The sequence below is a fragment of the Lemur catta genome, chromosome 17 (genome assembly GCF_020740605.2).
Source record: "Lemur catta isolate mLemCat1 chromosome 17, mLemCat1.pri, whole genome shotgun sequence".
Taxonomy (NCBI): domain Eukaryota; kingdom Metazoa; phylum Chordata; class Mammalia; order Primates; family Lemuridae; genus Lemur; species Lemur catta.
Genome location: NC_059144.1, coordinates 17,621,741 through 17,682,688, shown reverse-complemented (window position 1 = coordinate 17,682,688; position 60,948 = coordinate 17,621,741). Strand labels below are relative to the sequence as shown.

The window sequence follows — 60,948 nt, the reverse complement described above, 5'->3', positions numbered from 1 at the left end:
TGATACCGCTGCACTCTAGCCTGGGCAACAGAGCAAGAGCCTGTCTCTAAAAGAAAAAAAAATCCAAATTCTTGGGCTCTAGCCCAAACCAACTGTCTCAGAAAGTTTGGAGGTGGGACTAGCAGTCTGTGCTTAGATGCATGCTAAAGTTTGAGACCTACTGAGGTAGGGGACCCAGCTGTGGCTAAGTATGGGCTGTGTGATTCCAGAGCCCATGACAACACTGGATGGTCTCTGGGTAGTCATTACAGCACCAATTATGGAGTCTGACAGCAACAATGAAAGATATCATTCTAGCCAAAAAGAAACATGACTACCATTCCCTCATAGGCATGGAATAAAGGAGGGATCTTCAACATGCCTTTAGTGCTCCCCCCCCCAAAGACAGAATTCCTGGGCTAGGGTTGAGAGTGCCCATCTAAACTAACCTGAAAATATAGATTAAATGCCAGCTGTGGTAGATGAAAGCCATGTTGAGAGGAGGCTGAAAGAGGCCGGGTCCCTTAAGAGCAAGATTTGGCAGTATTAGATAGTAACAATCACTAGCTGCTGTAACAAGAATAATGGCTTTAACAAAAAGTTTATTTCTTGTTCACATAGCATTTCAAGGAAAGCATTCTTAGTAGACAAGTCATAGTCCTCTACCTGGTGATTCAGGGGTTCAGTTTCCTTCTATCCAATGACTACATCATCCCCCAGGGTTTTTTGTCACCATCTGTATCCAGCTAGCAGAAAGAGAGATTGTGGTAAGGACACACTCTCTTCTTAAAAGCACTGGCCTAGAATGACACTTCACTTCTGCTCACATCATTGGCTGGAACTCAGTTACGTGGCCACATCAAACCACAAGGGAAGCTGAATAATGTAGTCTACCTGTGTGCCTAGGAAGAAAAGGAAATTAATTTTTCTTTTCTGTTCTTTTTTTTTTTTTTTTGAGACAGAGTCTCACTCTGTTGCCAGGGCTAGAGTGCAGTGGCGTCATCATAGCTCACTGTAGCCTCCAACTCCTGGGCTCAAGTGATCCTGTTACCTCAGCTTCCTGAGTAGCTGGGACTACAGGCTCGTGCTACCACACCCAGCTAATTTTTTTGGTAGAGATGAGGTCTCCCCATTGCCCAGGCTGGTCTCAGACTCCTGGGCTCAAGCAATCCTCCTGCCTTGGCCTCCCAAAGTGCTAGGATTATGGGACTGGAAATGAATTTTTGATGAAGAGATAGCAAGATTTTTTATTGGGGACAGAATGAGATGATGAAAATAACTGGACTGTGAGCTCCTAGAGATAAAAAAGTGTATCTTTTTTTTTTCTTTGTCTTCAGTATTCTTAGCACCTAACAAGTACCTTGCAGTGCTCAGCGCATGTTGGTTGAATGAAGGCAAACCCTGGAAAAGTGTTTCATGAAAAATGTGCATCACACCTACTCCTGTTCCTCTTCCTTACATCCGTGGAGAAATTCTGCCAGATACACCACCTTCTTTCTTGCTAATCCTGGATTTAACCTCAGAATGTTTATCAATTCAGTGTTTCTATCAGACATTATCAATCAATTAGCAATGGCTTGTAATATGAATTCTAATTGCCATCTCTGGGACCTTGACTTTCTAGCTGTAGTCATTTAGTCTGTAAAATGGGTGTAAGCCCTGTCTAGGCAATTTATCAGGATTGTTTTAAGGATCAAATGAGATGCAGCATATGAAAGGGTTTTGGTATAACCTAAGAATTATTGTTGATGATTTCAAGTGTAGCATTTTTTATATGAGACATCGAAGTATAAACACTTTATAATTTCCACATGTCTTAGTACCTGCCAGGGCCCATATTTATAAACCAGTGACCTTACACTGTTAAAATGTCAGTGCCTTCAAAATCTTTTAACTCAGGGCCTTAGAATCTTCCAAATGCTGAGGAGTGACATCTTCCCAGACCAGACTGCTGATTGGTCACAGGGAATTGCCCTTCTTCGTTCATTTCTGAAATACTACTTTGGCCAAGGCTCTGATAGCAGCGTATTTCCCATGATATTTTCCTTGAAAGGTTTTCAAGTAGTGTAGACTATAACCCCATGGGCCAGTGTTGAACTCCATGGATAAGTCTCAACACTTCTGCTCACCCAACGAATGAACGATATCTGCAGGAGAGGAGCTAGGCTACACCGACTTGCCCAGACAATTTCACTCCAGTTTGAACTTGTGCCCGTGCTGGATTCTTGACCTTAAAACTGTATAGAAATCTAGCTGTCATTTCTCCACGATTCTAAGTGGTCATGTCTTGACATGATCAGTCATGAGGTATATGGCCAGTAATTTGTTGCTAATCCTATGTAAAGCACCACAGTCTGAGTGATTTACCTTTCTTAAAAAAAAGTAAATGGGAGCAGTTAGTCTTATAATAATGTCATTCCTATTCTTTGCACTCCTGATGTGCTCTCCTGAGCAACAGGGCAGGGGGTGGCATTGTAGCTGAGTGCTAGGAATTTCACATGGTCCTTAGTCCACCTTATATAGGTCTCAGCCTGTGACCATTAGCAGTTCTGACAACTGTAAATTATGGTCATGTTTGTGAGTGGTGATTTTATAGTTACTGCCACTGTTCATGCTTTTGCTTCAGTAGTATATGCTGTCTCACTTTATTAATAGTACCTGTGGGGGAAAGTTCAGGGGGGAAAACAAAACTTGTTCTTAAAAATAAAGTTAGCCATATCTATTTAGTATTTTTCTTATATAAAGGCAATTTTTGAGATCTTTAAATGGCTTTTTTCATTATTCAAGTATTTTCAAAATGCTTTTATGGCAATCACATCACAAATATTTTACAGTACTATTTGTCTTACTTCTCTGGGAAAAAAACCCAACATAGATTGTGAGGAGTATGGGTTTCATCCAAACCTCTCCATGAAGGGGGAGGGTGTGTAGCAGAAAAAACACTGAGACAAACAGCTCTAACCCAGTACTTCCCTATAAGCACACTCATACATCTTGCAGAGTTACTTGTTGCCCTCCTGTCTTCTGGGCATAACCAGAAGAGCAGATCAGTGTCAACTCAGACAAAGTCAATACTGGCAGGGCTCCATAAAGGAAGTAAGGTTCTAGAAAGATCCATTGGCATACAGCCAGTACAAAGTACCAGAAGCAAAACTGAGTCAGGGTTAGCAGCCAGGAGCTAGGATTAGAAAAGTAGGTGGTTGAGAACAAGTAACAAAGATTCAGATACAATGACCTGTTTTGGTAAGTAGGTCAAAATTGTGGAGTATGTGTGTGTAGTGGAGGGTGTCTTAGAAGGGCACTGTTTAGTTAACTAATAGGCAAGGCAGATAAAAGTAGCTCATAAATGATTAGATGGAAGGTTGGATAGATGGACAAATTGATGCATAAATGACTGGTGGATGAACAGTGGATGAATTGGTGGTTGAATGGATACATGAATATAATGAAATCATTATCAGCTGTGTGGCTGATATTACTGATGAATGAATGGTGGGCAAGTGAATTATTAGTTGGATGAATGGAAAAATAAATGGATGGATGGATGGATGGATGGGTAGATACATACATACATACATAGATGAGCAAATATATGATTAAACTGATAGATTGGTGGTTATAGACAAAGATGTATTATTGAATGAATGGATGGATGAAAGCATAAATGGATAGATATTTGGTAGGCAGAATAATGGTGCCCCCAAGAAGTCTTAATATGCATATGTTTTGACCCCCCAAAAACTTTTAATATGTTAGATTATATGGCAAGGAAGAATTAAGCTAGTCAATTTACCTTGAGATAGGGAGGTGATCCTGGATTATCAGGGTGGGGCCAACATAGTACCAAAGGTCCTTATAAATACAAGAGGAAAGTAGAAGGGACAGGGCCGGGTGCGGTGGCTCACGCCTGTAATCCTAGCACTCTGGGAGGCCGAGGCAGGTGGATTGCTCAAGGGCAAGAGTTCGAGACCAGCCTGAGCAAGAGCGAGACCCTATCTCTACTAAAAATAGAAAGAAATTATATGGACAACTAAAATATGTATAGAAAAAATTAGCCGGGCATGGTGGCGCATGCCTGTAGTCCCAGCTACTCGAGAGGCTGAGGCAGTAGGATAGCTTAAGCCCAGGAGTTTGAGGTTGCTATGAGCTAGGCTGATGCCACGGCACTCACTCTAGCCCGGGCAACAAAGTGACACTCTGTCTCAAAAAAAAAAAAAAAAAAAGTAGAAGGGACAGAGTCAGAGAGAGATTTGAAGATGCTATGCTGATGCCTTTGATGGAAGAAGGGGCCATGAGACGAGGAATGCAGGCAGGCTCAAGCTGAAAAAGTCAAGAAAACAGAATCTCCCCATGGCTCCCAGAAGGACTGTAGCTCTATCAACACCTTGATTTTAGCCCCTTCAGACACATTTTGGGCTTCTGGCTTCTAGAACTGTAAGATAATAAATCTGTGTTGTCTTAAGCCACTAAGTTTGTGGTAAATTGCCACAATGGCAATAGAAATGGATGAATATATTGATGGGTAAATAAATGGGTAGAAGATAGATGAACACTTGGATGACTAAATGGATGGATGATAAATGGATAAATATATGGATACATGGGACATGGATGGATAGGATGAGTGAATGGATAAATGAATAAATGGTTGGTTGGCTGGAGGAAAGAATAAATGAATAAATGGATACATGGATGGATAAATGAATAGATGGATACATGGGTAAATGAATGAATAGGTGTTTAGATGATGGATAAATGGGTATATAAGCACATAGAGTTATAAAATGTGGGTAGAGGTATAGACATATGGATAGATGGATGGTTGTCTACTGGATAGGTAGACAGACACATGGGTTGATGATTGGTATAATTAATGGATGATTAAATAGATATATGGATGAGTAATCAATGACTAGATAAATAGATGCTTGGTTAGAGATCTGATTGGATAGATAGGTACTTACATATGTGTGTATCTATGCATGAATAAATGAAAAGTATCTCATGCTTAAAGACAGAAGCATTATCTTCAACTGAAATATGGATTTATTAGACATTAGGGAAATTTCCAGTTAGGAAAGGAGACATCCAGGTAGACTGTAAAATGTATGCAAAGCCCTGATCCTGGACTAAGCCTCCATCCTCCAGGATGAACCATTTAAAACATGGGACCTTTGCACTTGATGGTTTCTCTACCTGGAATATAATACCCTTCCTTTAAGTAATTAACTTCTACTCATTCCCTGCACCACAGCACAAGCATTGCTTTCTTAAGGATGCCTTACTAAATATGCTCTTATAGTATTGTGTAACTTTCCTTTGGAGCACTTATTAAAATTTCAATTTTATATTTGTCTGATCACGTGATTAGTATCAGTCTACTCCACTAGGAGTTCCACAAGGACAAGGATCAAAGTACTTTTGCATATCATTTTATCCCCATCACTTCAATCATGCCTGGCACGTAGAGAGTACCCAGTGAGCACTTTTTTGAATGAATGGAAACCCTTCTGTGGCATTCCCATTTAAATCATCAGGAAAGATCTTAATGGATTACTAGGGCATTATTGATACCATGGCTCCTAAGTCTGGCTTTACTGATGGAAGACCTACAGGGCGAGTCTCCTCCAAAAGGGAAGAGTCAACCAGTGAGTTCAGGCCTCCCTCTGCCCAGACTTCCCTCTGCTCCCAGAGAGGGCCAGATACCCTGTCTCTGGGCCAAGTTAACCATCTGCCTTCATGGAGATCCTCCTCATTCAGCTATCCTTGAGCCAGCATCTCTCTGACTTGATGAAGCACTCCAGCCATCTCCCACCCTGACCTCCAACAGTGCCAGCTCCAGCCACCTGCCCCTGCCCTGCCCCAGGCTGGCAAATTCAGAAGCCATACCTCTTACTCACAGCTCCACATCCTCTTCTGTCACTCTGATCATCCTTCTTTTTTCTCATCTCCACTTAGTTTCACTTTGATCTTTTCAGTTATTCTGCTAGACTTCAGTTTGAGTTTTGTGATCTGTTCTTCTTTTCTGTACCCAGCACACTAAGGATCTGAGAGAACTGCACTCACATCCCAACTTTGCACGAACTCTTGAGCAAGTTACTTAATCTTTCTGACCCTTAGTTTTCTAATCCATGAAGTGGATGCAATAAATCTATGTCCCAGGTTGGTTGTGGGGATTAACAAGATGATATATATGAAGCATCTAGTATGGTGGCTGGCAACAGAAAGTGATAATCAATTATTAATTCCCCTTCTTTCTTCCCAGGTTTCTCTCTCTTGTTTCTTCCTGCAGCACAATGCAATCTCCTTTTCTATTTTTTACTTTTCTGTCTACAGAATGTTTTCTAGTCCTCATAAAAATAGCACCACATAAAATGAAATTGCACAGTATTTTTATATCCTCTAAATAACTCAATTCAATTATAGACTGGTCAGTTTTAGTTATTTGAGCATTAACAAAGCATTTGAACCTGGCAAATAAAGTTCTATATTCACATTCAGAAAATAAAGAGCTAAATCAATGCTTTGGAAAATGGTAAGGGATAGACACTTTCCTTAAGGTTTAAGACCTTATATGGAATGTGACAGCCTATAGTTAATGCTTCTGGCTAGAAGACAACACACAGGATATCGTTTATATTTTAAATATGACACAGCAGCCACGAAGCTAGTAGAAGAATGAAGGCTCACATTTTCTGGGAAGAGGGATTTGGCAGGAGGTCCTGTGTGTTATAATTTAATGCACAGGGACCTAAGTTTTGTATAATGCAGTCTCATGTGAAGGAGATTTGAAAATTCAGAAAGAGATGGAGAAGTTAGTGGGAAAGCGGTTATCAACTTATTATTGGAATATTAGTGGAATAATTAGATAACAGTGAAGCTCCCTAAACTGAAGGGAGATTTCAAGACAGGGTCATAATCAACTATTATAATACAAATGCAGACACAGAGAAAAGCAGACAGTCCAAGGTTCCAATATTAGCAGCACCACTTACTTGACTTTGTAACTTTGATCAAGTTATTCCATCTCTCTGGGCCCCAATTTCTACCAAAATTAGAAACCAATATTGTTTATATCATAGAAATGTTGTGGCTATTAAATAGTCCATTAAAGTGCCAAGAACAGTCTTGAGTACCTAGAAAGTGAATAATTAGAGGGTAGGTTTGATTATGAATTATTACTAGTTATGTAGTTACTGGCACATTCACCTTCACTATGTATTATTGAGAAAGGTACTTGGATACCTGTGGAAATGTTGGGGAATATTTCCGAGAGAAGGTGGTAATATTGACATTTCTCAGAAAATTTTGGTTTAATGAACACAGCCCAGAGTCTGACTCTCAGACTTACAGCTTAGAAATCTGATTTTGTCAGCACTGAGAAGAGATTCATCTCCAGGGCAGACTCATACTAACCAAATGTATTAGACCAATGTATAAACCAGATCATAGTCAATTAATTTTCATTGAGAAATACAGCTTTTGAAAGTACGAGAACACTCAGGTCAGTGTGATTAGTGCATTTTCTCCCTAGGCTCATACCTATATGGGAAGCCAAATTTTTAAATGAAGACTGCATAATACACAACTTAGAGTCAGGGCCGTAAGAGACTTAGAAGATCTAAATGTAAAGTAGGTTCAGTCTAACTAGCTCAAGCCAGCAATCTCATATTCGGGATTGCCTTGCCCGTACTGTGTACTGTGAAACTTTATCTTCTTTGCCAAGCCAAAAAGGAAAACATTGGTTGATGATTTTGACCTCATAAAAAAACACTTCTGTACAACCAAAATACCATAAACAAAGTAAAAAAAACAAATGACAAACTGGAAAAATATTTGTAACACTCATGTCAATTAAAAGGTTAAAATCAAAGCATAAAGATCTCTTATATACCCATAAGAAGAAGACCAGCACTGTCAGAAAAATGGACAAAAGATATGAATAGATAGTTCACAGAAAAAGAAGATGAATGGTTTATAAATTGTGCAAAGAGGCACACCTCACTTATGATTAAATGCTTTATAAACTCTCTCAAGCTGATAAGTGGAAATGTTTTATTATTGTTATAATTCACCTTTTTGTTAATGAAGTGGCATATATATATGGCTGTACATTTGTAGATGCATGATATTATATTTGTATTTAATATATGATTAATAGCTATTAAAATATATTCTTTTATTCTATCTTTTGCCTATTTTTATATTCTTTCTCTTATTGATTTAATATTCGGGTATTAACCCTTTATGCATGTTGAATAAAGTCACCCCCACCCCCTTCCCTGGAGTTCTTGAGACAGGATCATGTAGGAGAAGCAGAAGAGAATTCCCTTTAACTGAACATCCAATGTGTATCAGATTCTTTCATGTGGATTATGTCATGTATCCTCACAACAGTCCTGGGAAGCAGGTACTGTGATTCCCGTTTTACAGCTGAGGGCCCAGTGGCTCCAAGAGACTGAATAACTTGCTCAAGGATAAACAGCTAGTAGGTTGTATTTGAAGTCTGAACCTAAAGCTGTGCTCTTTCCTCTTGGTCATGCAGATGCCCTCCCAGAAGGCTAACAGCTCTCCTGAACACCTAATCCCTACCCTACTACCACATCCGGGGACCCAGCTGCAGTGTTAACCCCAGCTCCTTCCTGAACCAACACCAACTGGGTAGTGGCTACATTTGAAGCAACGCGTAGGCTAGAGTTAGTCATACTGCCTTTGTTCCAGAACCCTGTGTGTTTGGGGTTGAGTCCTGAACATCTGAGTGCCCACTCAGTTGCAATTCCTCCTTACTTTTTTGTTTCAGTTTCCCTTGCCTCTGAGGCCAGGCCAAGTCAGCCTTCTACACTTAAAAAAACAAACAAACAGAACCTTGGCCTGGTGTGGTGGCTTACTCCTGTAATCCTAGTTCTTTGGGGGACCATGAAGTGGGGAGAATCACTTCAGGCCAGGAGTTTGAGATCAGCCTAAGCAACATAGTGAGACACCGTCTCTACACAAAATAGAAGAAATGGTGCCCACCTGTAGTCCCAGCTATTTGGGAAGCTGAGGCAGGAGGATCATTTCAGCCCAGGAGTGTGCAGTTGCAGTGAGCTATGGTGATGCCGCTACACTCTAGCCTGGGCAACAGAGCAAGACCCTGTCTCAAAAAAACACAACAAAAAAAGAACTTATACTAAACAGAAGCAACCCATCTACCTTCCTTAAGAGGAGGAGTTGTACTTTGACTGGGTCAGATGCTGTGGGGTGACAATCCATATTTGCCACCAAGTAGGATCACTAAAATTATATCCAGGAATACGGCCCCTTCCCTCTGCCTCTTGTCAGCATCTACAGCACTTGCAGATGCTGACACTCAACATATCAGTGCCCAGACAGACTTTACTGTAGCATACCTCCCAGCCCGAACACAGGCTTCTCTTTTCCACCTCGTACATAGTTTTACCTCCTTCAAGTCCCATCTCATGGCTAGGCGCGGTGGCTCACGCCTGTAATCCTAGCACTCTGAGAGGCTGAGGTGGGAGAACCACTTGACGTCAGGAGTTTGAGACCAGCCTGAGCAAGAGCGAGACCCCCATTTCTACTAAAAATAGAAAATTTAGCCAGGCATGGTGGTGCATGTCTGTAGGCCCAGCTACTTGGGAGGCTGAGGCAGGAGGATCACTTGAACCCAGGAGTCTGAGGTTGCAATGAGCTATGATGACACCACTGCACTCTACCCGGGGCAACAGAGCAAGACTCTGTTTCAAAAAAGAAACAAAGATTGGTTCCTATCTCACTGTTGCTATATGCGGCCCTGATATACCTCTTGATTTGTATCACCTGCCAGCTGGTCTCCCCACCACAAATTCTGGCCTGGTAGGATAGTCTTAAAGCCTGGGCTTCAGTGAGAACCCTTCAACCCCTTAAACCCTTTCTGAGCTGGCAGAGTTCCCACAGCCCCTGTCCTATTCCTGAGGTCAGTCCAGGCCCAGGTCCTAACCCTCCTGGCTCAGTCCACGATCTTTATGGGCATGAGGCCAGGCCTGCTTGTGACTGTAAGACTCAAACCTTGGTTCCAACTTGACTCCTTACCATTCTGGCCCCTCCTACAGCACTTCAGGCATGTCAGCAGGCAAATAAGCTGAGTCACTGCTGGGCCAGGCATCCTGCAGCATCATAAGAGAAATCAACAGAGCAAGAGGAAATCAGCTCATTCCACAGAGAGGCACTTGGAGCAGCCAGGCAGCTGACAGCCCCTGAGAAGTCAGGCAAAGGACCACCTAAGTCACTACTGTGTCCTCTCAGCTACTGCACTCTTTGGAGAGAAGTGTTTCCAGGACCTGATTCTGCAGACCCATTCACACCTGAGCAGTGTCTGTCACAGGGGCAGGATGGTGGGTCCCTGCCAGGCTGTCTCCCGGACTCTCATTTTTGTACATGTCCCAGTGGTGAATTACTGGACCAGGGCATGGAGGACTAATGAGAAACTGTGTGTCCTACGCTCTAGGAAGGATGTTTGAGGGTTGTGGCTGAATTAATCTTTAGGTGCTCACTGATACTCACCTTGCCCAGCTCCAAAGATCACTGAGACACCATTTCTACCCCAGAGGGTTTGTGGACTCGCAGGATGAGGATGTTAAAGCTTTCCAGGTTGTGGTCTTGTAGAGGAAAGAAAATAGAAGTAGAGACAGAGATGTACAAGCAAAGCCCCCTTGTGTGGTGTGTGGTTGAAAGGAGAATACAGTGGCCAGAGGATTAGGAGAGCTGGTTTCATTTCTTAAATTATGTACTGAGAAGTTCAGATAATTGCAGAACAGTGGCAGTGGCAGGAGAGGAGGCTGGAGAGGTAGGTTACAAGAGGGGGCTTTGTTCTAAAGACAAGATATCTACAGCAGAACAGCAAAACATCCCCTAAATTAAGGAACATAGGAAAAGAACAGACCTGTGAGTGGAGATGACATGCTTAGGTTTGTACAGAGGGAGTCTGAAATGCCAGGGTGGAGTGCAAGTGCAATCCATTTGCTCTGTGTGTTGGCCACATCTTTAGCCTTTCTGAGCAAAGTGGCTGAGTCCACAGGCCCTGTGCAAGCCTCTCTGTACGAGTGGCGATCAACAGATCCAATCATGTCCTCTTTCGGGCAGTTTGGATCTAAGAGATAAACTTAAGCAGCAGACTGTCCTCAAAGTTGAGAGAGACACAGAGAAGGCAGCAAGCAGGGGCCGCCAGGCAGCGAGTCATCAGTTAGAAGGAGCAGTGGGGTTCACAGGAGGGGCTTGGCGAGAAAGCCATGCCTCAGCAGGAGCAAATGGCTGTAGGGGTGAGAGGAGCCAATGCAATCGCCAGAGGGAGAAGCCCTGAGATAGAAGCAGAGACAGAGAAGTGCTACCTTCTGAGCAGGGTGAAGGCACAAACGTGGGGACCCCTGAGTGATTCCATCTCGCAGGGAATCACAGGATGCCTGGAAAAACAACAGACACATCCTGTTCATCCACAACTGCCAGATTCTAGGGAGAGGCCCAGCTCCTCTCTCCCTAGACAGCAGACATGACAGTACGGCGGGCCAAGGGCCAGGATTCTAACGGAGCCACAGCGTGAGAGTGACTCTTCCTCTTTTAAGATTGGATCTTTTTTGAAATACTCTCTGTCTTCCTCCCCTGTGGCTGAGAAGGGAAGTGACCGGGGCCATGGTGTTGCCAACCCATGGAGAAAAGCCTGCGGTAGGTGGATAAGTCCAGGTCTGCTGAGGGCACCCATCATTCCCTGGGCTTGCTGTTCTGCACCGTTGGAGGGGAGATCGGGATGGGTCCTGCGATGGGGACGGGGGGAGCAGAAAGGATATTGTATCATATTACTCAGGGTTCCCAGTTCACAACAATAGAGACCATATCCAGTGATCCTAAAGGAATTCACTGGAAGAATATCGAGTAGCTCACAGAACTGATAGGAAGGCTGGAAAACTGACCCCAGAAAAGCCTGTTAAGGTGCTACTGCCGGAGCAGCCCAGTTAGGTTATTTCTGCCAGTGCTGCTGTCACTGAACACATGCCTGTGATGTGCGGGGTTCTGGTTCCCTCCGAGTGGAATGGGTGCTCAGATGCTTAGTAGCCAAAAATGGCAAACATCCTCTTCTGAGATCCGTCTGGGCTCCCTCCAACCTACGTCAAAGAAATCCCCCACATTATTCAGCCCAGCACAACCAGAGGCCAGAGAAAGAAAGTGTGCATTTGCCTGGCCTTGGTCTCTGGGAACATATTTCTTTCAAAGACTCGGGGAGAAGGAATGGGCTGTATGGGCTGTGGCAGGACAGGTTTCAGGCCTCAGGAGTCCTGGGCGTCCTCCAAATTCCATTATCCCCAACATGACTCAACTCATCATCGTTGGCAACGCTGGCCAAGAGAACTCCGAGTTGAGAACCAAGGGGTGAGTAGCTGTTAAGCAAGGGGTGTGGTTTAGAATGTTCTAGGATATGCAAAGCCTTGGTGCATTTGAGTAACTGAAATTGATTCTGTATTGCAAGGAAAGTAAGCAAAGGAGATAGTGGAGTGACATGAACGAGGGAGGAAGGTCTATTAGGGAGTTTGGATTTTATGCGGAGGGCAGTGGGATGTCACAGACATACTTTAGTCCGGGGATACACTAGACAATATTTGTGCTTTAGGAAAGATAACTGGCTTCTGTAAGAATATTAGTTCCATTAGGACGAGGACTTTGTTTTTCTTATCACTGTATCTCCCGCATCTAACATACTATACGTGCCCAGTAAATAAGAGTGAAATGAACGAACAAACAACCGCCAAGTGGAAAACGTATCCAGAATAATCAGTTAGGCGGCCACCATGTAGTACAAATGTCAAATGACAGGTGACCTGAGTTGTGGGGATGGAGAGAAGTGGCCAGACTTGTGGGATGTCTGGGAGATAGAACAAAGTAGATGCTGGCAGGGGCGTAATGATGCTGATAGTGGGGAGCGTGGTTTCAAGGATGAGATCCTGGGTTCTAACACAGACAACGGAATGGTGGAGGTACCATTATCTGAGATATGAAAGACTGGATGGGTAGGTCGGAGTAGAGATTAACAAATTCATGTGCCAGCGCGTTAAGTTTTAGGTGTTGATGGGACATCCAGGTGAAGACTTCAGCTGTTGCCACCCTTTGGAGAAAAGTTCATTACAAGAGAGGCTCCTGGGGAAGCACATCCAAACCCAGATGGACCACAGGTGGCTATTTGGCCGCCCCTCTGGAGAGCGGTGCCAGGGTCTGTGCCAGTGGGGACAACTGAGCCCAGCATGCTGGGACTCTGACCCAGCCTCTGCCCTTGACTCTGCCATTAAACGTTTATGCAATAAGCATTATCAAGGGCCTACTCTGTGCCCGTCCTCCCATCCTCCCCTCCCTCTCCCATTCCTAGACTCACCACTTCATTACAACTGCAGGGAGGACGGCCAGCTCTGCTTTTATGGGGACTCAGCCTGCCGGCTGCACGAGAACCGCTTTCTCAGAATTACATAAGCTAGAACAGAATGCGGGAGCCTCGATTTAAGACAGCACAAGCTGATAAAATGGAGTGCTCAAATCATGCTCGCCTTGCTTGTATAGTTAAAGTAGCAAAACTAAACTAAAACAAATCGCCTAACAAGAAATGTTTATTTACGTACATTCTAACGCCTTAGATAAGAGAAGGAATCCTGTTTTGTCCTAGTGCTGTTGTCATTGTGCCACTCCCACTTCTCTGGGCTCTGATGTGAGGCCAGCCTGTCTTCCAGTCATCAGCAGCAGGGAAATTACAGCAGGGAAGACAGGCGGGGTGGGGAGGAACTCAGTGATTTGTGTTCCTAAGTCACCAAATGGTAACTGCCCTGTTTATTCTCTCACGACTCCAGGGCCTGGAGGTTTGGGGACACTGGGCACTGCTTCTGCCAGTGAAACCGCTGTTTGGGGGTCACTGCATCCTCCTCCCTACAAATTTATGAGTCCAAGAAAGTGTCATCAACACAGTGAAGGGAGGAACAGGTTTGTTGATTACGTCCAGAGCATGGTCAAGATACAAAGGTTTTTCTAGTAGAGAAGACTTTCCTGTTGTATTTTGTGTGATAATACCTGATTTAATAAGGAATTTAAAAAGTGCGTACATTTCAAAACTTGATATATACATATTACATTCTATTTATTTAAATGCTAAATTTATTTCATTCTAAAAATTAAATAACACTCTAACAAATGTAATTTAAATGATGAAGCATGTGCTGTCCAAAGTCTGTCTGCTCTTAGATCCGATTCTTGTTGTTCTCCTGCTTTGCTCTGTGTCAGGGTGAGGTTGGCCTCGCAGGCTCCTTTCTCAGGCTCCTCTGTCAGCTGGGACGCAGCTGGCTTGAGCATGGGAGGCACTGGCAAGAGACGGGCTCGCAGGAGAAAAAGAGAACCCAGGTGTTTCTCCCCCTCTCTTTGCATGGGTGGCATTTTCAGCAGTGTCTGCATCGTCTCCTTGACTCCCAGCTCTCATCAGATATGTTTGCCATGGTCCCAGATTCTCCCAGTGACCCTAACCCAGAACCCCAGGACACTACCTTCTTTTTGTCCCGCTCTCCTAGGGCTGGTAGTGGCTTCCTGCCATTGCTAAGCTCTGAGTTGCTTTACCATCCTCTGTTTGGCTTATCAGCTCTTTTGTCATTTGTATAACCATTCTCTGCATTAAATACCCTCTCTTTTAAATACTTTGAATGGTTCTGTTTTCCTGGTTGGACCCTGTCTGATAAATGCTGTGTCAATGGAGAGAGATCATGGATAGAACATTTGTGTTTTTCAAACTGAGGATGGCCACTTTCTGAAAGAAGCTATAAGGAATCAGAAGCTGAAGTTTGCCTGCAAGTTGTGGGGATGTGGCAGGGGGACGAGCCTGAGCTTCCTGGGCTCTGGAATTAACAGGTCCAGGGAAAGGATACCCAGGTGGCAGACAGCAACAAAGAGAGGGCCATCCCTATGTAATCAGGTAGGACTCTTTGGCGGCCAGCAACAGATACACACTGGGCTAACGTAAGCAAAAAGGGATTTATTGGAAGACTACAGGAAAAGTTACAGAATTGTAAAGAAAGTAGAATAGGTTAGCTTTGGGAAAGACCAGGAAAAAGGTCAGCTCCGGGATCCAGGAAGCAAGAATTAGCAGTCCCTAAGGGAAGCTTGGACAGAGTATCTCTACTATAATCACTTTCATCCTTGGATCATTCAACTCAAGATTCAAAAGCCAAGGAGGGAGAGGGTCCAACTGGCTCAGCATGAATTAAGTGCTCACTATTGCCCAGGGGAGAGCAGGACCCCCAGGCCATGTGCAATGCAGGCAGAGAAGCTGTCCCTCAAAAGAAAGAGTAGGTTAGAAAGCTGGGTTATTTGCACCCTGGGCCCACAGTAAGAATCAGGAGTAAGGCATGAAGAAGTAGCTCCAAAACAAGCAGGAGAATCTCCCTCTCCAGCCAAGAAACTAGCCAAGAACCAAAATGTTGGCCAATCTTAGGATGAAGTGGCTGTAGGTGAAGACACTGGTTGGGGCCCAGATAATTCATATCAACTTGCTTCCTCCTTTGTGTCAAAGACTGTTGTCTGCCACCAGGGAACTGCAGTAACCCCCAAACCACTCAATTCTGGGTAAATGAGATGTGGTGGGGACAGATTTCCAGACAGGAGGCCAAGAGCAGGGAAGGGATAAGGCCTACTTACTTTGTTCCTAGGGCATGTTAGAGGATGGCATTTGTCTCCACGTAGAGCTCTTTAGCAAAGAGTTATTTAGCATGGGATGTCACTGTCCCAGGAAGCCACCCTCAAGAAGCAGCACCTAAGGGCCCTAGTCAATATAAAATCATATTTTCACATTCTAATCTGGAATTATTGGGTAAAAGCAACAAAAACATGAAAGGGATCACAAAAGTTTTACTGGGATCAAGAAGGTATCAGGGATACCAGCTTGGTCTAAGCCATGCCCATGCATGGGGTATAGACATGTCTGGGTATTACGCTATGGAGCTGTTGAGCTTGCCAACCAGACATCAGTTTACATGAGGGTATGAAGGGCTTCCTGGGAGAAAACTCACCCTAAACAAAGGAACCAGAGAACGGAATGACCTAGTTAAATGAGGCTCTCATCTTGAGCGACTCTAGTTCAGAGAGTGGTTTCCACCCAGATTTGTGTCCAACAGGCACATGTCCGAATCCTAAGGTGGCAGGGGGAAGGGAGCAGAGAATTAAAGAGGGGAGGGGAGAATTGAACTTGGAATTCTGAAAAACAAAAACATGCTATAAATGGGAAAACTGGAAGAGTTGCTACACTAGACACCTTGTAAAGCCATGTCCTCAAGCAGTACAGCTGTGGGTCCTCAGTCGGTTCTCCTGGCAGGACACCTTGCTACCCCGGGGCATCTCAGCATCGGGGGCAGTGTCTGGAAGTAGAGAGCATAACTGAGTAGACGTAGCTGTACCCGGTGGAAGGTGGCTGGAACCAAAGAAGAATATACTTGCAAACCTTTCAGGATAATCTCCTAGGCTTGTAAATCCAGGTAAACACTCCTGGGCCCTGAATGAGCCGGTGTGAGGCTCTTGCCTGGAAGCAGGAGTTTTGAGTTTAAAGCCAGGGGCCAGAGCCATCGAAATACAGGTTACTGGAGCACGAGGATTCCAAACAGAGGGAGTGGTAGGGTATGGAGACATTACAGCTGAATAGCTACATCTTCTAGGATACAGTTGCCATCACTTTAAAAATGTCTAGTCATCTTTGGCTTGGTAGTGAATGTGCAGTGGAAATACCTCAGCTGGTACTTGCATTCATGTTAAAAAAGCCCTGTTTCTTAAAGACTGTGTAACTGGTTCAACCTGGGGGGGCCGGCCGGCTTCTCTCTCTCTCTCTCTCTCTCTCCCCCTCCCATGTGCTTGCCCTCCTCCCTTGATCTCTTTCTCTTTCTTTCCCTCTTCGATCTTTTCCTTCTGCAATCACAAGGCTGACTCCTTGCAGCAGCTACTTTCACAAAAATTGATGGCTTCTGCCTTCCAGGAGGGAAAGTTAACAAATTGCAACAGAGTTTTGTTTTTGTTTTTGTTTTTTTGTTTTAAAGCTGAACTGCAAGAACACAGAACCTGCAGGTTTACAGCCTGCTCAGCAGGACAAAGAGAGCAAAGGGAGAAAGATGAAAGCCAAGCAGACCAGAAGAAAGGGAAGCTCATTTAGAGGGGGAGGAGACTTTGCCTAAGCTACTCAGGGTGGGGGTAGGAGTGGGGGTGGGGCAGGGACTTCCCCAAGCATGTGCTGTTTCCACTGTCCAGATGGTGTCATTTGCCCTGCAAAACAAGTAACAGACGACATGAATTTGATGCTCAGAAATAAATGTGTGGGTCATTCATTTGGGAAATAATGGCCATTATACTTAAACAGAAGAGATTCAACCCTATTTGAAAACAACCGCCTTGCTGGCCTCTAGTTCATTTAAATACTCTATTTACATTGTTACCAGCTATATTTGCACAACTAGAACATCTACTTGCTTGATAATTTACTTAGGGTGCATATTGTATTTACATGGTACAGACCAGAGTGGGAAAACTGGTCATACCAGTTTGGAGCTGGAAAGAGTGGAAGCTAACCTGGAATGTTCATCTTGTTTTCCCCAGACCCACTGGCCTTGCCACAGGTGTTGGCATACGGTTTAAGGCATAGAGTTTCTGTAACTTACCCATGGTTAAACAGCTAGTTCATGCTAGAGCCAGCATTTGAACCCAGGGGCAGTCTGGACCCAGATGTTTTAGTACTCTGGTCATTATTCAACATAAAGACCTTGGATGGTTCAAGATGGCAGATTGAACAAGTGCAATTGATTGCTAGCCCTTTCTCCTAAAACCCTACTAAAATAATAGTGCTGGAATTTTCAAAAGGTTTAAATTTACAAAAATAAAGAGGGTAGGGGAAGAGACAGTATCTCCAAGCAACAATACAATTTTAGAAGCTGGAAAGCAGATGAATGAATGGTTGGTGACTTAGCAGGCCCAGGAGGCTGAATCCTAAATGGACGACAGTGAGAAAAGCCAAGAAACAGCAACCTGATTTCATGGCAGAGGCTCCCAAAGGTTCTGGGAATTTGTAGCACTGGATAGAGTTAAAACAGGAAGATTGGCTCAAAGTCTAAGATCCAGACTCCCAGATGCTTTTCTCAACCCCAGCAGAAGATTGCAGATTTATTTTCTGGAGGAGGTAAAAAAGGGTTTCTGGATGGGGTGGGTGGGCTGGTACCAGGTACAGTTGAGGGATGGATCCTCCCTGCTGATAAGAGGGAAATTAGGTGTAAGTTTGTGTAATGAATGTGAGGCTCTTACCCTTTTCTTTTCTCACAACTGCTGGAAGGCTGGTAGCCAGGATTACACCCGCTGGGCGGTAAAGTGGGTGACCCTTCTCTCTGGAAAATCTGACCAACCCAGGAAGAAGGACCTCATACATGGATCCAGGAGAATATCTTACAGTGAAGCCCTCGGACCACATACCCACGCCAAGTGCAAAGAGCTTTTGATCAGCTTTTTAGTGCTTTAGTCTTAAGTACGACCAGGTAACCTAAAAACCTAAACTTGACCCTAACCCTAACATCATAGTACCCCCAAACCACTAAACATCCCCAAATATTTGAGAAAAGCCTTTAATATGAAAGATAGAGACCCACACTAACAGGTGCAATTTTGAGGCATTCGAGACCGTGTAGGGAGAAGATAGCATGAGACACTGCACGCATGAAAAAAGGGACAGGATGTCATGAAAGGGGGATCAGCCAGTTAAAAGAGAGTCCTTGGAAATTGAAAACAGCTGTGATAGAACCGATGAAGTCATTCTTCTGTGATATTTAGAAGATGTTGCTCCATGGTCTTCGATCTGCCACTTTAGAAGTCTGATGCCATTATGATTTTGGACATTTTTCTATGAAAATTGCTGTTATTCTCTAGAAGCTTTTAGGATCTTCTCTTTGCCATCAGTGATCTAATATTTCTGAAAGGTGTGACTCGGGGTGGAAACATTTCTAATGTTTTTCTTGGCCACTCTTTGGAGTCTTTGAATCTGGAAACTCATGCCTTTCTTTTCTGGGATAGTTCAATTCTTTTCTATCTATTTCTTTGGTAATTTCCTTCTGTCAATTCTCTCTGTTCTTTGTTTTTGGAATTCCTGTTATCCAATTGTTGTGCCTTTCTCGTTGGTGCTCAAATTCTCTTATATTTCCTCTCCTATTGTTCATGTCCCTCTTTTTTTTCCTTCAGAGGGATTTCCTCATTTCCACCTTATTTCTAGGATAGGGAGCCCCAGGAAGTGTGAATTGCAAGATCCAGGGAGGCAAGCCCTCTGAGGAGACTGCAGCATTCCCTCACGTGGCATCCACCCTTCATTAGAGTTTGAGCTGTGAGTGTGGAGAGGTGGTCTTATTGGGGGGATCCCTGTCCAGCTCTCTTGCTGCTGTAGTCCTGGGACCCTGGAACAGCCCTCCTGTCCTCAGCTTCTCCTCAGCTTTCCCACCCTCCAATCCAAACTTTTTCCATTTACAGTGGAGTCTAGGATAGAGAATGGGGGATCTGGGGATATACGATTGTCTTCTGAACCCTCGCCTATTGATATATCCCTCTAAAGCTGCTCTTACAACTGACCACCTGAAAAACTAGATCCCATGAGTGCCCATCAAATGACCAAGACTCCAGTTTAGATGTTCCCTTCTAAGAGTACCTGGATAAAAGGCAAGGATCAGCCTGATAGTCCCCTATAGCAGTTTAGGGAATCACAACTTGTCAGGAACATGGGACAGCAGGGTTTTTGTTAGGCCTCAGGTAACACACCACTGCCTAGGCCTTGCTGTGTCCTGGGATGCCAGAGGACTTGTTTCCTTAGCAACAATAATCATGTGACAGGAACACACAGAGATCTGGAGATGTTGCTTAGCAACCATGCTGCACCTGCTGGGGCTCTGGGCCGGCAGCTTGGGCCAAGGAACCTGGCTTTGAACTTGGAAACTCCCTTCAGGGCTGGAAAAATGAGGAAGACTTAATTTTGGGATGCCATTTTGGCCCTGGGCTTTTGCAGGGATGGTAGGGGTACAGATGAGGAAGTTGAGGCAGAGGGGATGGGATTTCTCATAGGAAAGGAGAAGAGTGGCAGATATGGGAAGAGCGGGGCTGGTGAGAACAGATAGTAGGTAGCGGTTCTCTGCCTGGCCCACCCTAGAGAAAACCCTTGCATCTCAGAGGATGGATCTTCAGAACCCTGAGTAGGGACGTGCCTGGCTCAGGACCCAACTCCACAGGGCTTCCCAGGGACCTGAATCTAGCCAGGACATCTGGTCCCTAAGAGTCAGTGCAAGGAAAATTCCCTTCTGCAAGGAAGCAGACCTCTTCACAATGGGTGGACATCGGTGGTGCTCAGAAGGTGCAATTAGCCAGCCTCAGGAAGCAAGCTACGCAACCACAGGGCCATGAGGGAGCTGTCCATGGTTTGGGATAGCCTCCTCACCGGCTCTCTCTCTCTGACCCTCTGCTAGGGCCCAGTTGACTTGGATGCAGGTTGTGGAGTCAAAATGCCTAGATTTGAATTCAGCTTCCTCACCCAAAAGTAAGGGATTACATTTTGTGTTTCAGTTTACCTATCTATACAATGGGAATGGGGATCTCCTGGATTGTGGTAAGGATAAAATGAGTTAAATCACGCTAAAGTGATTATCACTTCTTGGCATATACTGAGTGCCCAGTGAAACTGTCATCATCTTCATCTGCACCCCAATGCTCACTCCCAGGAACTGGCCCAGGAGGCAGAGTCTATGGCCAGGTATGCCCTGATCTTTCTTGATGCCCTTAAAGGACATCAGAATAAATAATGACAAGAACTCTACACTCTCTGCATTTGCAGATGGAAGGAACATTCCCCTGCCCCCTGACGAGCTTGCTGAGAGTTTGAATATCCTTCCTTGACCATTTGACTTTGTTTTGGTGAACCAAATTTTCCTCCAATCCTTGCTACCCCCAATAGCCCAATATCTTCACTGTGGCACTGCTCAGAAAATTGTATATATAGCATGTCACTTTAGACGGCAGTGAGATCACAGGTTCAGGAGTTAAGCTCAAACCCCAGATTCTGCCATATCCAAACCATGAGATCTTGAACAAGTTTCATCTCCTCTCTGAGCTTCAGTTTTCTTATCTATAGGATGGAGAACTGATAGTATCTGATCTCCTTGGTATGAGATATGCCTGGCTCTTGATGATGTCAGCAATGTTAACATGTATTGATAGCTAGAGATAGGACCCCAGATTTCTCTCTCTGTGGCCTAACACCTTTATGAACTGGCTCCAAGTGAGACTGTGAGGACTGAGGGGCCAACGGATCCCATCTGGCCCCTCAAGGGGAGAAAGGAGTCAGTTAAAGAAGCTGATAGTTGAGGTGCCCCCCTCTCTACCGTAAGATGGTACTAGCAGTGGCATCCTGTGTGCAGGACATTGACTATGCTTCTCTCTGGTGCGGAGGGAATCCCAGCCAGCCTGCTATAAGCGCTCTTGTCCCTGTCCTCCACTCCAGCCAGCCCAAGGTCCCTCAGCACTCTCCTCTCCCTCTAAGCCGTGGCAGAACCTGGCGTCTGTTCTAACTCTTTTCTCAACTGAGCTTGTTCCCTAGATGACCCTACAGCTGCTTGTTTCTAAAATTAGCTGGATCCTGCATTTGTCTCTGATAATTAATTACCCAAATGGAGAAAATTGAATAGTTAACTGGTTCACAGGAAGATAATTGGCTTTTCTGAGCCCCTGTTACAAGCAAATAAAGAGGATTGTTTCTCAATTGCCTTCATTAAAGGGAGTCCCTCTCACCCAGGGAGCCCTGCCCCAGAGGCTTCTGGGGCCCTGTAGGGTTCGTTGGTGCTCCTGGTGCTTTATCCCAAAATAGAGAGGCAGCTGGTACAACACAGCCAGTGTAGGCTTCAGGCTCTAATGGGCTTGGCCTCAAGCCCCACCTCCACCACATATTACTGTGTGACCTTGGTATTGTGGTACAACCTCTCTGGGCCTCACTTTCCTTATCTGAATATGGGAGGAATGCTGTGTAACTCACAGGGGTGTCACAAGTATTGAACGAGATAATCATTCAATCAATTTACTGATCTAATGCCAGTAAAATGATTAGTTCTCTACTCATTGATAGACTTTTCATTGATAAAGTTCTTCATAAAGTTGTTTGCTGATGACGTGTTCATCAATTGGGAGCCGGTTCACTACGTCAGCACTATTGCTGCCATCCCGGCACCGTGCTCCCCTATCATGGAAACAGGTGAGACTCACACAGAAACCAAGGGAACATTAAATCAAGATTAAACCTGGCATCCTATGCTGATTGATGCAGAGTCTACACGGGGTAGGGAAGACTCATGAAGGTCTTCTCCAGCCTGTTCAGCTTGTCTCTGTAAGGACAGTGGCTCTGCCTTTTGGTCCTCGGCTCTCTGGGTCACCATGTGGCCACCCTTCTCATAGCAGCAAGCCCTCCCCAACCTTATCCTAAGCACAGAGACTCATCCCCCACCTACTTGGCTGTAGACCTTTCAGAATTGTGTTTACTCCTCCCAAGCTCGGCCCCCTCTAGCATTTATCATGCTCTTGACACTTCTAGGACATATAGATGCATATGCAGAGGCCAAGAGCGTGGGCCCTGAGCCAGAATGCCTGAGTTCAAATTCACGTTAGGTGTCTACTATGTTACTGACCTTGTGCCTCAGTTGCCTCATTATAAAATGGGGTTGATAATAGTAGTACCTAGTTCATAGAGTTCTTATGATTAAATACATGTAAAGTGTTTGGAGCAGTGCTTGGGCCTTGTACATGCTCACAAGTGTTATCTATTATTATTCTCCAGTTCTGATTCTGCATTAAGGCAAGGCGAGGTCTACAGGTAAAGAGGAGAAAGGCAGGGCCGGAGGTCTTCACCTGGCTATGGACTCAGAGTGTAATGTCTCAGGGGCAGCCGGACCATCTCCACTGGGAAGAGTAACTTCTGGATAGCAATCTCTCATTGTCTTAAGTAAATATGTCATACTGTCTTATTTCTGCTCAAACCCGCAACATTTCCTCCCCCAGTTTCACTCTCAGCTGATAACTTTGCATATTGTTTCACCGAGAAAATGTGAGTGATTAGAAAATAACTTCAACAACCTCCCCCCACCACATTACTCCCTACCAGGGCTCTGTCTATATACTATGTTTTCCTCACTGTTAACTAGAGATGAACTATCTGTGTTCCTTTCCAAGGCCGACCTTGTATTGCTAGATCCCATCCTTTCTTGCTTACTCAAGGACATTGCTCCAGCAATTTTCCCTCTTTCCTGAATCATCATTTTTTTCTCTCTACTAGAACATTCCCATCAGCACAAAAACATGCTGCTATTTCTTCATTCTGGAAAAAAAAAAACAAAAAAACAAAGCAAAACTCTTTATCTCACAACCCTTCCAGCGACTACCTCATTGCTTTGCTTCCCTTTACAGAAAAACCTATTGAAAGAAGTTGTGGTTGTTATTTTTAACAGTTGCTGCCTCCAATTCTTCCTGTCTCATTCTCTCTTGAACCCTCTCCAAGCCAACTTTCACACTTACCTCTCTAGCAAGACTGGATTTCCAAGATCACCAATAGTCTCCACATTGCTAAATCCCATGGTCAATTCTCAGTTCTCATCTTTCTTGACCCTGTGGTAGAGAGGGGTTAGCTGTTCACCAAATCTCTCTCTTCTTCCTGCTGGGCACTAGCTGGACAGTATTTCCCAGACTTATTTGTAATTAGGTGTGAGCATATGACTGGCCTCCTTGAGTCCCATGGATATGCCAGCATACTCCAGACCCAGGGTCCTTGCACTTGTTTTCCAATCATCCTGAATACTCTTACCCTAGATAGGCACGCAGCTCATTCCCTTGCCATATTTAGGTCTTTGCTCAAATATCAACTGTCAGAGAAGACTTTCCTGATCATCCTATTGCAAACCCGTTTCCCCTGCAACACTTTCTATCTACCCCTTTACTCCTTTATTTTTCTTTATAGCACCAATCACCATTAATGTGCTGCATTTGTTACTTATTTGCTGTCTCTCCCTCCTTGCCATGAGAATGTCAGTGCCACAAGTGTAGGGATTTCTGATTGTTGTGCTCACTGCAGTATCTCCAGCACCTAGAACAGTGTCTGGCACATACAAATATTTCCTAAAGGAATGGATATATTTCTCCTGAGTCTTAGGATGCTAAAAGGGTGGCTTCTCCTTCCCAACCCTGAGTTACATGATTACAGGGCTCATTCCATAACCTCGGCCTCATGAGGTGCCAGCCTTTGTGGAAAAGGGGGACTGTGTGGACGGAAAACCATTCTACCACATCATAGTCACTATTATTATTATTACTGAATCCCAGCCTTGAACTATTTTGAATGTGAAATCTTCCGAGAAGAAATCTCTTCCTCCAGCCCCATCCAAGTCTGCCTGGTTCCTTCCTCAGACACAGATCTACAGACCAGACTTTCCAGAGAACTCATCCTCTTATCCTGGCAGATGTAAGGGTGTCAGGACCCGTAGGGAACATTTAGCAGAGGAATGGAATAAGCACAATTACCAGCTTTTAGCACCATTTGAACTGGCTTCAGGATGGGGGAAAGCCAATTTTGAGGAAATCTGTACCCTTAAACCCCAAAGCATGGCCACTGAATCCTCGTTGAACTCTGTTTCCCTAGAGTAGAAACGGAGCTTTCTTCTTTGGAGCCCTAAGAGTGGGTTAACCTCAGACAGAGATTCTACCAACCATAGATGGCTGTGATGTCCCTGGGAGCTCACCTGGGAAGGGATCAGATAGAAGCCAGGGGAGTGCTTTACTGACTCCCAATGACATATTTTAAACAGAAGAATGGTATAATTAGACTGGTAATCTAGAAAAGATTACTCTGAAGTACAAAGTGAAACAAAAATCAAACCAAACAGAGATGGCTCTGGAAGTGATGTGAAGAATGGGCTGAGGAAGGACAAGTATGGATGGAAAGTTGTTGCAGCAACCCACATATGGGGAGGGTGTGGATGGGGTGATCCAAGGCAATGTAGGTAAGGCTGGAGAAAAATGGGTGAATTAAAGAAATGGTACTCTATTTTTTTTAAGAAGGAGTGATCTTTCTAGAAAGTAACACTAATGATAAAATTGTTTCATTTACAGTTCTTCCACAGCTGTCCTTTGACTTCCTAGGCAAAGCACAGTTCTCAGCATGGCTCTTGCTCATCCATGTACACCGTAAGTTCCGGCCATCCCGAAATGTTTTCAGGGCCCTGGAAGCACTAGGGGAGCTCAGGCCCTCAAATGTTGGCGCAAAAATTTCCCTTGGGTCTGGAATGTCTTAGTCATCAATTTTTGTCTTGTGGCTTCTGCCCCCACCACTAAAATAATATCACTAAGTTCATCAATGACCTCTCTGTTGCTAAATCTAAAACAGAGTTTTGAGTCCTTATCTCATTTGATCTTAGCTGAACTCAGCATTTAGCCACTTCCTTCTTCTTGAAATGTGTATATTATTCATTTCGTAGTGCATACTCAGCCCTGTTCTGAGTGCCAGGGATAGAGTGGTGGCAAATTAGACATTATTCTTGCCCTGAAGTAAGACGTGATGGGATCCAAGCAAGGATGGAAGTAAGGAACAGTAGCAATTGAAAGAGATGAATAAAAAATAAAAAACATAGTTTGTTATTGCTTATCATGGTCTTGGAGGTTCTAGAAAGTGTCAAAGAAGAAAATGAAATAGCTAACATAAATATGGGAAACAAAAAGCTAAACCTATTCCTTTTTTTCCTAGTTATTGTTTAACAAGAAAATGCCAGAGGTTCCAATAAGAGTATATGAATAAGATAATTTGATAAGGTGTCTTGTTACAAGATAAATATAGAAAAAAATTCTATAGCTTTTCTTTATTCTACCAATAAATACCTAAAAGTGAGATGGGATAATATTCTATTTATAATAGCTTCAGAAACCACAGAATATTTAAGAATAAATTTAACAAGAAAGGCTAGGAAAAACCACATAAAATTATAAAGTGTATTGAAAGACATAAAAGAATTTAACCAATAAAAAGTTTGCCATGTTCTTGGATGGGAAAGCTTAACTCAAAAATTACAATTTTCTCAAAATCTATATATCTATTATAATTCCATTTAGAATCCCATAGGTTTTTGTTTTAATTGGATAAAGTGATCTTGTTATATGAAAGAATAAATGCCTGAAAACTATGAAAGGAAGAGATAGGAGTCTTAAATTACCAAATATTGAATGATAGTCTGAGAAAAGCAAATTGAGGTAACAACACTTTACATCCACCAGACTGCTAAAAAATAAAAATGAGATATTGCTGGCGGGGATGTGGAAAATGGCTCTCATACATTTCTGAGGGAAATCAAAGTGTTTCAAGCGGCCGGAGGCGGTGACTCATGCCTGTAATCCTAGCACTCTGGAAGGCCGAGGCGGGAGGATCGCTCGAGGTCAGGAGTTCAAGAACAGCCTGAGCAAGAGCGAGACCCTGTTTCTACTAAAAATAGAAAGAAATGAGCTGGACAGCTAAAAATATATATAGAAAAAAATTAGCCGGGCATGGTGGCACATGCCTGTAGTCCCACCTACTTGGGAGGCTGAGGCAGGAGCATTGCTTGAGCCCAGGAGTTTGAGGTTGCAGTGAGCTTGACGCCACGGAACTCTAGCCTGGGCAACAGAGTGAGACTCTGTCTCAAAAAACAAACAAACAAACAAACAAACAAACAAACAAATAAAAACAAAGTGTTTCAAGCTTTCTGGAAAGCAATTTAATAACACCTATTAAAATTTAAAATACATATGCCCGGCTGTGTGCAGTGGCTCACACCTGTAATCCTAGCAGTTTGGGAGGCTGAGGCAGGAGGATCGCTTGAAGTCAGGAGTTTGAGACTAGCTTAAGCAACACAGCAAGATCCCTGTCTCTACAAAAAATAGAAAACATTAGTTGGGTGTGGTGGTAGTTCTAGCTACTCAGGAGACTGAGGCAGGAGGATCGCTTGAGCCCAGGAGTTTGAGGTTTCAGTGAACTATGATGACACCACTCTACTCCAGCCCAGGCAACAGAGCGAGACCCTGTCTCAAAAAAATAATAAAATAAAATAAATAATGAAACAAAATACATGCACCCTGTACCAAGCTAGCCTACTCCAAGAATTCTATGTCTTAGAAACAACAGCACCTATTTGAAAGTTTGCTTACTAATTGTGAGGGGAAAAAACCAAAACAACTGGAAACAAAGCATATGCCCACCAATAGGAAGATGGGGGAATACATTTTGATACTTATTTAAGGCCATCAAAAAACATGAATTATTATAGAGCTACGCAAATTGACATGGGTAATATTTCAGACTGTATTGACTGAGGAAAACAAGATGAAAGTTTGGTTTTTTCTCCCACAATGACAAAAAATATATAAAAACTTGTGTGTTTGTGTTTTTATATAGGTCTGAATATAAATATATACATATATATGCATGGGAGAAAATATGAAAGGTTGTTTTAATAGGATTAGATTCACCTGTGAGTGAAGAAAACCTAAAGTAACAGTGGTTTAAATAAGATAAAAAGCTCGTTTCTCTCTCATGTTAAGTAAGCTCCATGTTAATTTGGAGCTGATGTGATTTTCTTTCATGAAAATCTCTGGAACTGAGGCTCCTCTGGCTTTCTGCTCTGCAGTTACTAGAATGTGAACTTCATCCTCAAAGTCCAGCCTGCACATCTCCATTTTTGGACTTCATGTTCCAAACAGCAGGATAGACAAAGGGAAAAGGATGCATGTATGTTGTCTCTTAAGAAAGATTTCTGGATGCTGCAACAAAATGCTTTCACTGGTCAGAACTCAGTCACATGAACACGTCTAGCTGCAAGGGAGAATGGGAAATGTAGTCTTTATTCTGTGTGGCTATGAAGCCATTCAAAAATTTCTTGACTCTTCATGCATGCATTCTTCCAGACAACTTTAGAATCAATCTTTCAAGTTCCAAAGGTAATCCTATAGGGAGTTTGACTGAAGTTGTATTAAATCCATAAAATGATTCAGGAAAACGAACAGCTTTATACTATGCAACATTGTACACATCTCCAACTTTTTTCTCTCCTTTGGAGTATTTCATAGTTTTCTTCATATAAGTTGTCTATATTTCTGGTAGTTTTCTATATACAGGTATTTTACAGTTATTAAATTGCAATTATTGCAGTTATTGCAATTATGAATGGAATCTCCTTTTTTCATTACATTTACCAACTGGCTATTGCTGGAATATAAGAAAGTCATAGATTTGCATTTCTTGCATTGAACCACTGTATTGACTTCTCATTAATTTCAATAATATTTTCCATTGGTTTTTGTGGATTTTCTAGGAAGAAAAAATATAGTCTGGAAATAAAGATTATTTGCTGTTTCTTTTAATATCTATCCCCTTCATTTGTTTTTCTTACCTAATGGCATTGTTTTGAGACTCCAAAAACATTTTGATTAATGGCAATAATAGTTGAGGATCCCATTTAATAGAAACACCTCCAGTGTTTAATGTTTTACCATTAAGTTTGCTGCTTGTGGCTTCTGATAAAAAAATGTCCTTAGCCCTTCTTTTCTTACTAATGTGTTTATCACCATTGTTGTTGTCATTGTCACTATTATCACCATCTAAAATGGAAGTTATACTTTAATTAATGCATTTGGGCATATATTGAGATGATATGTGTTTTTTTCCTTTCACCATCTGAGTATTACAGAATGCTTAGTTCAACATAAATTTCTTTTTTTCTTAATTTTTAAATTTTTTTTTTTATTTTTAAAGATGGGGGTCTTGCTCTTGCTCAGACTGGTCTCGAACTCCTGAGCTCAAGCAATCCTCCCGTTTTGGCCTCCCAGAGTGCTAGGATTACAGGCATGAGCCACTGAGCCAGGCCCCACCATAAATTTCTTAATGTTGAACCAGTCATTCTTCGTAGAATAAGGACTACTTGGTCATGGTGCACAATTCTTTTAATACACTGTTGGATTGGGCTTTCTAATATTTTATTTAAGACTTTCATATTTATAAGTGCTTAGATTTTCGTATTATAAAATGCATTGCATTTTGTATTATAAATTGCATCTTTTGTGTCAGTTTGAATATCTGGTTTAAATAACATAGAAATGGTATTTTTAATAAGATTTCCTAGAACCCACTCACAAAATCATCTGGGGCAGAGTTGCTTGGGGGCATAGAATATTTACAACTTTTTTCATTTTATCAATGATTTCAGTATATATATTTTTTAGAATCAACTTTAAGAGCTTCTATTTTCAAGGAATACCATTCATGTCAGGTAAATTTTCAGGTGTATTAACGTAACTTTTAACACAGAATTCTTTAATAACTTTTAATTCTTCCTTATATGTGGAGGTAAAACCCTATTTCTTACACCTGACATTGTGTTACTTGTGATTTATCTGTCTCTTTTCTTTTTTGCTCATGCTTGATAGTAGTTTTACCTTTTTCTCTCTCTCTTTTTAGTCTTTTTAAAGAACCAAATTTTTGTTTTATTCATCAAGTTTGCTTATTTTGCTAATTTATTAATTTCAGCTTTTATCTTTAATAACTCCTGTCTTTTAAAATATCTATGTTCCACCCTCATCCTTGTTGATAGCTTTGCTAGAATTCTAGTTAAAAAATTATTTTTCCACAAAGAAATAAAAAGTCATTGTTCTATTATAATAAACATGAGATAAAATTGTTCATATTAGCAATGTGTTAAATACCCAGAGCTGTCAAGTGTGCAAGTAAAAGCCACTTTCGGACACCACTGCTGGGAATGCATATGGGTACAACTATCTGGCAGGCAATTTGACAATATGTATGGAAACCTTAAATAAGTATATATTTGAATAAATAATTCTACTTCGAGCAATTTATGCTTAGAAAAATTAACTAGATCAGTAAGCAAAGATGTACTTAAAAGGGTATTCTTCCAAGTGTTATTTCTAGTGGTTAAAATTAGGAGATTGATTGAATAAATGATGGTGTAGCTATTCAATAAAATACTACACATCTCCCACAGGTGTTCTGGGATTCTGCACTTTGAACTGCTCACAATTTGCTAAACGTACCTTACATCCTTGTATCTCTCTATCTTTCCTGATGTGGTTCCTCTCTATGGAACACTGACTCCTCTCACTTTTCTCTAAAACAGCATCCCTTGGTTCTTCAAGATCTGGCTCGCGGTAGATCAGATTATTACTCAGGAAATATTCACTGCTTCTCACTATCATTTCCATGGGAGGAATATACTTCCTTGTACCTTGATTTTGAGCTTCACCCTGTGACCTACTTTGGTCAATGGGATGTTAGTACACGTGATGTGATCCGAGGCTTGAAATGTGCTTGCATGTTGGGCTTGCTGTCTTGCATACCTGTTTTTTACCATGATAACTAGGTAGCCACAGGTCCAAGGAGGCCCCCAGTACATGGAACAGACTTGAATCAAATTTACGGCCTGGAGCCAAGCCCTTCTAAGCCCAACCAAGATCAGAATCAATGCAGAACAAACCTCCAGTCCTGACTGAGAAATTTACAAATATGTATTGTTGTTTGACGGTGAGATTATTTCAGTGTTTGTTATGCAGCAGTAGCTGACAGATACACAGCTAATAAAGTTTCTTGCCCTTGATCATTATGTGTTGGACTTCTCTGGGTTATCCCTCCAAATCCCACCACCCCTATAGTACAACTTGCAGAAAAGCATTTATTATACTGTATTATGATTATCTGATTGACATGCCTGTAGCCTACATTAGATTGTGAGCTTCTAAGTGTACCTAAGTGTTCTGGGAGACCTTTAGTCAAATTCCTCTCTGTGGACCTAAAACATCCCTTGATACTTGCTTTATAGCTAGAAGTTGCGATTATTGAGCAAGTCACACCGAGATATGTGAGTACATATTACAAGTGAAAAATATATTGCTTGGTGTTTGCATGTTGCTGTTGGATAATAGAGAGGGACCAGCCCATTGAACTTACCTCAAATGAGGTAAAAAAACATGTGTGGGCACCATGGCCCATGAATTCTGCCTTGGGGGGAGGAAATAAAATGAGGCTAAACACCTCTCTCCATTGAAGCAGTGACTAAAAATTATAGGACATCTGAAGCTGTTTAGATGTTTGAAAAAAGTAGAAGTTTCAACTAACAGAGACTAAGGACAGTGTGGGTGAGAGTTGAGTGTTGTTTAGTACTATCTGGGTAGAGAATAAATAAATGGGTGGTAGAAGGATCTTTGGTCACATTCTGTCTTATGATATTCAAAAGTTTCCTTTTTTTTTTGAGACTGAGTCTTGCTCTTTCACCCTGGCCAGAGTACAGTGGTGTCATCATAGCTCACTGTAACCAAAATTGAGTCTACTAAACAAGGGAGTCACCCTTGATTTTGGCAAGGCTCTAAGTCACCGGGGTCTAGTCTAGGGTCATTACTAGCACTTGGCACATGCTTGATATAGATAAGTGTTGATGAACAAATCAATACGTGAATATTTTAGTGTGCAGAAAGGGGATTAGGCAAGTACTCTGCAGAGATATTCCAGAATATGACTGTCTTCAGGGCCCCTGGATAAACACATGTAACCCTATTTTTAAATCTGAGATTGGTATGAACTTAAAGAAGTCCAGTGACACATATGACATTGCTGTAAAAATTTTCCAAATATACCACAAGCCTTAACAATGTCTGTACCCTTTGACCTAAAAACAGCATCCAGGGATTCCTTCAACAGCCTGAAAGAATTAATCAGATGTAGATAAAGATCTAAAATAATGTTTATTACATGGTTATTTATAAGAGCAAAAAAAAAAAAAGGACTTGTTAGCACAAACTGCATTGTAATATGCTGGTTTCCGTGGGCACTGTCAAATTTGCTGTGTCATCATCTGTCTTCAGAGACATAGGCCAAGGTAATTCAAAGGGGCCAGGACTGGGAGAAGGGACAGAGGGAGGGATAGAGAGAAGTGGTGTGAGTGGAAGGAGGGGAGAGAGGAGAAAAGAGGCAGGAATGGAGTCGGGGAGAGACAGAGAAAGAACCAGAAGCAGGGATGGAGACAAGGAGTCTGTTGAGTAGTGTGTGGTGAATCATCGTTTGTGGAATGAAGACTTGCAAGGGAGAAAGTCAGAAACAGGAGTGGACGCAGAGGCAGGGCCCCAGCTCCCTGTTCACATCAGACCCCACTGGCCCAGGTAGGCAGGGGAGAGGGGAGGGAGTCCCAGGGCTGCCCTGGCTCTGTCATGGGCTGGAGGGAGCAGGGAGGGGGCCAGGTCATAGGTGGGGAGGATGCCATGTTCTAAGTCCCTCGTGGTGGGTATGGAACACACTGCCTTAGCTTGTCCTTTCAAATTGTGCCCCCACCTTCCATGAACTCCTGCGTTTGCTGCAGGAGTCCTTCTACAGATAATCACCGGAAAATGCTGTTTTGGGGTTGTAGATGCCTTTGGATATTGTCTTGGGATGATTTTAGCGCTTATCCTTCAATAATTATTTCATGTATCATTTCATGCATAATCCACATCCCAGGGGAGGTATTTTATCCCTTTCAACCCCTCAGTGGAGTGGCGTGTGTGTGTGGAGGGGCATATGTGTGTGGGTGTGAGTGCGGTGTGCTTGAGGCGGATAATGCTGTCCTTCATCTTCTCTAGCTCAGAGTTCCCGCTTGCACGGACCGAGTTCAGTTCGAGGACTGCTTTGCCTTCTGTTCTGCATTGCAGCATCCCAGGCTTCCTTTTCACTGACATCCTTGCCCCAAACCTCACACCCCACGCAGCCTGCGAGCAGCAGCCTCGCTGAAGACTCTCACACTGCCACCCTCTCAGCCCTTCCCCACCCCAGCCCCCAGCACCCTCCTCTTCTTACCACTTCAGGTTCCCTGCAGAAGCCCCATTCTCTCCTTTAATTTGAAGAAACAATTTCAGTCTCCATCCTTTCCTCATCTTAGGGTCTACCGTGTTATACCCGCAGTGTCCTTAATGCGCCCAATGAACAAAGGGCTCCCCGCTTTTTCAGTATTTTAGTGGCAAAGAACCCGCAAGGACTCTGACATAAGAGGCTGTCTTAGGTTGAATTTCCAGACACAGACTCTGAGAAGAGGATCTGTGTAAAAATTATTTAAGAAGTGTCCCCAGAAAAAACTGGTTGGGGGCAGGTGGGTGGAGAAGTGGGGCCCAGAGAGGAAGAAGGCAAAGCAAGAGTGACAGTGGGCAGAGTCCCAGGAGGGTGGCTCTGCCTCCAGTCCTCAGGGGAACTCTGGGGACACCTGCAAACTGCCCCCCCATAGGGAGCAGGAGAGCTGGGGGATTACACCCTCAAGTTTGTTGTCATTTGTTAATAAGGTCTGCCCCTAGGGAGGGTAAAATTCCCAGGCTCTCTACCAAGAGATGCAGGTGCAGGGCGATGGGAGTGAAAGCACATGGGGAGTTGGTGGGCAGGACAACCGGCCCAGGGATCTGAGGGGCTGTGGGCGAAGCACCCGCAGTGTCTGCTGTAGGGCTTTCCTTCTGCCCTCCCTCCCCCAACGCTGAGAGTGCAAAGGGAGCTGCGTGGAGGACAATTTCCTCACTGACGCGAGTCCCACTGCTCTGTGGAAAGCACAGGCAGCTATCACTGAGGATGAGCGTCGGCCTGCTTACTCAGGAGGGGAAGAGTTGGTCTTCCAGGCCCTTCTCCCATTTTCTGACTCCGCTCAGGTGTGACTTCACGTCTCAGGAAGACTGCAGCGTGCAGGTTGCTCACCATCAGAAGAGGGTGAGTGTTCACACCGAGCGCAGGGATCTGCCCCTCAGAAACCTCACGTGGACCTGCTCAGCTCCCCTTCTAGTCGGGGCTTCTCTGGCTACATCCGAGACAGCCCCCCAACCCCAGGTCACAGAGCCCTGGCCACACGGGGTGACAGCAGCGTCCACTGTCAGAACCTGCCCTGTCTGCCCTTGGATTGCTGGATGCAAGGGGTAGGGTTATAATCCTGTTTGAGACACAGCTTTCCTGTTTGTGGCTCTCCACCCCACTCTGGATGCAAAGTAGCAGGTGTAGTCATTAACCAAGTCCTGGCCTTTTGGGGGGGCCCTCTGACTGGGGGTGAGAAATCTGCTCTTTCCTCCCTTCGGGAACTCAACTTCGGGTGCTGGAGGCATGCCCACCTTGACTCCTCGAGTCTGAGCAGAGGCTGCTAGTGGGAACTCTGCCACCCTGGGCTACTCCTCAACAGCACCCAAGACTGCCTCCCTCTCTTCCTTCCCCAGAATTAGCTCCAGTTAACGGGGAGAACGGTGTGGGGGGATTCACTCAGATCTTGGCAGTCAATGCTTTCCCAGTAGACTTTTGCTTGCTCTGACTGAGGCTGATTCTTTCCCCAGTTCAACAGCACCTTCCTCAGCTGCTCTTTGCAAAAGTCTCCCTGATCTGAACACAGAGAATTCGGAACAGAATGCTGACAATGCTACGCAGTCATCCAGCCATAAGGAGGCCTCCGTAAACCAGAGGCTGCCGCAGACATCCGAGCAAGTCCCTGCAGACTTCCTGCAGCTTCTGCTGCTTCTCCCCTCAGGTACTTGTCCAGCTTCCAACATCTCTGCGTCATGGGTAGCGACATTGAAAGCATGTGCATTTCTTTCTCTTCCCCAAAGCCTCAAAATGACAGTGGAGAAGTTACAACAAAATAAAGCATAAATGCACAAGGACAAAGAGAGTTGGAGAGGATATAGGAACAGATGATGATGTCAAGAAAATTTTGGAAGCTGGTCAATGATGTCAGTGACAATTGACTAAGAGCAGAGAAAGTCGAAATTTAAACCTAAAAAGGGGAGTGGTGCCTAGTGAAAAGAACTCCTTGCTCCAAGTAGATTCTTTGCTGCAAGACCCAATTGGAATACCCCTGCGGATGGAGATGAGGGATGAGCCTGAAAATAGGAGACACATCTTGGCTGTGTGTTTGAGGGGCAGAGGCACTCCCAGATCTCCACCCCCATCCTACACAGCCAGACGACTACCCTCCCCCACGGTGGAAGATGATAGGATGTTCAAATGAAGACTCTGGATTCAGTGGCATCACGCACAGTTGAGAACAGGGAACTATACTGAAAATGGGCATTAAGTGGAAATCTACCTGTGGATGGCAAAGCCCCCAACTCACTTTCCCTGCTCAGCAGCCAGAATGATAGCAAGTAAGTTTATACCCTCGAGGAAGAATGGAAGAGTCCTCTCTGGGGATACTGAGTAGACCAAGAGAAAAGACCTACTAACACTTGATGTTTCCCCAGTGAAACAGCTGGGCCCACCTGACCTCCCTACTGGGCAGCCCACTGGCAGATGAACTTCACCCATGCACACAGAACTCTAAATCACCATTTTGGTACCTTCATGTTTATGTCTAAGCAGACAGCTTAGCACCACTTGACATCAGATGGGAACTTCTAACATGAAAGATGGAGACATATATCAACCAACCACCCAACCGGCCATAAAAGGTGTGAATAGAGGTTGCAGAAAGCAAAAGAATATCCTAAACCTTGTAAGTCTTGTATCTATGAAAACTATGAGAACAGAACAGTAAGCTACAAAAAGGAATATCCACAGAATAAAAGCTCTTTGAAATTCAAAATATGATAGAAGAAATTAAATTCAACAGATGAATTAGAGTATAATTTGAGGAATTCTCTGAGATAGTAGAAGAAAAATACAATGAAACAGAAAACAGGAGAGAAGAGGTATGAAAATTCAAGGCTTAGCCCCGAAGATCCAATAACTGATTAATGTAAGTTTCAGAGAGTAGGGAGAATATGAGGGAAAGAGGGAGTCAAGCCCAGTTTCACTCCCCCACTGCAAGACCCCGTTGTTGTTGTCCCCATTCAAAAACATAATGATAATAAAATAAAAAAATAAAAAAAAGAAAATGGGGGAAAGGACCACACTAGCAGACATGATAGAACTAATGCCTGTTGTGAGAATAGATAAAATAAATTGTGGTATCTTCACAAAACAGAATGCTACACTGCAATGAAAAGGTAATGAACTATAGCTTTGTGCATAGAGGACTCTTAGAACAATGCTAAATGAAAGGCAAGCCACAGAAGAGTGCCATCTCTGTGTGATGCCATTCTATGATGTTCAAAGGCAAGCAAAAGATCTGCTGGGCTAAGCAAGGCATGGTCTACGGACACATAACATATTTAGTGAAACAATAAAGAAAAGCAAGTGAATTAGCAAAAAGTCATGAGAGTGATTATGTGGCTGGGGCGGGGGGTGGGGGGATGAGGCATGGCAGGAAGGGGGAAGACAGGAAATGAGATCAGAAAAGAACACACAGGATGGTTCAAGGTATTTGTAATAGTTCACTTCCTAAATTGGGTGGTGGGTTCACAGATGTTTGTTTTACTACTATGTTTCATAACTTATATTATTCATATTGTATGTTACATTTCTCGCGCTCTCTCTCTCTCTCTCTCTCACACACACACACACACACACACACAGAAATACAAGAAATGCAAGAAAAGTGTTCCAGATTAAGAGGGGCAATGCAAGAGGGAAAAAGAAATCTACATCAAAGCATATCTTTATGAAATTTCAGAGCATCAGAGATAGAGACTATCATAACAGCAGGAAAAACAGCTCACATACAAAAAACTGAGAATCAGAAGTGTGTGTTCTCATTGGCCAGACTGGAAGTGGGATACAATAGCCCTTCTAAAGTTCTAAAGAAACAAGATTCCTACCTAGAATTCTAGACCCACCAAGTAGCAAATGAGAGAGCAGAATTAAGATATACTCAGAAGAGTTAGACCTCAAAATTTCATTTTCCATGCACCCCTTCTCAAAATGAGAGAATGTGCTCCACCAAAAACAGCCAGTAAATCAAGAAAGAGGAAACCATGGAAACCAGGACACAGATATTCCAATACAGGAAAGAGACAAAAGGAATACAAACAATGTTAGTCAAGGGAAGTTCCCCCCAAACTGCTGGAAGCAGGCACAGAGCAAAACAAATCCAGGTTGGTACAAAACAACGAAAGAACTCCAGGGGAGATTTCTCCATGAAGACCATGCAACTGGTCAGTTGCCTAATATTTTAAGTGTATTGAAAAGAGATTTACAGTTCTGTGTAACAGTTTCAGGAAACTAAACCCAAATAAAGAGAGAAAAAGAAAAAGAAAAAAGAGACCATTTATGAACTCCTGGGAAACCCAAAAGTTATAAAGTTGTAAGGAAAGGATATGTAAATATAACGTAATATGTGACTCATTAATATATAATATTTACATAATCCTGACAAGGCTGAATATTGACTGAAACAGAAATTATAATATAACTATATGGGAGAATGAAGGCAAGTGGAAGTGTGTTTCTAGGTAAGAGTGTGAGGAATTTGAAAGAATTAAATCTGTACCTTCTGTAGTTGTAAGTAAATAATGAACTTCTAAAACAAAAAGAAACAACCAAACTAGAAGTACAGGGAGCACTTCCTTACTCAGTTTGTGAGACTGTAGAACTCTGAACCAAGGCAGTTTCCCTTATTAGTGATGATTTATATTAGTACATTGTTTTTTAAGTGAGACCAACTTTACATTACTGAAATAAGACCAACTTGGTTGTGCTGTATTTGCTAACATTTTATTTAGAACTCTTGGGAGGCCGAGGCGGGTGGACTGCTCAAGGTCAGGAGTTTGAGACCAGCCTGAGCAACAGTGAGACCCCCGTCTCTACTAAAAAAAATAGAAAGAAATTATCTGGCCAACTAAAATATATATGTATAAAAAAAAAATTAGCTGGGCATGATGGCACATGCCTGTAGTCCCAGCTACCCGGGAGGCTGAGGCAGTAGGATCGCTGAAGCCCAGGAGTTTGAGGTTGCTGTGAGCTAGGCTGACGCCACGGCACTCACTCTAGCCCGGGCAACAAAGTGAGACTCTGACTCAAAAAAAAAAAAAAAGAACTCTTGCATCTAACTTAAGCTAATTTAAGTTGGGTTTATGTCACTTGTAACCAAGAGAGTTCTGAATAATACAAAGGCTTAATACTCTCACCATTTATTGGCACTTCAGATTGGACCAAAGCAATCCCATTTCCATTAATTCTCACTTTTCTAGCTATCAAAGTTAGAATAAACTAACTTGCAAGAAAGGAGAAAAAAAGGAAGACATAAGATTTTAGAGACTCGGCCAGGCATGGTGGCTGTAATCCTAGCACTCCGGGAGGCTGAGGTGAGTGGATGGTTTGAGCTCAGGAGTTCGAGACCAGCCCGAGCAACAGCAAGACCCCATCTCTACTAAAAATAGAAAGAAATTAGCTGGACAACTAAAAATATATAGAAAAAATTACAGGCGTGAGCCACCACGCCCGCCCAGTGTAGAAAAACTTTTCAAAAAATGATGATGAGTAATTGGTTACACATACAGGAAAAAATAAAATGGAAATTCTCAGATCAAATAAAAAAATCCAAGTTTAATTCAGGAGCCTAGTAAGAAAACTTTTAGAAGAAAATATGAGCATATGTTTTATGCTCTTTGGTTTGAACAAAGATTTAATAAAATACAAAAAGTATAACTCATAAAGAAAAAAGCTGATAAAGTCAACATCAGTAAAATTAAAAATGCCTAGGCATCAAAAAACATCATTAATGGCCGGGCGCCGTGGCTCACGCCTGTAATCCTAGCACTCTGGGAGGCCGAGGTGGGAAGATCGCTCAAGGTCAGGAGTTCAAGACCACCCTGAGCAAGAGTGAGACCCCGTCTCTACTAAAACATAGAAAGAAATGATTTGGACAGCTAAAAATATATATAGAAAATATTAGCTGGGCATGGTGACACATGCCTGTAGTCCCAGCTACTCGGAAGGCTGAGGCAGAAGGATTGTTTGAGCCCAGGAGTTTGAGGTTGCTGTGAGCTGGGCTGATGCCACGGCACTCTAGTCCGGACAACAGAGTGAGACTCTGTGTCAAAAAAAAAAAAAAAAAGTCATCATTAAGAGGATGAAAAAACAAATTCCAGACTGGGGGAAAATATTTGCAATATACACAATTGACAAAGGATTTGAATCCAGACTATATAAATAACTCATAAATCATTTTAAAATATTCGACAGGTAAAATATAAACTGGCGAAGAATAAGAAACAGATATATATACAGAATAAGAAACTAAAATGGCCAGTAAATGTATGAAAAGATGCTCAAATCTCATAACGAATAAAGGAAATGCAAACTAAACCACAATAAAACACCATTTTAAATCCATTGGATTGGGAAAATTAAGAAGTCTGACAATTTCAAATGGTGGTCACATGGAGGAATGGGAACTCTCAGACCCTGCAGATAAGTGTAAATTGGCGCAAGCACTTTGGGGACATAGTAGGCAATATCGAAAGGTAAAGATGCATACATCCTTTGACTCAACAATATCACTCATGGGTATATACCCTGGATGCGAGAGGAGACAATGGCAAAAATGTTCATTGCACCATTGTTTGTAATGATAAAAAAAAGAGAAACAACCCAAATGTCCACCAACAGGAGAATGGGTCAACTATGGTATATTCATATAATGAGATACCGTACAATTGAGGAAATTAATGAACCACAGGTATATCTGTCATTGTGGATAATTCTCAAAAACATGTTAAGTTAGACAATTTTCAGAAATCATAACTATAAAACTTAAAAACATGAAAAACAATATATATTTGGAAATATAGACCTACCTAGTAAAAGTATATAAAGATGTACGGGAATAACAAGCACCAAATTTAAGGTATGGTTTTCTTTTGTCAGAAGGGAATGAAATCAGGGAGGGTAACACAGAGCTTCAATTGCAGATATAATGCTTTATTTCTTAAGGTGGCTGACCGGTATTCATTATTATTTGTACCTTGGAATGACATATGTCACTTAAGTAATTATATGTTCATTATTCAGAAACATGGAAGGAAAGGAAAGAGGACTTCGGAGTTGGAAAGTGAAAGAAAGTGCAGGGGCCTCTTGTGTTTTCAAACCTTGCACTCCTGGTTGACTTTTTAAACTGTACATAATTACTACAACAAAAGTCAATACTATCAAAATAATCAAATTTGAGCCAGGGAGTGATAACGCGATATCCTTCTAGAAGATCTCCATTTTTAGATGATTTCTCTCAGTGCTATTCAAAATATGGTCGTTGGACAAGTGTGAGTTGGTCATCTGGTCCGCTGTGAACTAAATATAGAATTGAGCTTAAATTTTTGGAAACTTTCATTGCAATTTTTAGGGAGATTTTATGTATGTTGAATCTAATAACTAGAAAATAGGACTTATATTTTGTATTTTATAATTTACTATAGTTTCATTTTTTTCTAGAAATAAACTCTTATTTTACAAAAGTATTGATTGAAATGAACTGAAACAAACAAAAAACCAAACAGTTTTGCAGAAATAGTTTGAGATGCATTGGTCAATCTTACCCAAAATTGATGTCTATGTGATTTCTTTTTCTATAATGTGCAGGTTTTCTTGTTCTTTGGGGATCTTGTAGCTCTACTCCTAAAATATTAATGTCATGTGGGATTCCAGAATTGTTTTGTTCCGGATATCTGCCTTGCATATATAAAGATGTGGCTATTCTTTGCATGAATTTTCCCCACAGACACATGTAAATGTTAGTGGTAATTTCCTGTTGGTAAACAGCAAGTGTTTAAATTTAGAAGTAGGAGGTAAGGTTGATATGTAGAAGCGTAATACACTGGATTGCTTTCAAAGCAGTACCTTTTCCATTAACTGTTAGCTCACCAGTTTGCTGCTTTTCTTAATTATATAAAATAATCACATGATTTGTGAAAACACCATACACAGATATGGTTTAAGGTATTTCACGGATTTTTCACAGAGGAAAAGTGAACCTCATGCTATAAAGAAATATATAAATTAATAAAACATTATCATGGTAAGAAAACAAACCAGATCTCTTCTCCAGTGCTTGGCAGCACACTACCTGAGAAGTTTCAGGCTGTGCGTGGCCTCCACCTGGGGCTCAGAGCTTGCTTAATGGCCTGTGTGACAACAGGAGCCCAGTCTGCATGGGATTCTGCCTCTACTGATGCCGCACAGTAGGAGCCTCTGATGTGCCCAACCGTATTTGTTTTGGATCTCCATTTCCCCTCAAGAAAAGTCTCCCTTTTAAAAGTTATTTTTTTGAAGCTGGATTACTTACTGTTTTCCAGAGTCCTCTTACACCTGCCAGTTCTCAAGGGAATTTTTTTGGTACAATCGTTTCATCTTTCTGGAGAGGAAACAAAACATTGCCTATGCCTGGCTTCCCAGCAGAAACACCTAATCTCTTTTTATCATAACGCTTTTTAAAAGACTATCATTTGTTCTTTGGGTTCATTTAACTCTTTTAACTTACATCAATTTAACATCTTTGCTGACTTTTCTTGCTATTCCTTACTTCGTTCTTTATGTTACTTTACATTTCTCTGAGTCTTTACCGTATCTTCTGTCTTACCAGTTTGCCAATCTAGAATATTCTCATAACTAACATCTTACATGAGGTGTAGGGGTGAGGTGGGAGGCAACAAAGATAGTTCTTTCAAAGCCTTGTACTGCCAACCAGAGTTCTCGGCAGCAGATTCCCCAGCCTCAATTGATTAGCCTCCTTCCCCACAATGCCGCAACCAGCCCACTGAGTTTACGGCTTAGCTGAACTCTGAGACCTTGATTAGGTGGTGAATTTTTCCCCCTCCCGGGGCACCTCGCAAACCAAAAGCAGGCAATTGTATTACTCTAGGGTTTGGGGTTGTTACAGAAGGAAATGAGGTAGAAGACGATTTTTAAGATCTAGGTTGTATAGGAGAAGAAATGAAACTAAGAGGCCGAGAATGTAGAGGGGGTCCCAGGACTTACGTCATGGGTGAGCACAAGGTTGTGGAGGGAGAACAGGTAGTTGAAAAGGTCCCCCAAAATGAAACGATCAAATAACTGATTAATGGCTTATTCACTAAAGCTCTGACGCAACTCGAGCGGCTCAGTTTGGCTGCTGCAGAGGCCAGGCATAGTAGAGTATGGTGAGGTCCTACAGTGCCTGCAAGTTAATACGATGTCAAGGAGAGCCAGGGCAAGTTTAAATATATGCAAATATGCGGCCAGCGCCGCGTCTGGGCAGCAGGGAAGGCCCAAGAGCTGGGAAAGCCAGTCCTAAAGTTGAATTCAGGCGACGGCAGAAGTTACCATCCAGAGCTCCAGACGCTTCCAGCAGCTCCCGCAAAGGCAAAATTCCGGAAGCGCTGGCTGCGCAGGTCACGTGACACAGCCCGAGCTCGGCTCTAATTGGCTGCACATGTCTGTTGCCGCCCTTTGACTCCGCTTCCCGGAAACCACATTTCCCAGAGGGCTTTGCGGCGCCCCTTGCTCCAGGCTGATGGGATGGAGGCGGTGCCGGGTCGGCCCGACGTCTCTGGGGACTTGACAGGCCGGCGAGGAAGCGCGAAACCTTCTCGATTAAAACAACCCGTACTCTTGAGGCGGGAAATGGAGCCGCGGCTCGGCCCCTCCCTTTGTGCAGAGAGGGAGGCCTGCCTCGGGCTCCTTTGGGAGATGTAGTAACGCGGCAGTCCCTGGGGCCCGCGGGGCCCGCGGGAAAGAGGCGGGGCGGGGCGGGCCTTCCGCGCTGGCTCCTCCCGCCCCGGCCGGTGCCGCTGCGCGTGGGCGCCCGCCGGCCTGCTGCTCGGATTGCCCTCAGCGGGAGTTTGCCTTTTACTCTGTAGTCTTAGATTTTGGTTAAACAAATTTCAGAGAGAACTGCTGAAACTATGTAAAAGAAACAAATGATAACGGCCCTAAATTACTCTCCAGCTCCGGCTGCTCATCGGATGCTTTACAAGGTTACAAAGAACCGTGGCGCTGCGCCTAAGGTGGATCTATTTTACGTCTCGGACTTACATCAGGCAGTGACTTCCGCCCTCAAGGAGCGCCAGCGGCTCTCCAGGTGTTTTCATTTGGGCCACCACGACTCTCTGCCCTAGCCGTAGCCTTGTTGTTTCTGCCGCGAGGACTTTCGCAGGCTGTCGTTCCCATTTTACGGAGGGGGATGCTGAGGTGTGTGGTGGATAAGAGGTTGTTGACCTGCCCAGGCTATACAGCCAAAAGTGTAGTCAGAACTCAGTACAATCGGAACAAATGCTGATTCTTGTCTCAGACCTGCCCTGTTCACTTTGTATCTGATGTTAGTCTTTTTTTCTCCGGTTTGCTGCTTCTTCCTTAGGTTAAACCATGATCATCCCGTGTGTTCTAACAGTCTCATCCCTCTAGTATTTTTTGAGAGTGTTAGCCTAGTGCCAGGCGTTGTTAGGTGCTGGGGACTTGGTGTGGAACCGGGGCAGACACAACTCCACCCTCATGGAATTTTTTTCCCCACCCCCTACCCTCATGGAATTTGCAGTCTAATATAGAGCACTATTGGTGATATAATACAAATAAGAATACAGTTTCAAATTGGGGGACATAAATTAGATTGAGGGTTTAGGGAAAGGAGGAAATGTTTGATTGGAGACCTGAGGCTGAGAAAAATGAAGCTCTGTAACAGCCATGAGAAGCATTCCAGACAGAGGAAACAGCAAGTGCAAAGACTCGGAGGCAGGAAAGAGCTTGATGGTTTGTCATTCAAGGAACTCAGAGAAGTCCCTTGCGGCTGGAACACAGTGAAGTAGGGGAACAGTGGAACATATAGAGGCTGGCCTCCCTTTTTTCAGCCTTACCTCTTTAAACCATCCCCCACACTAGCAATATGGAAATATTTTCAATAGTGAAATATGATGATTTTACTTCCTCTTAGAGGCTTTGTGTCCCCTACAAGTTTTAGTTCAAACTCAGCCCAGTGCTCAAGGACCTTCATAATTGGATTTACCTTGCTTTGCAGCCTTCCTTTTTTGCATGTGCTGTTATCTCTGCTTAGCATGCCCTCTCCCATGTGCTTGCTGAGCAGGCAAACTTTTATTCACCCTTTCTGTCTTGGTTGAAATATCTCCTCCTCTGTACTCTCTCCCTGCATATTCTCAAAGTTCTGGTCTCCCCGCTACACAGTTATTGGTTTAGGCTGGGCATGGTGGCTCATGCCTGTAATCCCAGCACTTTGGGAGGCTGAGGCAGGAGGATTGCTTGAGGCCAGGAGTTCAAGACCAGCCTGGGCAACATAGTGAGAACCCATCTCTACAAATAATAGTAATAATGAAACAGTATAATTGTTGGTTTGTCTACCAGTCTCTCCATGAGACAGTGAGCTCCTTCTCTCAGGGACTTGTGTTCTGTCTCTGCAGGATGCACAACCTAAGGCCAGCAGTTGGTGCCTTCATAATAAATATACATTGAGAGAATGAGTGGAACAGCTAGGCATGACTAGCCTCCACCTGTCACCTGATGAGAAGGTGACCTGTGGCTCCTGTTCTTGACAGAGGGGAGATTAGCATACAAAAGGGCAAGAAGAAATGAGTAAGAAATCTATACTTACCATGAGCTAGACACTGTCTTTTCCATCATCTCAGTTAACCCTGATAACAATCAAACAAGAAAACTTGAGCCCAAAAGCCTTGCCCAAAGATCACCCCATTAGTAATGGGGAACCTGAGATAGGAACCTAGGTTTTTCTGACCTTAAAGATTGAACCCCCTAGTATTCCTTCTCTTCCTTTTACCAGAACAGAAGCCTGAAATGTTTAAGGAATTGAACTCCAGATGCCCTGTATCTCTGGTGTGTCATTTGTACCTCTGAGGATAGCAGATCTGGAATAGCCATTGTATTGGGGCTCTGCGTCTTCCAGAAACCAGTGACTTATATCAGTCTCTGCTTATATCAGTCTGTGAAGGGGCTGGAAGAACTGGTAGCACTCAGAGAAACAGAAAATCCGGGAAAGGGCACTTCTGGCCAGAGCTGTCCAATAGAACTCTCTGAGATGATTAAAATGTTCTATATTTGTGCTGTCCAGTATGGTAATATCTCAAGTTCCTAATTAATATCTCCAGCCTCCTCAGTGGTCTCTGACTCCAGGCTGTTTTCTAGACACTCAGGCTGAGACTATAGACCCTGGGTCTTCAGAGTCCCCCTGGATCCAAGCTATGTTTCAGCTAAAATCTCAGTTTTAGCTGAAGCTATGCCTAAGAACACACGTCAGGGTACAGATGAATGGAATGTGTATGGCTCCAGAGATGCCAACACACTGTTGTTACTGCCACCCCAGCATCCTGTCCGGAACCTGGGCCAGAGCAGATGCTGCATGGCAGAGTAGATGAATGAACTTACCTTCTCTTCCCCAGGCTGGGGCTCCCTCACCTATTGTCACTGGCTTCTGGAATCTTTTTCCATCATTGTGAACTCATGGTTTTGGCCATGTAGTGAAGGTTAACAAAACAGTGCTTGATAACCACCTCCTCCATCCTGACATTTTGGGGGTGTGTCAAGGGGCAGCTGCAAAACCAGTGAGTAATAATTCCTTGGAAACATGCTGGAGCCAGCATTTTTGTGATTATCTTATTTTTATTTTGAAACCCTATGTGCAAAATGAAAGCCCAGGTGAGCATCTGCTTCATATGATTAGGGGTAGGATGGTGCTAGGGAAAGGGGACTGGCCTAGGCATCACCCTGGACCCGTGACTAAAAGGCTGTATGACCTTGGACAAGGTGCTCCATGCTTCTGTGCCCCATTTTTCTCACATGTAAAATGAAAACGTTAGACTCTAAGCTTCTTCCTTCATTTAATGTGAATGTTTAAACAATGGCTGGTCACATCTGCAATGAACCCACATTAAGTACCTTTCAAGTGATAATTTGCTTGAATCTGGTTGATTTTCATTGTTTACTTTTTTCTAACACTTTTTACTTAACCCTTCCACTGCTAGTGCCTTCCTCACAATGTCTTCACGATTTTTTGGTTGCTTCTACAGATTCAAGCCATTGAATCACCTGCTCCTTGGCCCTGCCTGGAATCTCTTTAATCCTCAGCAGTCTCAATTCCTGACAAAGCACAGAGAGGGGTCCTGGTCTCCCTCCTCTTCCCTTGCCCGCTATTCCAGGTTCCTTGGCAAAGACAAATCTGAAAAATCAGGGAGGTTGCTGTTCTGGCAGTTGTTTCTCTCACCGCTAGATGGCACGTGTAATGCAGGTCATCAGTCTTTTGGGCAAAAACTTTAATTTTATTGTATGTTTAAACTCCATCTCAACCCACAAAAGCTTTGAGAGGAATTACAAAAGTGCAAAATATACAAAAGGATAAGATGGAAAGTTGAGGGACTTGGAGAAAATAGAGAACAAGTAGAAAAAGTAACTCCAGGATGACATTAGCTCAAGGAGATTGATGTCAGCCTAGCTTACACATTTGGCTCCGAGCTTCTGAACAGCCAAAGGAAACAGGGAAACGTGCATGGTAACAAAATTCCAGATTTTAAATAAGAGAGAAGACTAATTATTCAGGAGAAACCCAACTTTTCCTGACTCTGAGACCAGAAAGATATTTTTCCTGTGGGTCCACTAACTGAATAAGTGACACAAATACAGTGATGACTTACTTGGAGCTGTTTCCTATGATGTCCTTCTATGCAGGCCTGTGGCATGACGCTAAAGTGTAATTGAGGAAAAGCAGTTCTGTTGGGCTCAAAACATGGATTTTGAGAGCAAATTCACTGTTTGCTCTGTGTGTCTGTATTTTCCAACAGCGAAATTTGCACACTTCCTTCCCCTAGGGTTTGGGTGGAGTCTGAGGAGAGGGAGCTGTTCTTGGAGACTGTGGTAACCAGTTTCTGAGATGGCCTCAGTGATCCCACCTCCTGGTTTTACTTCCAGTCTAGTCCCCATCCACAATGTACCAGGGGTGGTCTGTGTGACCAACAAAATACAGGAGAAGTTAAGGTACGCTACTTCCGAAATCAGGCTATAAAAGACATTATAGCTTTTCTCTTGATCTCTCTGTCTCTGTTTTTGTTTCTCTCTTCCTATCAGATCATATGCTCTGCAGGAAGCCAGCTGCCATGTCATCAGGGGCCCTAAGGAGAGACCCACGTAATACAGAACTGAGCCTACTGCCAACAGCTGGCATCAAATTGCTAGTGATTTGAGTGCACCATCTTGGGAGCAGATCCTCCAACCCCCATCAAGCCTTCAGTGACTGAATCCACAGCTAACACCTTGGTGGAAACCTCATGAGAGACCATGAGCCAGGCCATACAGCTAAGTCACTCCTTAGCTCGGTGAGATAATAAATGCTTGTTATTTTAAGCTGCTAAGTTTGGGGGTAATTTCTAATACAGCAGTAGATGACTAATGTGGAAGTCAATAGAAATCTCAGGTTGCATCAGGGATAATTTTACAGGAGTGAGTCAACTTGGTTTCCAAGAATGAGAAAGTACATGTGTTCCCCAGGTTATGGACGAGATACATTCCTGAGAATGTCTTTAGGTCTGATGTGTATGTCACTTGGATTCCTGAGGACAAGTGCATATATGACAATAATAATAACTACTGTAATGGCTCATATGTGATAATAATAATACAGTGTAATACTGTAAAATAATAATAATAACAGCCCAGTACTGTAACAATAAGTTACAGAAACTGTTGTGCTCTTACTTTTAATTCAAACAAACAGAACATAAAAACAAATTCATACAAAAAGTTTAGATAGGAAATAGGAGAAATTTCAAAAAAGAGTATTAAAGGTTAACACTGAGCTAATGCTGCATCAATGTCTTGCTTACTGGAAAGGGCGTTTTTGAGGCAAGAAGGTGGACTAACATTAATCAGAAGGTGATGACGGAGATGGTGCTGGAGAGGATGGAGTAGGTGCTGGAGAATCAGGGTTTGATTCTTGCTAGAGGAAGGGAGCTTACCACTGAAGTCAGTTTTTTGAGAAAGGTATCTAGGACTGTTTGCAGAGTGTTTTTTTAAAATATCATAAATGGCCTTGTAGCAGCTGATGTTCTCACTAACGGCACGGTAAAGCTTTGTTAACCACTTAATGTTAGTGTCTTGCTCCTCAAGATCAACAAATCCTGCTTCAGTGAAACGAAAGGCTTCAGCCAATTCTTTTGTCATAAACTTTCTTGGCTCTGGATCTTCTGATTCTTTGTGTTCCTGTGTTTTCCTATTAGCTGCTACTCTATGAGACTAGCAGCCAGCTTAAAGATGCTGCACCAAGGAGCTGGTTAGGCCATGTGGGTTTGTTTACATGCACAGAAGAAACTAGTTCCTGAATTATTACTTTAATTATTTAATTATAAATTATCCTTATGGGGAGCCTTGGGAACTTGTTTGTAAGTACGGAACACCATAAGTGAGGTTGTCTGTAACCCAGGGACTGCCTGTATTTCAGAAGCAATTAGTATGGGCTTTAAATCTGATAGATGTGGGCTCCTGTTCAATCCATAAACATAGAAAGACAGAGGTAGAGGGGTCCACATAAAATGCCTGCAAAGATTTCTCTGCAGAAGGATGATGGGGCAAGGACCTCAACTTTGTTCACTGTGACATCCTCAGTGCCTAGCACAGAACCTGGCACATAGTAGGCTTTCTACAAATCTTTCTTTAATGAATGGTAAATGATGAGCTACAGCCATGAGTAAGCCATTCATTTATCTGGGTAAGCACCACTTATTAAGCTCCTACTATGTGTCAGGTACATAACGTTAGTGAAGTCCCTTGGGACTTTTGGGTCGTGTACAGATTCACATCCACCTTTTGCCCGCACTGCAACTTCTCTTACTCTGTGTTTTCTCCTTGGAACTTTTTATTATTTTTATAGAGATTTGTGTGTGCTTTAGCTTCCACACTGAGAACTTTCTCATGGAAATAGTGCTCTTAGGTTATCATGATAAGTAATTTCTTTTTCTTTTTTTTTTTTTTTTTGAGACAGAGTCTCACTCTATTGCCCGGGCTAGAGTGCCGTGGCGTCAGCCTAGCTCACAGCAACCTCAAACTCCTGGGCTCAAGCAATCCTCCTGCCTCAGCCTCCCGAGTAACTGGGACTACAGGCATGTACCACCATGCCCGGCTAATTTTTTCTATATATATATATGTATAGAGAGAAACATATATATATATATATATATATATATATATATATATATATATGTTTTTAGATGTCCGTATAATTTCTTTCCTATTTTTAGTAGAGACAGGGTCTCGCTCTTTCTCAGGCTGGTCTCAAACTCCTGAGCTCAAATGATCCGCCCGCCTCAGCCTCCCAGAGTGCTAGGATTACAGGTGTGAGCCACCGCGCCCGGCCGATAAGTAATTTCTGACTAGTGTTTTTTCAGTATGAGAACCAGAGTTGCTTAGGACATTGGGTTTATTTTTGTGTAATTTTGTCTTAGGGCCTGCCATGCTGCTTCCTCCCCCCTCTTTCTTTTTGTTGAAAAATTACTTGAAATGGCTGGTGTTAACTACTAACAGTTCAGTTGCCCTGTGATGACAATTATCTAGAGTCTATGCCCCACCTTCATACTGACTTCGGTGCTGATTTTAACCAGATATTACTATAATAGAAATAAGATGGGGGTGAGGGAGGATCAAACAGAGTGATTTGCCTGAGACCCTGTGTCTCCCTTCCCTGTAAAACATCCTTTTCTCGAGAGTTGGCACTGTACTCCTCCCTCCTCCTCCTCCTCCACCACCATTGTCACCACACAGCTCTTACTTCCTGAGTGTCTACTACATGCCCGTGATAGAGTTCCACAAGTGTTATGTGCATTATTGCATGTGTACTAGTGACTGTGAATTACTTTGCTAATTTTGCTGGTCAGGTACTTTGAGAAGCAGGGACCAAGACGGGATTAAACGTGCAAGTATTTTACTAGGGGAAATGCCTGTGTGACAGGAAATTGGGAGGAAGCTAGAGAAGGCCAGAACAGCCAACAGCCCCTAGGGAAGGAGGGAGGAAGGGAGGTTGCATTGATAGCATTCCAGAGGGCCATGCAGTCTAAGGAAGGTGCAGCCTAGCAAAGGCTATCAGGGAGTCCTTGAGCCAAAGTCAGCCAACAAAGGAGTCCCTTGTCTTTCAGGACTGGGTCTGGCTTGGTACCTCACTGCACTCAGTCATTGGTGGGGTGCATCTCCAGGGAGGCATGGCCGTTGGATTTTAAAGGACAGCAGCTGGTGCCCTTAGCTCCCTTTAGTAAGAAGTCTGTGGAGTCACATTCTTGTGGCTGTGACATCAATATTTATTCTCTCTCTCCTTCTTTAAAAAAAAAAAAATAACAGAAGCCTGGTTTATTTGAGATGGCAAAGATATGATGCCTTCCTTAGTTTGTAGCCTTCCTTACAACTAGATGTGCCTGTCTGACTATGTTCTGGTCAATGTGGTATAAACAGGAACTGTCCCAAGGACCTTCCAGAAATACTCCTTAAAGAAATCTGACTTGGGTGGGAGATACATCCCCTATTCTCTTCATTTTACTCAGGGGTGTAGAAAAAAGGGCTACAGCCTCAGTAGCCATTTTGTGCCAAGAGGCAATATGTTAATGATGAAAGGGCAGACAGTCAGGTAGCAACAGTCTTCCTCCCTAATGGTTAGAGACCTCATACCAGCTCTGGATTGCTTATCCCTAGACTTTAACCTGAGAGAAAAATAACCCCCTTTGTTCAAGCCGTTGTTACTTTGTTTTTGTCATAAGCAGGCAATTGTCCTCCTAATTAGTACAGTATGTTATCTTCACAACAGCTCTACCAGGCAGACATATATATGCTCATTTTATAGGAAAATGAGACATAGAGTGATTAGGGGATAGAACCTAAATTAGAGCCCAGGGTAGCACTTAGAATACTTTTAGCTGTGAATAACAAAACAGTGTTTCTCAGTCTTCTCTGAAGATAAGAATTGCCTGGGGAACTTGCTAAATATATATAACAGACTACCAGGCCTCTCTACTGGAGACGCTATTTAACAGGTCCAGGTTTGCCTGAGAAGCTACTTTATCTCACACAAGCAGCCCAGATTATCTTTATCCTCAGGAAGAGTGTGAATCCTAATGTGGGTGAAGACCAGCTACAGGCAGCTCAAACAGCAAGGAGGTAAATACTTTACCTAGGAAGACTTCCGTGAGCATAGGAATCATTTGCGGAACTTGATAGGATCATTTGTGGAGCTTTCAGATCCTGGGCTTCAATTTTCATAAAAATAAGTTAGTATATCTTTTGTGGAACCTGGGGATTTGCACATTTTAAAAGCTCCCCACATGAGCGTGACATCTGTAATTCACAGAGTCCAGCTTGAGGGACTCAGGCACTAACAGTTGGGAGCACAGGTGTTAGAGTATGATGAACATGAGTTTGAATCCTGACGCTGCATGTATTTGCTGGGTGACCTGTAGCAGGTAATTAGGCACTCTGTATCTCAGGTTTTATCATTTTCAAATTGAAGAAAATAATAAGGCCTACCATACAGGGTTGTTGTGAGGATTAAATGGGATAATTTATGTAAAGTTCTTTGCTTTGCATAAATATGCTCTCAATAAATGGTGGCTATTGTTGTTATACTGCATGCACACATCTTGCAAACAGTATGGGCACAGAGTTCTATTACTGTGCATAATTTATACAAATTCCCCGGGGAACCAGGATTCAGTGGAGGCTGGTACAGGAAGTGGGGACTCTCCTTTGTCTCTCCAATTACTTCTGGCCCTAAGAACAAGTGACCCGCCTTATACACAGGAGGTGAGCAAAGGTCTTGTAGGACATGCTCGTATGTCTCCCAGCAGCCATCTTCTACTTTTTCCTTTCTTTCTCCTCCTTCCCAACCAGTCTGCCCAAGAATCATCTTCTACACTCAATGGGTCCATCTTCTCACTTCCCATCCCTTCCTCAGTGCACTGCAATCTGGATTGTGCTATCACTGCTTTACTGAAGTGACTCTAGGGAGGTCACTGGTGGCTTTCATGTTGCCAAATCCACTGGATACTCTAAGGTCCTCATCTCATTTGAGCCTTCTGCAGCCTTTTTTTTTTTTTTTTTGAGACAGAGTCTTGCTTTGTTGCCCGGGCTAGAGTGCCGTGGCATCAGCCTAGCTCACAGCAACCTCAAACTCCTGGGTTTAAGTGATCCTACTGCCTCAGCCTCTTGAGTAGCTGGGACTACAGGCATGTGCCACCATGCCCGGCTAATTTTTTTCTATATATATGTAATTTTAGCTGTCCAGCTAATTTCTTTCTATTTTTAGTAGAGATGGGGTCTCGCTCTTGCTCAGGCTGGTCTCGAACTCCTGACCTCGAGTGATCCTCCCGCCTTGGCCTCCCAGAGTGCTAGGATTATAGGCATGAGCCACCGCGCCTGGCCCCTCTGCAGCTTTTGATGCTGCTGTCAGCTTATTCCTTCTTGGAACTTTGATCTGTTTACTTTGGGGACTCCACTGCTCTGTTTTTCCTTCTAAATCTGTGGTCACTTTATCCTTTGCTGAACATTTACCTCTGTTCGTGTCTTACAAAGCTCGGTTCTCTACCATTTTAATTCTTCATTTGCTCCTAATTCCCTTTCACTGTTCTTTTTCTTTCTCTGACCAGAGCCCACTATCACTTAACTCTTCTAAGGTCCGGGTAAATTATCTGCCTTCTTAGGATTTCCTGATCTAATGCAATCTTTTCCTTTTTTCCTCTGTGGGGTAGCTTAAGTCAGGCCCAACCAATGTGCTCAAGTATCCTTCACAAGTCTTCTTAGGAGGCCTTGCAACACGCATAAAAACAGGACCTGGATTTCCTGTAGATTAGGACCCTGAGATACTCTTAATTGTTTCAAGTTATACTGAGGTGGGAGACAGGGCCATTCCATCCATCCTCTTAGCTCAGACTCTAAGGCCTTGTGTTCAGGTCATGTTCCACTGATACCCAGTGCCTTTCGGAGATGTTGGGCCCATTCCTGCCACCAACTTGTTTGCCTTTGGACCTTGCTTTTACCTTCCTTGTTTTCATTTTCTCATGAATGAAGTGCAAGAGTGGGCCTACTTACCTCTGAAGTCACTACTAACTCTCTGGGACCATCACGATCAGCTTTTTCATCAATTGCACAACCTTTGGTACCATTCCTAGGAATCCATCATACAGAAATACTCTCCCAAGTATAAAGATGCATAAAGATGTATGCATATAAGAATGTTCACTTGTATAGAAAAATTAGCTGGGCATGGTGGTACATGCCTGTAGTCACAGCTACTCAGGAGGCTGAGGCAGGAGGATGGTTTGAGCCCAGGAATTTGAGGTAATAGTGAATTATGATGATGCCACTGCACTCCAGCTGAGGTGACAGAGCGAGACTCTGTCTCAGAAAAGAAAAAAAAAAAAGAAAGAAAGAAAGAATGTTCGCTTGTATGAACTTAAGAGCTCATCAAGAGGGGACTGGTTAAATAACTTATGTACTGCTCAAAATAGTCTGTGTTTGTTACTGGTCTACTAAGAGATAAAGAGCTTGAGCCAGAATGTAAATCAATGACTTTATCAAGAGACTCTTACTGACAAAAAAAATTGCCAATTGACCCGTGAACAACATGGGTTTGAACTGCACGAGTCCACTTATATGTGTATTTTTTTCAGTAAAGTTTATGCTGAGTGGGCCTGCCTCTCTTGCCTCCCTTCCACTTCCTCCACCTCTTCTGCCTCTGACACCCCTGAGATAGCAGGACCAACCCCTCCTCTTCCTCATTGTCTGCATACTCAATGTGAAGACAATGAGGATGAAGATCTTTATGATGATCTACTTCTACTCAATGAATAGTAACATATTTTCTCTCACTTATGATTTTCTTAATAACATTTCTTTTCTCTAGCTTACTTTATTGTGTAATACTGTATATAATACATATAACATATAAAACATGTGTTAATAGACTGTTTATGTTATTCATAGGCTTCTGGTCAGCAGTAGGATATTAATAGTTATGTTTTTGGGAAGCCAAAAGTTATATGTGGATTTTTGACCATGTAGGGGTTTGACATCCCTAACCCCCACGTTGTTCAAGGTTCAACTGTATATATCAGTTAAAGTAAACAGTGCGTTTGGAGACATAGTTGATTTGCATTCTGGTGCAAGCTACCCTTTTATCTTTTCTCAGACCCAAACAGTTCCTGGACCAGCTGTAGTACACAGACCATACTTTGAGTAGCATCACTAAATCTTAACAAAAAATGAGGTAGCTCTACATATGCAGTTGTAGAACAATGTATCTCAATACATTGTTAAAAGAAAAAAGTATGCTACAGAACAGTATGGTATTGTCAAAAGCAGGGATCTAGGAAAAAAGGGATATACAGGCACAAGATATGATGGTAGATGCATGAAACATTTCTGGAATGAGTCCTAAGATACTAACAGTGGTTATGTCTGAGGAATGCAGCTAGGAGTCTGGGTGAGAGACCTTGTTCTTTGTTGCACATCCAGACTGCTATCCAGTGGGTACTCCCCAGTAGAGAGCATAGTGGTTGGGCTGTGCCTTTCTTGTAACAGTTGTTAAATATTTTGAATGTCACTCTTGTTATACCCTTTTACTATTTGAACATTTACCAAAAAAAATCACTTTCACGTTTAAAAACAAACTAGTTACAGAGAGAACACTGATCTATAAGAGCCTCTGTTTGCTGAATAACAAGCCTCCTTCTTTCATTTTTCATGAACATTTCTTCCCTTTGTCCTCTCCACTAGGCCCGTGAGCAAAGCAATTCTTCTGTCCTGTGCTTTGGCACTCTCCTGCAGATATATTCACAAGAAGTCATTTTGGTTCATAGCCTAGTGATGAAGAAGGTTTGGGGCCAGAGGGCTGATTATGGTTCTAATTTGCAATTATACAGTGATTTTTCACACTGCTCATGTAATCCTAACTTCTTCCCTATTTGGGTTGGAGAGTTGGAAGGTTCTGATTTGATTGAAGTACTATAGGCTGTGATTATTGTAAAAATTTGGCATATTAAATTGAATTGAGAAGTATTGGGCAACAAATGTAAATTTGTTTTCTTTCATTTCTCACTCCTACACAACTTTATATTTACTGTTTGTGGCTGACCCTGTGTAGAAAAGTGAAATGCTTTTGAAATGAGAACTGTTGAGATAGCTGAGTAGTCTCTTTAAATTCAAGATGCAAACAGACCATGCTGCTGTTGGAGGCAGCGTGGAGCTGAGACAATGTCCCTGGTGTCTAACAGTTTTTTGAGTCAAGTGTTCTAGGTCTACCTACTGTGGTTCTTGAAAGTTTAAAAAATTTTTCTTTTAAAATATTTTAAAAATCTTTTTTTCTGTGTAAGAAAGAATTGGCTGGCCTTTGTCCCAGTTCCTGAGAGAAATCTTCTAAATACTTGGAATTTTCCAAATGATAGGATTGTCTTTGTTATTCCTGGCAGGCCCTGATAGTTTATGCTAATGAGATGACTTGGGATGGGGGCTGGCCAAACTAGAAAGAACCCTGGTGTGATTAGAGGGTTGGGCTTTTAGTCATATGATATTAGCCCAACCTCTGAGGAGGGGAGGAGGGGTATAGCCAATGGTTCAATCAATCATACCTACATAATGTAACCCCAATAAAAACTCTGTAGCTTAGGTGAACTTCCCTGATTGGCAGTACTCTGTGTTTATTGTCATATATTAATGTGCTGGAAGGATAACATGTCCTGACTCCATTGGAAGAAGGCAATGGAATTTTTGCATTTGGGACCCTTACAGATCTTGGCATATGTGTTCTCCATTTGGCTGGTTCTGATTCATATTCTCATGCTATAATAAAACTGTAATTGTAAGTATAGCACTTTCCTGAGTTCTGTGAGTCGTTCTAGTGAATTATCAAACCTGAGGGGATAATGAGCACCCCTGAATTTGTAGCCAACTGGTCAGATGTGGGAGTGGCCAGGGGACCTCCAAACAGGCAGCAAAAAAATGAAGGCAGTCTTGTAGAGGACTGTACAATAACCTGTGAAGTTTGGTCTAACTCTAGGCAGTTGGTTTCAGAAGTCATTGCAATTTCCTTAGCTTTTTATCTTGAAAAATTTTGAACTTAAAGAAAATTTTCAAGAGTAGTACATTGCATATCCATATACTCTTTACTTAGGGTCTCCAATTTGTTAACTTATTCCCATATTTGCTTTATTTCTCTCTCTTTCTGTACATAAAAACATTTTTTTCTGAACCAATTGAAAGTTGCAGACACATCATCCCTAAACATTTCAGTACTTATCTCCTGATAACCAGCACATTCTCCCACATAACTCCAATAGCATGATCACACCCAAGAGATTTAGTATTTATAGAATAATATTATGTAATATACCATGTTTAAATTTTCCCTGTTGTCTTCAAAATATCCCTTATATTTTTTCCCTTTCAATTTAGTATTCAACAAGGATCATGTGTTGCTTTGGTTGTTATGTCTCCCCGGTTTCCTTTGATCTAGACTCCAGAATGGTCCCCTTGATTTTTATTTTTATTTTATTTTTTGTCTTTCATGACATTGACACTTTGAAGGGGCCAGGCTACTTGTCTTGTATATTGTCTCATGATTTGGACTTGTCTGATTGATTTCTCTTTTTTATTTTTTATTTCAGCATATTAAGGGGGTATGTGATTGATTTCTCCTAATTTGATTGAGATTATATATCTTTAGCAAGAATACAAACTACATAGATGGTGTGTTGATGAAAAGTTTGGACTGGTGTGACATCAGCAAGACGGCAGAGCAGAAGGTCCCCTGGCATCACTCCTCCTACAAAAATATAACTACAAACTATTCAAAGATAAGAATACCACCCTGAGTTTACCAGAACTTGGAGAAGTAGAGAAATCCCCCCAGCTCACAGAATTGAGAGAAGCCATGACTAGTAAGAGAAACAGTCATTTTAGACTGCAGCACCCCCTCCTTTGACTTGATAAAATACCATTCACAGAAGAATTTCCTTAGATTCATGGTTTCTGGGGTGAGAGGAGGGAATTAGAGGTAGATGTTACATCTCCCCATTAGTCTGAGGGAAGCCCACTCTGGTCCTGTTCCATGGGAACCATTGGGAGTACCAGGAGGACAGAACCACCTGGGGTGAATTGGGAACAAAGAACAGGGTACTGATCACAGTGACTGATGCTTGGATCTTAGTGGCTACTTTGTGCTCCAGTTGGTGGGGATGCTGCATTGAACAGACTAGCAGGTGCCATAGTGCTACAGGGGCACAATCCAAGGGAAGGTTTGAATCCCTGGCCTGATTTTCCATAAAGCCCAAGTACTCCATGGAGCCTTTCCCTGGACCAGAAATAACTAAAAGGTCAGGATTAAATTCCAGTGCCTGCTTAAGTCTTCCTCAGACTGAGAAACTATGGCAGAGTAGGAAGAAACAACAGGGCAGTGTTTAAGTTTTGATAGGAATTAGTAAAGGTTCAATGCCACGAGAAAACACCTGCAAAAACTGGAAGAGGTGGCTATTTCCTCAAATGCACATGCATCAATGTAAAGATGCAAGGACTTTGAAAACTCAGGGAAATATACCACCACCAAAAGAAATCAACAAAGTTTTAGCAATGAGCGCAGAAGAATTGAAGATCTATGAAATGTCAGACAGATAAATTCAGAATAATCCTCTTAAACAAGTTAATGGAATCACAAGGAAATATGAATAGAAAGCTAAATGAAATTTGGAGAACAATCCATGGACAAAATGAGAAATTTGACAAAGAAATAGAAACAATTAAAAATATTCTATAAATAAAGAATACAATAACTGAACTGAAAAACTCATTAGAAAGCTTCAACAGCAGACTTGATCAAACAGAGGAAAGAATTAGTGAGCTTGGACACAGACTATATCAAATTACCCAATCAGAGGAGCAAAAAGAAAGATTTGGACTGGAAAAGGGAAAGAATACATCAGCAGTGAGGTGCAAATATGCCACACATGCCATGTGAAAGAACTGTTTGGGCCAAGGGTGCAGCTTGTGGTGGAGATAGTTTTATAGAGCAGGAATGTTGGACTTGCCCAAGGTCCCTTTCATCTTCTCACTCATCTGACACCATCTTATCCTAGCCCAACCCAAGGCCTGCAGGACTCTCACATGTCCATCTCCTAGCCCAGCCCACTTCTTTAAACCCAGTCCTGATACTCAACTGCTTGCTTTCATCTCAAAGGTACCTCAAAGGTCCCTCATACTAACATGTTCAATATTGAACTCTTGAGTCTCCACACCAGCCCCTCCCCCCATGTGGCTCCCTCCAGTGTCCCCATCTCCATGAGTGGTACCACCACCCACTTAGTTATTGGGCATCATTGTGATGCTAGCTTCTTTTTTCCCTCCTCCTATAGCCAGTCTATCACCAGGTCCTGCTGTTGTGACCACCTAAATAGCTATCAAATCCATCTACTCTTTTTGTCTTCTCTGCCACCAGCTTATTCCAAGCCACTATTCTACTCTGGCCTCCTAACTGATCTCCTGGCTTCCACCCAGATTCCCTTCTGAATCTTCTCTCCTCACAGCAGCCAAAATATCTTTTAAAAGTGTAAATCTGATCACACCATTCCCCTAATTAGAATCCTTCAATGAATTCCTACTACTCTTTCGAAAACAACCAAAATCTTCCCTGAGGCCCCTGGCCACTGTCTACAGCATCCTGGTGCACCATTCTTCCCCTTGCTTTCTGTGCTGCTGCCACACTGTCCGTCTTTCAGCTTCTAAAACCCCAAACAACTCCTTTCCCCTCCTGCTCTCCAAGATGCACGTGCACACCCATATTCTCTCCACGGGTGTTCTTCCTTCACATCTTGGCTCATTAGTCCCTTTTCTCAGGGAAGCCACCTCGTATACATTCTTGGATCACTCTGTTCTTTTATTCTGAGCCATCATTACAGATTATGTCTCTGAAGTTGTTCAGTGTTTCATTAAGATCTGCCTCCCCTACTTCCAAGCTTTGAAGGACAATGATCACGTCTTCTTCCCCTTGGCAGCCCCAGTATGTAACACAGTGCCTGGCACTAAGTAAGCCCCCAATAAATATTTGGGGATGCATGAATGGTCTCTAGGAGGCCTAATGAGAATTCCAGAGGGCATGTTTGCCCATGCAAATGTTAAGGAATTCATCCCATACTCTTACTGTCTTCGTAAATTTGAAAAAATATTATCTATTTTATCTGCTCAGTCTGACTTCAGAAGTCCATGGGGGAAATTTTTATTTCAAAGCAGTTCCTATATTTAAACTTTTGAAAGGGAAGAACGACTAGCATTTCTCCCAACTTTCCATTATGTCTTGAGCCATCTAAGCTCGGAGGGTGGCCAAGGCAGCAAATGAAGTGAGAGGCCATTGATATGCAAATGTGGGCATTAAGATTGGAGGCCACACCCTAGAACTCCAGCTCAGTTCCTTCTTAGTCAAAGCCAATTTACATTAAAAAAATGAATCTTCCAAACTTGAAATTAATCTCCAAAGCCAAAATGCATAGAAATTAAACTACCAAAAACATTGAGTTTTCACTAGAATACATTGCTGTTTTTTAGGGTGAGAGCTGGCTGTCCTCCAGCAATTAGATTCTGTTTGGCTTGTGAAAGGGCTTCTGGGTTATTAAAGATGGACTCTCTTGACTTTGGACTGACCTCTGTGGTTTCCCTGGAGCATGGGCAACCAAGCTAAGGTAGGTGCTGCTGGAGATATTGCCACCATTTTTGAGTTCTGAACTGAGACCCACTGAGACCATGTGATATATTCAAGACTCAAATCCAAATCTTCAGAGTCCAAGTACTGGGCTCCTTTCTTAACATTGTCTCTTGAACAGCCAGTCCTCCAGAGGGCTATGATTCTCTTCAGAGCAGAGCCCAGACTCACCAACACTGCACATGCCTGCCCTCTGTCCAATAGATTTTATAGGAGCTTGGGAATGTATTTACAATCTTATAGAAAAGAGGCAAAACAAATTCTTTCCAGGTAACAGTAAGAAGGTGGGGTGTCCTTCAGTTGTCCTGATGCCTAAATTTGGTTTCCCACAAAAGCCAGCCCCAAGATGCTGTAACATCACTTTGGTGTCTGGATACCAGGGTGAGGAGCGATGAGTTGAGAGGCAAAGGAGCAGAGCTTCTGTGACGATGTCAGGAACATGGGATGTGGCTGCTGAAGCGTAGAAACCTCAGCCCTGGTTACCAATTGTCATTACCTACTGCTGATGAGTGATGGCCCAGCAGCTCCTGCACCTGTGGACAGCTCTGATTTCTGTTTTTGTTTTTTTAACTTTTTTTTATTTCAGCATATTACGGGGGTACAAATGTTTAGGTTATGTATATTGCCCTTGCCCCACCTTGATTTCTGTTTTGAACTTGTAGCCCATGTAGCTGTTGGGATTAGAATGTTGTCCTCTGATTCAGATGATTCCTTTCTTCTCTGCAACAGGGCCACCATAGGACATATTTAGCTGTTAGCACTGTAGGTTTCCCTGGTCACTAGCTCCAGGACGGAGGCCAGATACTGCGGAGCCTTGTGGACTGGGGGAAGGAGCCTGCATGATACTCATTCCACCTGCTGACTCACCCCAATCCTTGGCTAGGATGCTCTGACATCAACTCTGCTGCAGGATCAGCATCAGCAAGTGTCCCTTCCTTCATAGTAACAATGCTCCCACTGTGCCTTTGCACACACTGTTTCACCTGCCTGGTATGCCATCCCCACCTTCCCTGTCCAGAGATTGCCCAGACATCCTTTAAGAACCTCCCCGCCAACCCCAGTGCCTTGCCAGGGTTATCTGGGCAGTGAGCCAGCCCCTCTTTGGTGCTGCCACAGCGCTTTGTAAGTACACTTATGCTCACACTGATCAACTGCATTGTCATTTTACATTTCTGAGTCTCTCGCCTTCCTGCCCGTCTGCTTCCTGAGTCAGGGCCAGTGTGCGATCCTCTCTTTCTCCCCAGCATCCAGTCCATATCAGCCAAATGAATGTGTGGTGGAGGTTCTGACTGAGAACCTCAGGGCTGGGTCT

At 42.9% G+C, this 60,948-nt stretch overlaps 2 long non-coding RNA genes across 9 annotated transcripts; both read right to left on the bottom strand.

The window, feature by feature from the left end:
- Positions 1 to 859: 859 nt before the first annotated feature.
- Positions 860 to 10,595, bottom strand: LOC123622661. Its single transcript, XR_006729573.1, has 3 exons — positions 10,519 to 10,595; positions 10,048 to 10,121; positions 860 to 881 (listed from the first exon to the last, which is right to left on the bottom strand). It is a non-coding gene; the product is annotated as an uncharacterized LOC123622661 (long non-coding RNA).
- A 2,822-nt stretch (positions 10,596 to 13,417) lies between these two features.
- Positions 13,418 to 42,281, bottom strand: LOC123622327. Of its 8 annotated transcripts, none has more exons than XR_006729473.1 (6): positions 41,915 to 42,281; positions 41,223 to 41,291; positions 23,578 to 23,667; positions 16,035 to 17,271; positions 15,664 to 15,787; positions 13,418 to 13,465 (listed from the first exon to the last, which is right to left on the bottom strand). It is a non-coding gene; the product is annotated as an uncharacterized LOC123622327 (long non-coding RNA). The 8 variants fall into 8 exon arrangements; XR_006729471.1 differs by lacking the exon at positions 13,418 to 13,465 and adding an exon at positions 14,192 to 14,354; XR_006729472.1 differs by lacking the exon at positions 13,418 to 13,465 and adding an exon at positions 14,192 to 14,339.
- Positions 42,282 to 60,948: the final 18,667 nt, after the last annotated feature.